This window comes from Eretmochelys imbricata, chromosome 22 (genome assembly GCF_965152235.1).
Source record: "Eretmochelys imbricata isolate rEreImb1 chromosome 22, rEreImb1.hap1, whole genome shotgun sequence".
NCBI classification, from domain to species: domain Eukaryota; kingdom Metazoa; phylum Chordata; order Testudines; family Cheloniidae; genus Eretmochelys; species Eretmochelys imbricata.
Window position 1 is genome coordinate 3,892,058 of NC_135593.1, and position 71,214 is coordinate 3,963,271.

At 47.7% G+C, this 71,214-nt stretch overlaps 1 protein-coding gene across 4 annotated transcripts; it reads left to right on the plus strand.

The window, feature by feature from the left end:
- Positions 1-22,371: 22,371 nt before the first annotated feature.
- MSANTD2 (Myb/SANT DNA binding domain containing 2) lies at positions 22,372-58,067 on the plus strand. 4 transcript variants are annotated; one of them, XR_013348606.1, is made up of 6 exons: positions 22,372-22,893; positions 38,288-38,332; positions 38,913-39,171; positions 40,942-41,002; positions 49,762-49,960; positions 56,612-56,733. XR_013348606.1 is itself a non-coding variant. In XM_077839875.1 (5 exons), exons 1-5 carry the CDS (start codon positions 22,378-22,380, stop codon positions 57,462-57,464), a joined length of 1,734 nt encoding a protein of 577 aa, XP_077696001.1. In that variant the 5' UTR covers positions 22,372-22,377; the 3' UTR covers positions 57,465-58,067. The 4 variants fall into 4 exon arrangements, 2 of the variants coding, with proteins under 2 accessions (XP_077696001.1, XP_077696002.1); XR_013348605.1 differs by having other exon boundaries at positions 49,762-49,929; positions 56,612-56,725; XM_077839875.1 differs by lacking the exon at positions 49,762-49,960 and having other exon boundaries at positions 56,612-58,067.
- The last annotated feature ends 13,147 nt before the right edge of the window (positions 58,068-71,214 follow it).

Consider the following 71,214-nt stretch of genomic DNA (forward strand, 5'->3'; position numbering starts at 1 on the left):
CCAGTTGCACTGGTTAGCCTCTGAGCTGCATTAACAGCCAACCGTTTAATACTGCCAACGAGTGCCCCTCCGACCCCGTGGCACACCTCAGTGGGCTGGGCTGTCTCTGGAATAGAGAACACGCTCAGCTAGGGAACTGCAGCCCTGTTTCCGGGGGGCAGAGGCTAGGAGCAAACCCTAGAGTTAAAGGTGAAGTGAAGCCTCCATTGTATCCACTCGTCTCATTCGCAGGCTGAAAATTGTCCGGATCTGCTCTCTGCTTGGGGGCAAAGCACAGGGGAAAGTGCCCCCCGAGCCCCAGCAGTTGGGTTTGAGTACTGCAGGTGTCACAATAAACAATCCAACGCACGTCTCCTGCAGGTTCCAATCCGAGATGTGGAACAGCGGGGCCGACCCTAGTCAAACGGGGGGGCCACGTGGATCTCATCGGAGGAAATGGGCTGCAAAGCTCTGAGCTTCTGAGCGTGAGGAGCATTGTCAGGCATGGCCAGTAGGATTTTCAGGCACTTAGCCCCTCAGTCTCTGGAGTGGATGTGAACGGCCAGGGCTTTCCAGACCCAGCAAACCTCACAGAGCACATGGGGGGGCTGGGATGGCTACATGCAGCTTGTGTGGGGCTTTGTGAGCTTTGTGTGGGGCTCAGACGCTGCAGTGCTGAGTGTGGTGGGAAAGGTTTACAGCACGTCCCAGGCAGGAGGAATAGGAGTGGCCTTGCTCCCAGAGGTTGCATGGCAGAGAGGAAAAAGCACAGACTGGGGACCCCTCACTTCTATCCCTGCCTCTGGCCTCGGCAGCACTTACAGGCCCAGGTTCTCTCCAGGGTCCCCACTGGCAGGAGCCAGCACAGACTGGGGCTGTGCAGCAGAACCCCTACAAGCATGGCACTTGCAACCTCAAACCTATTGCACCCTCCCCCTTGGAGCAAGGAGCTGGCACCTCCTAATCCCATTCGCACAGAAGGAGGCAAACATCTTGAGGGACTGGCAGTGACTTCACTAGAGAATGCAAAGTACCTGTGGGGGGGTGGGAGGGGGGTGCTCAGGGAGGGTGTGTCAGTTTCAAAAGCCCATGAGCTGCGCCTTCCCTGCCCTCCTGGGCAGCCAGCATCAGGGATCCCAGTTCTGGGTGGGAGCCAGTTAATGCGGAAATGTAACAAACACGCACCAGCATCACCAGGGCAAGCAAAGTCAAGGAGCACACACTGCACCTTGCTCCCCTGGCCACCGCTCTGCGTCCTCGTCAGGGTCGTAAGCACACAGCCCTAAATCCATGCACACAGCTGCAGCTCCAGCCAAGCCAATCCTCAGGATCCCAGTGGCCTCCCAATGACAAATGACACGGAACTGCAACCCACCCAGGTAGAGCCAGCATGGGCAGGGGTGCTGGTCTGGGCTCTGGGACGCCCGGCCAGCCGGGGCTGGGGCACGTAGGCCCGCATAGGCCCCACATGCGAATCAGGCCTCTCGTGTGAATGGGAAAGGCCTGGGATGGCACTGCCTGAATTGCGGATTGGGTTCATTTTGGGTGGGGGTGCTCACTGCCATCACACAGGGCTCAGGGGGACACGCAGGCTCCCTCACAGGTGAGAGCAGATGCTGGTGACCTGGCTGTGTCTCACTCTCAGGCACTGGACACCTGCAGCAGGGAACCCACCCCCAGGACAGACACTCATTGCCCCCCGTAAGGGACTTCAGTGGAGACGCTAAGGAGTGAATGGGGCCAGGAGCCTGGACCTGCTCCCCCCTCCTGCCACTGCCCATGCTGCACCAGGCCCCAGACCTGCCAGTCTGCCCCTCGCCCGCTCCCCCTGGCCCTGCAGCACGGCGTCTACAAGACGTTTTCTAGGCTCCCTTTTCTCCCCTCGGCTTGGAGCCAGGGCCGTGTCCAGTCCCCAGCGCATCCCTTGTTGGGAGCACGAGCTGGGCAATGGGCTGGCTGCCATCTGTTCTGCACCTGGTCACTGTCCAGCGGTCATTGTGCTTTAAGCTACTGCAGACAATAAAGTGGGCCATATATCAAAGAGCTGCTCAGACCTCCCGCTGCCTGCCGCAGCTCCCCCTGCCCCCAGGCTGACAGACCCATGAGCTGCTCTGACATCACCCTCTGAGCTCTCCCGGCCCCTGCCACATGCCCCTGCGCTCGCCCGGCCTCACCTGTGCTCGCCTGGCCTCTCCCACACGCCCCTGCGCTCGCCTGGCAGTTCCCACGCTCATCTCCCCTTCCCTGCACTCGCCCGGCAGCTTAAACGTGCCCCTGCACTCACCCAGCCCACCCACCTCACCCGGCCCCTCCCGCGCTCACCTCCCCTTCCTGGCACTAGCCCGGCCCCCCTGTGCTCACCCGGCCCCTCCTGCGCTCACCTCCCCTTCCCTGCACTCACCCGGCCGCTTCCATGTGCCCTGTGTTCTCCCAGCCCCTCCCTCACTCACCTCCCACGGAGAAGAATCCCCCCCTGAAGAAAGGTCTTGGGCATGTAGGCAGCTGGGGAGGGGCCCAGTTCACTGCACATGGGAAGCGCAGGGGGGTATCCCTCCTGCCCCAGAGGAACCCGAAAGGAAAGTGTGAGTGGAGCTTGGGGAAAGGGGGTTCTGCAGCAGGGTGGGGGACATGGAGCCGTCACTCAGCGGAGGGTGATATTCTTTCTGGGGGGTGCGGGGAGGAATCCCATTGGAATTTTGGCCCCCGCAGCTCGACAGACCATTTGGCTCCAAAGGCCAGCCTGTTCCCTCTGAATCCTGCCCCACCTACCCAGGGGAGTCACGCTGTGCCCATGGGGAGCGAGGCGAGGTTTGGCGGAGCTACTAGACCCACTCAGGGTTAAACCAAGGTCATTCGAGGTCATTCCCAAGGACAGGCGTGTCTGCATTCACTGGCCATGTGCCACTGGGCCTCGCCAGCCCCCGTGGAAGGGGAATGAGGGGGAGGGGAACAGGGGGAAGGGGAACCGGGGGAAGGGGCTGGGCAATGGGGGAAGAGGAGGGAAGGGGGTCTAGGGACAGTGTCCGTGAGATAGCGTCTCTGTGGAGATGGGCTCCGCACCTCGGGGAAGCGTGGAGATGGCTCCTGCCCCGCACTGATGGTAGAAGGTCTCGCACTGGCTGTTGCTCTGGGGAGTGAGGTGGGGGAAGTGGAAGCTCATGAGGGCTCTGTGGGGCCGGGGAAAGCAGCTCACACCCCAAAATCTAACTGCCCCTCTCAAAATGCCCCCTATGCTGGCCCTGCGAGATGCCTAGCGTCTGGGCTGGCTCCAATAGCCCCGGGGCAAGCTGCGTGCTCTCCGTGCCGAGCTCCCGGCAGCCCCTCTTTGCAATCAGCCTGGCGCAGCACGCTAATGAGGCGCCGTGTGATGGGAGCATGGCGTGGCGCGCTGCATGCCCATGGGTGTGTTTGGGGATGTTCCAGAGAATTACTCCACTGTCTCCAGCTCGCTCAGCACCTGCTCTTCCCGTCCTTGGGGCAGCCTGGCCTGAGGTGTTACCGGCCCCCCTGAGACAAGGCTCAGCTGGGGCTGCAGTTGGTAAAGAGGTCCGCAGAGAGGAGCGGCCAGGCTAGACTCCCCCTTTACACTGAACCAGAACAAGGGAGGAGCAATAAATCTGGAGCAGATGCTGTCCGATGAGCTGGCTGACAGGACAGCGGCTGCCAGGGGCTCAGGCTGGGGGGACGTTCAGGCTCGTTCAGACTCTTCAGCAGGACCAGCCTGCAGCTCCCTGCCCACCTTCTGCTGGGGACCAGGTCCCGCTGGTCCACGCAGGGCTGGCAGCTCTGCCAGGTGGCAGGGGAGCGTTGAGGCAGCTTCTGTTTGTATGAGGCGGAAGGTGGCAGACACCCCACACAGCAGGCCACTGTCTGTACCATGCTCGTCACCCTGGTACCCGAACAGCTTCCACACTCACGCAGCATGCAGAGGGTGTCACCCGGTCCCCCCTCACCTGTCACTCAGCCAAACTCAGCAGAGCTAGTTGTTTCACTCTTTGTGCGTCCATCAGTCCATCCAGCCCCTGATCATTTCTGTGGCTCGTCTCTGAACATCCTCCACCTTGTCAGTGTTTGAGCACAAAATCAACAGGGCAGGGGCCCCCAGGGCATTGTAATCAGCCTGACAACCTCCCTGCATGGTGATGGCATGGCTCTGATATGAAGGCCAAAACTGCCTTGGTCTTTTGTTCTGCCAAAGAGCACTGCAAACTCCTTTATAACTTGTTCGCTGACATCCGGAGATTTCTCACAGCTGTTACACCTTTCCAGGTTTCTGCCTTCCCTGGGGTAGCTGGAATGTAAATGATTTTCCCCCATCTGTGTTGGCTGCAAGACGCCTAACACCCCCACTTGTATCGATTTCACTGTCCTGATACAGAGAAAGTGATACAACTGCAGTTATATGGCTTACAGGTGCTTATTCCGGTGTAGCTATTCCTGGGAGGAAGGGGAATAAGCTCTACTGGTATAAAGCACCTTTGGACTGGTACAGCAGCATCCACATGCAGGGCTCTATAAGTTTAACTATTCTCGTAAAAAAAATCACAGCTCGATTCACTTCATTACACCAGAACAAACACTGTGTGCAGCCCAGGCCCCAGCACACTGTTGTCAAATGTGTCTAAGTGGTTTAGGAACCTCAGTCCCATTTTATCAGTGAGATGGGGCTCAGGATGCTGCATGACACTGACAGCCAGTGGGATTTAGGCTCTGGAGGGCCAATGTTGCTTGTGAAAATGGGACACTGCATGACACTGACAGCCAGTGGGATTTAGGCTCTGGAGGGCCAATGTTGCTTGTGAAAATGGGACACCAGCTTGTACATTGCTCAGGTGCTTTTGAAACGTTTGTCTTAAAACTCCCAGGCTTAGCTCCCGCTGAGGTTTCCAGCAGCCGCAGGCCCCTTTGTTTTGTTCTGGGTGGTCCCCGCTGTCTGTAACTCCATTCAGTTTTGCATTATCTGTGAATTTCATTACCCTGCTGTTTACTCCTGCTCTCCTGTTAATGAGACTGGTCTAACGCTGATCCCTGCAGGACCTGCTACACACCTCCCTGCAAGCTGATCCATTGCTCTTTATCTGTCCCCTTGTTTACAGCCTTTTAGCCAGCTTCCAGTGACAGATCCAAGCCACTGTGAATTAAGGTTTCAGGTAAGATGCTGTGGGATCCAGAATCAAACACTTGCCGATACCCCAGTACATCACTGTGAGGTCCTGCTTGGGACACCCAGAACTGTGAGCCACGGTGTTACCCCTCTGGCTCAGTGAGTGAGAGCTTTGCTGCCAGCCAGCTCCTCAGGACTCTGCTCATCCAAACCTTGTCTTGCAGGTAAAGTTCCCCACCCTTTTTATATAAGTGAATGTAAATGTATACATCTAGGAACAAAGACTGCAGGCCACACTTACATGATGGAGGACTCTATCCTGGGAAGCAGTGACTCTGAAAAAGATTTGGGGATCCTTGTGGATAATCAGCTGAACATGAGCTCCCAGGATGATGCTGTGGCCAAAAGGGCTAATGCAATCCTAGACTACATAAGCAGGGGAATACTGAGTAAGAGTAGAGAGGTTATTTTACCTCTGTATTTGGCACTGGTGACTGGTGACCGCTGCTGGAATCCTGTGTCCAGTTCTGTTGCCTGCAGCTGAAGAAGGATTTTGATAAACTGGAGAGGGTTCATGTAAGAGCCACAAGAATTATTAAAGGATTGGAAAACACACACGCTTTGAGTGAGAGACTCAAGGAGCTCGATCTGTTTATCTTAACAAAGAGAAGCTTAAGGGGTGACTTGACCATAGTCTATAAGTACCTACATGGGGAACAAATATTTACTAATGGGCTCTTCAATCCAGCAAAGAAAGGTCTAACACGATCCAATGGCTGGAAATTGAAGCTAGATGAAATCAGACTGGCAATAATGTGTTAATTTTTAAGTGGGAGTAATTAGCTACTGAAACAATTTACCAAGAATTGTGGTGGATTCTCCATCCCTGACAGTGTTTAAATCAAGATTGGATCTTTTTCTAAAAGCTGTCCTCTAGGAATTATTTGGGGGCAGGTCTCTGGCCTGTGTGATACAGGAGGTTAGACTAGATGATTATCATGGTCCCTTCTGGCCTTGGAATCGATGAATCTACAAGAACCAAAAACAGAGAGAGAGAGAAAGCAAGCTGTTCCTTAAGAGAGAGAGGCACAGCTCACTCCACCTTTACTGTTAGGCTCTCTGTCTGCAGACTGACTGCTGCTAGGTCCAGATCACATGCATATCTAGCGCGCAAGCAGGAACAGGAAACCCCATAGCACTGATAGTGACAGCTGACAATTTCAGTACAGTTTTCAATACACTGCAGTACCCGAGTTGTCGGTACGGTGCTGGAATTCAATCTCTGTGCAGGTCAATCCAGAGCCTCCGGGAGGCCAGCAGGGCCTTTCCACTGACCTCACCAGGCTTCAGACAGACCCTAACTTTGTTAAAAAGAAGAAGAAAAATCCCTTTGGCTTGCCCCTTCCCATTGCTCGTGGCAGCCCCTAGGCAGCTGCTGAAGGCCGGCGTGAATCTGCCTGGCAGAGCTGAGGAAGCAGAGGGCGAACAGTTCTGATCTGTGTAGTGTGTAGCCCCCAGCTTTGGTCCTTCCCTTCCGACAGCACAGGAAGGCTCCAAAATGCTATCCGCAGAGATCAAAGGGTTTCCAGCCTCGTGGACACTTCTTGATCTCAGGGAAGGGCAAAGCCTTTCAGGCCACCGTGGTTTGCTGGCTTCAGCTTTAGAATGAGGGCAGAGACATTACTTGCAGCATCAGACACAAGGACAGGCGCTCCAAGCACCATAGAAAAGACAGGGGTGAGATCCCCAGGGAAGCCGGCACCCCCGGACAGAGAGAGAGAGAGCTCCAAGGAAATGAGCACAGGCAGGCAGCGCGAGACGTCGCCTGCTGTCAGGGGACACTGTGAAGTTAGACCTTGGTTAGAGAGTGACTCTGCAGAAGGAAGCATGGTGCAGTGGTTAGGGCACCCACAGCTTGATATTGTGCCGCCATGAGTCCAGCCTTGCGGCCTCACCAGCTGGCATGTGATAGGGCAGCAGTACCCACACGGACTGGCCTCGGCTGCTCCCAGGAGACGAAGGGTGGCTTGGCCAGAGAGGGGCAGTGCTCAGTAGGGCAGGGCTCTCCCAAGCACTGAGTCCCTGTGCTGTAGGAGATAGCCTGACTTCGTGATTCTCTCTCCTTCTCACGTGGGGCTCAGTTCTGGCACCTGCCGGACAGAAGACAGCACCAGCCCGGCCCTGTCTGCTCCATGGAGACACGCGCCATGCAGAAGCACCGGGCTCCTCTACATCTCGTGCTGCCCTCCCCACGCCCACTCGCTGCCCTGGGGGTGGCACATGCCAAGACTTCAGTGGCTCAGGGTAGACCTGAGAGCAGCCTCCCATGCTGGATATGCCCCCAGCCCTGGGGAGCTTTCCTTCCCTGGGAGACGGTGACCCAACCCATGCCCTCCCCCATGCTCTCCCAGGAGCTGTGAGAAGAGACGGGGGCAGGGGTAGCTGAGAGTGAGCTAGTGACGTCCAAGGGCGGGCAGGCGCTGGGGGCTGGCACGCTGGCTTTCGAGGTGAGGCAGTCTCACGCACCACACAGAACTTCAGTGCCAAGAATCTGTTCCTCCCTCCCCTCACCCGAGCCCATCTCCCCGGTTCCCTCCCATGAGCCGGGCTTGCTGCCCTCTGAGCCGTGCTGCAAGCATGCGAAAGGAGCTGGCAGTCCCCAGGGAGCAGCTGGTCCCCACCAGAAAAACTACCATCCCCCTGGGCACCCTGTCTGGTTGTGGCTGTGTGACCCTGCACCAGCTGCTATACAACTGCAGGGGGGGCTGGGGGCCCATTGCTCCTACCGCCAGCCACATGGGGCCCTTTTACTTTGTCCTAGCCCAGACAGGCCCTGAGTGCTGAGGCATGTGGAAAAGTGGAGAGGGGCAGTGCTGCCATGTGGCAAAACTGCAGCCCTTGCCCTCCAGGGCTGTCAGTCTAGCGCCTTGCACCCCAAAATAAAATCAAAGTGTGGCCAGCTCCTCCCCTGGGGCCTCCCAGCCCTTCCGCGGCTTGTCACTAAATACAGCCACCGCCAAAGGTTTAAAATATGCAGCTCAGTGCGGTGTGGACATGGGGAAATGGCATGAGCCACTCACTGCCGATCCAGTCCTCTGCACATGGTTGTCATCTTTGGGGCGTCACTTAGAGACACAGCTTCCAACCAGCTGCTTCCCAAAGCACTGATCTACTCCAGGCCCCCAGAGCAGCAAGCCCACCCCTGCAACCAGGAGGGCCACGCATGAAGGGAGAGAGGGTGAGAGAGGAGAAGCAGTTCTCCTCCAACCCCTTCTCTGCGCGCAGGGTGCCTGGCCCAGGACAGTGTCACGGCTAGAACTAGGCAATGCCTACGAAGCAATCCTCCCTCCAGCTCAGTGTCTTCCAGGGAGTAAGAGCTCCCTCTAGAGTTCTCAGCTAGCATAGCCCCTTCCTTACCCTGTCCCCATGCAGTGCATCGGACAGAACATCCCCAACTTCATAAACTCTGGAATAGTGAGATCCCGGGGGCACTTCCAGACATGCTGCTGCCATGCCTCCTCTCCACAAGCACCAGTGAGCCATGCTCTTTGCAGGGGAAAAAACCCGGTGCGATCAGCTCAGCCTAGCACAGAGCGGGAAATGACACATGATGCTGCCAGGCCTTGCGCATGGTACGAGAGGGAGCAGCCGTAGAGCAGGGGCCTTGCTCTGCTCGGGGCTGCACAGGTCCCTCTGTGCTCCCCGCCTGCTCAGCACCTTCAGCCCGGTTCAACACCCCACCCAGGCACACTGCAGCATCGAGCCCTGAATGCCACCGCTGCAAAAATTGCACATGGCCCCAAGGCAGCTTCCCATTGTTCGGAGGAGGCTGGCCATGCAGGGTCTGGAATCTGCAGTCTGTGGGCAGGTGCTGCTCACTGTGGTTGTGAACGAGGGCACGTGCCTCATTCAGAGCCCAGGGTGCAGCGATGCCCACCCTACAAGGGCAATAGGCCACCGGGGAGTTAAACAATGGGCAAATCACCGGGGCTTGGCTCTGCCTTCTGATATTTTAACCTTTCCAGGAATGCTCCCTGCCCTCAATTGACACGTGATCTTTGCAACTTACACACCAAGCACAGTCCCTCTGCCTGCTGGTGCAAGGGTGCTCTTCCCATGGGTGGGGTAGCTGCCGTTCTACCCCTCTTCTTCCCTTGCGGCCTCCTGCCCCTGCACTGTCCCCTGCTCTCTCTCTCTTCCCAGTTTGGGGCACCTAGCTTTTGAATCTGTTGGCTTTGCTGCACTGAGATTCTCAGATGTTAATGTTCTCAGGATATTAGCAGGAAAAGGACATTTCCTGAAAGCACCACGGCTGGTGGGTGTGCTGAGAAACCGTGAATGCGTCAGGGCACTGCCTATGTAGCTACCCTCTGGCCCTCTTTGCTGTAGTATCTGAGAGCACTGCTTGGTATGTCCCTGAACCCCAGCAGCACCAAAGAAAGGGACCAGCAAGTGCAATGAGCCGTGCGTCGGGGCAGTTCTAGTGTGTCAGATGATCTCTAAGCCTGTGTCCTTTCAGACCGGGACAAAGGACATTATTGTGGTGACCTGGGAGCTATTCCCTTACGGGAAAAGAAGCACTTCACATGGGTGGAAGGTTCTTCCCAGTCACCTAGAATTCTTTATTGGTTAACCACTTCCCTCCACCCGTGGTTCAGCCATGCCCCTCGCTCAAGGTGATGGGTCCAGGCCAAATTGGGGATCTCAAGCCACAGCCATTTTTCATTATCTAAAGGACCCAATACATTTGACCTATGCATATAATTGAGAAATGGGTGAACAGAATTTGGGTCAAGACAGAGCAGGTGCCATTTCAACCCCAGAGGAAAATGCAGTAAGAAATGGCTGCATATGGGGTTCTTGGGGCGCTGGCTCTTTGAATATATCTAGCTATATGGTGACATAGCCACTAGCAATCCCCACGGGGATGGGTGACCAGCAGAGGTCAAGGTTCTGCCACGCTCAAGAGATTTTACAAATATTCTCTGAACTAGCAGAATGAGGTTGGGCCGAGTACGCGATCCCGTGGCTTTCATAGAATCATAGACTGTCAGGGTTGGAAGGGACCTCAGGAGGTCATCTAGTCCAACCCCCTGCTCAAAGCAGGACCAATCCCCAATTAAATCATCCCAGCCAGGGCTTTGTCAAGCCTGACCTTAAAAACTTCTAAGGAAGGAGACTCCACCACCTCCCTAGGTGACGCATTCCAGTGTTTCACCACCCTCCCAGTGAAAAAGTTTTTCCTAATATCCAACCTAGACCTCCCCCACGGCAACTTGAGACCATTACTCCTCGTCCTGTCCTTGTTCAGTGGCGATGCGATTAAAAACCCCAGGGAAACAGCACAGCAAGACCATTGAAGGCTGCATGCACATTACTGCCGTACCCAGTGCTGCAGTACGGCGGGGCAGTCCCAAAGCAGCTGAAGAGAGCTGGACTAATCGCCATCCAAAGAGAATCTGCTGGCTGCCCAGTTCTGCGCTCGGAAGCGAGGAAAGGCCACCACTCAGACAGCACTAGTGCTGCCCTATCTGCATTGCAATCGTCATTAATTACAGGCTCATCCACTAGTTATCGAGCAATGCAATGCAACCTCCGACAATTCCTTCCATTGGCTTCGCTACGCATGTGCAGCCTCCCACCTTACCGGTCTGATTCTTCTTTATTGAAAGGAAGTTTGCTGTCAGAAGCCTGGCCTGTGAGATGGGAGGCGGGCTTGTGGTTAAAAGACTCCAGCCATCTGGGTTCGGCACCTAGCTCTGTCACAGATTCACTGGCAAAGTCCCTCCAGCTCTCAGGCACGGCTGTGAAATGAGGGGGGATATTTCATTCCTTTTCCCCACCCTGTGTGGATTGTGAGGTCTCCACCAACTCTCACTGACTGTAGGTATAGCACCTAGCACACGGGGCCCTGCAAGGAGACCCTCCTGGAGATTTCCTGCCATTTAGCCCCTCCCCGTGTCTTTATAGTAAGATGCCTGAATGAAGCTCCCCTGAGGGTGCTGAGCCTGTAGGGACTGAAAGAATTCCCGCTGTCCTTTGATCCCAAGCCCCTCCAAGTAGCAGCACGTGGCCACGGTTGCTCTTGGGGGTGTGAGGCAACACACCTCTTTCCTCATGCCAAAACTCAGTGTTTCTCCCTCTGTCGATGGTGGGGGGACGGGCTGGAGTAAATCCGTCCTTTGCCAGAGATTTAATTAATAAGGTTGGTTCATTTACAGGGTAGGCCCAAAAGTTGGCCAAAGAGATTTCTTCAGACAACAGCAAACAACGAAGATTTCTGAACTCCCACTGCAAGCCCCCCGCTCTAATGCACTCTAAGCCCAGCCACGCTGGGAACCAAGGCCCCCAAACAGACATAAACACAAGCTGTCCCCTTGATAGAAAAGGGGAGTTCTTAACCCAGAGAGGCCTTTCCCCCTGGCTGCACACAACCCTTCGGCACCTTGCTTCTCATCCCTCCTCTCCCCTCTCGCTCACTGGCAGCAGAGGTATTGCAAGGTCACAAGCAGCCCTGAATTGAACTCGGGTGCCCATATTAACCCAAGGTTACCTCTTGTGGTTCATAGGAAAACGGGCTTTCACCATTCTACAATGGACGTACCTGCCTTCAACTGCCCCGCCAGAACTGTCAGGTCTGACTTTGTCATACGGCACTTGCAGCATGTTGTCCAAGCACCGCAGTGGGTGAATTTCTCCTAGGATTCCCTTCCCTGGGGCGCTTGTCTGGTGAGCACAGCGCCCACTGTGTGTGTGTCTCAAAGGCCTCACCCAGTGCCCCGCAGCACCACCCAGGCCTAATCAGATGGAATGTAAAATCCTTCCAGCCTCTGATGGGGTTGCTCAGTGAAAAATAATCTCCACGAGAGCATCAGTGATTCCCAGATGAGAGCAAAGCAAACACCCTCTCTCTGGGCCGCACGCAAAGCGCAAGCACTAGGTGCCAGATTCTGCCACTGTCGCGCTAGCTGAACCTTCCTGCACAAGTGACAGCTTCTGACCCTACGTGAATTGCCTGAGTGATGCCTCTGTGCCCAGTGCCACACGGCTACAGGCGGGATCTGTGGAGGCCCCTGAGCTGGAGCAGCCCTGGTGTAGATGGAAGGGGACCAACACAGGGTGGTTTCCATGAAGGCACGTGGAATGTGCTTCCCTCCCTTGGCCCAGCCCAGATCTATGAACAGGCTGCTGCTTTGGCCGTGGGGGGAGGGGCAAGATGGGTTATTTTACTGCTGGTGAATGGTGGTGGGCTAGAGATATCTGGGCAGGCTATTGGTATGTTATTGTACTGTGTCTTAAGTGCTGATGGTTATAGTTTAATTATTGTGAATATGAATTGTTAACGTGCCGAGAGCTTTGGATGGGCACTTTGATTTGTTGTATAGTTAAATGCGTACAAGTAATTAAAAGACAGAACACACAACATACGACAGGTTTAGAGTAGCAGCCGTGTTAGTCTGTATCCACAAAAAGACCAGGAGGACTTATGGCACCTTAGAGACTAACAAATTTATTAGAGCATAAGTTTTCGTGGGCTACAGCCCACTTCATCGGATGCATAGAATGGAAAATATAGTAAGAAGATATATATATATATACACATACAGAGAAGGTGGAAGTTGCCATACAAACTGTAAGAGGCTAATTAATTAAGATGGGCTTATTTGGTTATTAACACTTTAATTCATTGTCACTAGGTGGCAGCATTGTCCCCTAGAAGAGTGACCCAGAACACGGGAGCCTTTGGCCGCCAATCTACCTCCATGTTTCGTGGTCTTCACGCAGCCTCAAGAAGCGCTGTAGAGCATCCTGTCCAGTCAGCCACCTCCTGGACCCACGCTCATCGCGAGTGTCCCCTGTTCCTGGCATGTGGCACCAGTCCCTGCAAAACTAGCTTCAGCAAACTTCCTCCGCTCATCCACCCGCCTGGCCCACAAACTCAATTTTCCTTCGTCCACTCGTCCTGACAATGTCAGGTCTCCCTCTGGGTATGCTGTAAAATCGGGCGATTGCGTGTGTGAGGTAGAGCTAACGCGCAGCAATCACCTGCAGCATTTCAGTCACTTTCGAAGTGACGTTCAGCGTCCCTCATAGTCACGCTGCCCAGATATTCCACGTGCTCAGCGCACTCCAGTGCCTTCTCAGATTTGGGTAAGAATATCTTCGCCTTAGATGTGACCATTGTCTTTGTCTATTTGTGGGATATCTTTAGATCTAACTTCTCTGCTTCCACTGCTAATCCTTCTAGCAGTTTTTGCACCTAATGACTAATGTCATGCATAGGTGACTAATTTCCCCCGCAACAATGGGTACACCCTCATGCAGGTTTCCATCTGCGGCTCTTCTGTCTGACACCTGCCCTCGATTCCAACCGACTACGCAGCTCACACCCCACAAACACTGAAGCATCATGTTCCATAAAGATTTTGTATATGCCTTATTGCATTGGACCAGCTCCACCCAGACATACGATTGCCCCACCAGGTTTGTGCCATATGCTGTCAAACGCCTTAGCAAAATTCCCCCAAACAGGGACCGCCTTCCCATCATTCCCCAATGTTTTCTCACTGCACATGCAGATGGAATATTTGCTCTGCCGTACCGCTTTTGGGTCTAACCCCAGCTTGCCCTTCAGCCAGGAAGTTCTCTCTCCTGGGTGCCATTCTCTTCCAGCTGACGCACAGCACTGTGTTGCTGGGGAGTGGCAATAACAAGACTGTTTGGTAATTGTCACAAACAGCGAGCTCCTCCTTTTTGTAAACAGGAATCATCAGGGCCTGTGTCCAAGGCTGGGGCATCTTCCAGACCTCACAGGGGTTGGGAGCTCGTCCCCAACCCCAGCCTGGACATACCAGCTCTTTGGGAGGTGAATCAAGATTGGAGGGCTCTCCAAGATAGGCTCCAGCTCAGCCAGACATGGGCTTCATGCCGGGCTCGCTGGGTGGGGCTCTCTGGCATGTGCAACGCAGGACTCAAGAGTAGATGATCACACAGGCCGCTCCCGACCTTACACTCTATGAATTAAGACCTGGGAGCTGTGCATGGTGGGGCACATGCATCAACAGCTCCTCCAACAGCTGGGGTCTAACAGCAGAGGAGCAAAGGCCAGGGAAGCAGTCAGGGTCAGGACCGCGCGCCCATGTTCTGAATGAAGGAAATACTCCAGCCCACGTTTTCAGAAGTGGGCAGTACCCCAGTGTTTGGGTTCCCCGCTTATGACAGACTTGGGCCTGACTGTCTGAAAACCAGGCCAGTGGCAACTCGGGAAAGGGAGCTTGTTTTGTCTCCACCAAGGGATACTCATCGACACACATGCATGTCGTGAGGTTCTCTGTTCTTAGTCAATCTGTCTCCGTGCGATGACTGGGCAAGGGACACCCCCTCATGGCTTTATCCAGGCGAAGTGCCACCCTCTGGGAGGCTGCCAGGCCCAGGAGGTCTGTGGAAGTCTCGTTGGCTTTCCTTTGGGGGAACAAATAACATATTTCAGTCTCACCAGCTGGCCTGAGAATCCAGGGCAGTCAGCGCCCTGGAGTCATCCTGGGGTTGGGGGCAGCCACCCCTGGCCAGCCCATCTTGTGGTGTCCACAGTGCAGTGAGGATGCTGATAAACGGGAGAGGGCTCAGAGATGAGCCACGAGGATGACTGCGGGATTGGAATGCTCGCCCTGCAGTGAGAGGCCCCAGGAGTTTGGTCTCAGTTCAGGAGCTGACGGCTAAGGGGTTTATGCCCATATGTGTAAGGACAGGCAGGGAGGCTGTCTCAGAGCAGGGACTTGAATGGGGCTCTCCTGAGTTCTAGGCCCCGTCTTTAACCACAAACCCACCCTACCCCTCTGGCAGCGCCGGGGGCGGATTCTGTATCCATGCTAAATCTAGTAGTTCCATCAGCAGCCTTGGCATAAGCTGTGGCTCTCAGGCCTATGGGCTGGGACTGCACCTGCAGAGGACCCAAAAGACAATCTTTTCTTCTTCCTCTGCAGTGTCCTCCAGAGTCAGAGATGGGCCCTTGTTTTTCCCCATAAAGATGACCTGAAAGGCTTTGTTAAAAAATCTCACCCGTTTTAACCCTTAGACGTATCAGGAATGCCGAGTTTGGGGCTCCCTGGTTTTCTGGGGACTCGCCGGGCTCTCACAGGGTCCCTTTCCCCACTAGCTCAGGTTGTGCTGCCTTTCCTCCTCTTTTCCTTGGGCTTCCTTCTCTTTCAGTTCCACGGTTTGGTGGTGTGCTTCCTCCTGCTGTTGTTTTTCTGCCCCCCTCCGCCGTCCCTGAGTCAGCTTCCCGGTTTTGGTGATCACGTCCTTTTTCTCTTTGTGCAGCTTCCCAGCTCAGCCGCTTGCTTGGCTTCTTGTGCTATATCTTTTCAAGTAGCCTCTAATCTGGCCAGTTCTAACTTTGTGGTTGCTTTGCTGTTGCTCATTTTATAGGTTTATTTGTTCTGTTTCCTCACCTGAAATAACCAGACAACCACAAACTGTAACCTTTTCTGTTTCCAGCCCGTCACTCTGAATTACGTAAGGATTTAGTTTAGCAGTGCTTGAAGTGTGAACCTCCCTCGACCAGCAAGCTGTGTGTAAATCCTGCTGACTATGCCACTGTGACATCATGCTCAGGGCACCCAGAACCAAGAGTCACCATGTTACAGTCATAGGTGTAGTTTGACTTCTGTATTTGCAGGGACAGCTCCAGTCAGGCCACAAGGGCTGTTTGGGGGGGGGGAGGGGAATTCCGCACCTGCCTGAGGCTTGCAGTTTGAGGGGGCAACACCCCCCTAACACCCTCCAAACTATGCCCACGGTTATCATTCTGTCTTAGCTTCTAAGCTGCATATCAGCCTGTCTGCTTTGCCAGCCAACTCCTTGGGACACTGCCCGTCCAAACCTTGCCTTGCCAGTGACAATCAGTGAACCCCAGTTCCTGAGTTCCCCCGAGATGTCTCCCTGCAGTGTCCAGCCCCTCTCCCTGCAGCACTCACAGGAATGATCAAGTTCACTGCCTCCAAAGAGACAGAGCACTCCCCAGCCTCTTAGGGTCACTGAAAACTCGCACTCCACTTCAGTACAGCAGCACTGAGATGGTTTACAGTAAAATTAAGAAAATGTTTATTAATGAAGAACAGAGATTTAAATGATACAAAGCAAGAACAAAAAAGGCATGTCTGGTTACAAACAAAACAAAATGCTTTCTAGCAAGTGAAACATAATTTTAGCAAGTTACAATCTTTGCCTAACCAGTTTCCTTACTCACATCAAGTTACCAGCATCCCTAGACTGCCAGACTAGGGGATCCAACTTTCACAGGCTCAGAAGGTGCTGTACCCTGTGTGCCCTCTGATGGATAATTAAAGGGTTTTTTGCTCCCTTTTTATTACCCAAAGTTCATTGTCTCTGTCTCAAGAGGCAGGAGGCCTTCCTGGGGTGCAGATTCTGTCCTCCGGTGTGATTATTAAACACTCTTCTCTCACACTCATTCAGCCTGATGGCTTTGTTTACCTTATAAGTAAATGTACTTTCATTGTCTTCTACCTGCAGCCATGCCGGTCAGACAGGTAAATACACATTCCTTTGTCTAAAGCAGGTGGGGTTCATACTCTGCCTCCCACACTTATTTCAAGAACATATTTCTAGCACAACACGAAGAATAAATAAAAATGATAATAACCGATTACAATACACAAGAAAGAACTTGGGTAAGAACCAGCAAGCATAGAGCGATTACTTCTGGAAGCACACAAGCATGAGATGACCTTTCAGCTGCAATAGCATGTTAGCTAGGAATTGCAGGTGCAGTATAAAAAATGTCATGTGCTCCACTTGATGAAACCCAACCCGAGGATCTGGAACAAGCAGTGACAATAAAGGTAAGCATGATTAAGGCATTGCGAGGAATAGGCGATGATAAATAGCTATGAATGAAATGCTAAAGCAATAAACAAGCTCTAAGTGATGTACACTTCCCATCTGCCCAATCTCACTACAACAGTGAGCTTTCAGTGATTTAAGGGGTTGTGATGGGGTGTACTGGCCAGAAGGGGGTAACGAAGGTCTGTGGGCCCTATTAACCCTGCCCTGCTACATCTGCCATACATGTAGGTCAGACAGGAAGGAGAACAGAACATATCTCTGCCTGATTACAGCCAGGAACCTAAGTCCACTCACCAGCTAGACACTCGTCCCTCGGGCCCAAGAAACTGGGCCCAGGGAGACTGACTGGGTGACTGTTTGTCTAAAGACAGGCACTGAAGGGAAGCGTGGTGTCCTACTCTGATGAAGTAGGAATTTTCTGCGATATTTTTATAAATCCTTGGCTTGCCTCAGTTTCCCTCTGCACATTGCATTGTTACCCAGTGGGTGCAAAAGTGTTAACACTGCTCCTGGACCAGCACAAGAGACAGAGGGGTGTGTATGTGTGTGAGACCTCGCTGTCTGGGCGGAAAGAAGAGAGTTATTATATAACTGGCTGAAACCAACCCAAACCAACAGAAGGTCCAGCAAGACCAAGGGACACCCCAATGACTGAACAATCAGCACATAAAGACTGCAAGCAGGGCTTGGGAACCAAGCGGAAAAACAAGGTGTCAGGGGACTGGAATGAGGACTGCTCGTCTGGAGGGTCTCAGGAGCCTGCGGCCCTGGGGAGATGGAGAGGATGGAGAGAGAGCCAGAGACGGACTCCATCACAGCTTGGCTGGCCCCTCATGACACTGGCTTGACCAGGATGATCTCTGGCATAACTCTGCCTATCTGTGCTAACCTCAGGATGTTCAGAGTCTGTAGCCAGGTGACTAAGAAATAGTCCCTTTGTTTGGAAAAGGCTGCCTGTAAATACTCAGTGAAAGCACTGCACCCTGGAGGGGCCCAAAACAAGCATCTGGCTGTGCTGCATTCATCACAGGGAGAGACAGGGATGGCTGGGGCTGAAGGCCCCATCTTGGAGTTGTGGAGGCCACAGGCCTGCCTCGGTGGGACTATGTGGGTCCTTGGGATCTGGCGCATGAAAGGGGTCACTCCCAAGAGACTTGTCAGAGCTGGGCTATAGACCGGACCTAGGACCTCATGACACCCTCTGAAGACTCACCAGGCATTTCTCTTTGGAGACCCTTGTTGTAACTTGGCTTTGGACTTGGCTACCCTGGAAAGACTGGAACTGCCGTGTGTCTTAGCCAGAGGGCTACAGCTCCACAGCCCTGCTCCTAGCACGTCATGGTGACCAGGCATTGGAGTCCCGTGTGAGTAGCACCATGTTGGTCCCCAAGGGACTGCCCTTAAAGCTACTGCTACAGGCCTATTTGGGAAAGGAACAATAACTGCGTTCCCTCAGTGCTAAGAAGGGAAGTGGTGGTGAGAACACAGGAAGGGCACCTTGGAATGAGCCAATCCAAAGGAAGATCGGGATAAATTGGATTTTGGCCACAGATGAACAGTGATATTGATAAAAATGGCGAGCAAGAGTGGAACCCACCTGAGATTCAGGCATGCCCAATGGTATGAGTCTGTGGCACAGCATAGACAACCTAGAATTTCTTCCCTGGGTCAGAATCTGAATTGATTTGTTTGCTCTAGGAAAATAGCCTATCTGGTCATAATGGACTATAAGCCCTGGTCTACACTAGGACTTTAGGTCGAATTTAGCAGCGTTAAATCGATGTAAACCTGCACCCGTCCACATGATGAAGCCCTTTATTTCGACTTAAAGGGCTCTTAAAATCGATTTCCTTACTCCACCCCTGACAAGTGGATTAGCGCTTAAATCGGCCTTGCCAGGTCGAATTTGGGGTACTGTGGACACAATTCAATGGTATTGGCCTCCGGGAGCTATCCCAGAGTGCTCCATTGTGACCGCTCTGGACAGCACTCTCAACTCAGATGCACTGGCCAGGTAGACAGAAGAAGAACCGCGAACTTTTGAATCTCATTTCCTGTTTGGCCAGCGTAGCAAGCTGCAGGTGACCATGCAGAGCTCATCAGCAGAGGTGACCATGATGGAGTCCCAGAATCGCAAAAGAGCTCCAGCATGGACTGAACGGGAGGTACGGGATCTGATCGCTGTATGGGGAGAGGAATCCGTGCTATCAGAACTCCATTCCAGTTTTCGAAATGCCAAAACCTTTGTCAAAATCTCCCAGGGCATGAAGGACAGAGGCCATAACAGGGACCCGAAGCAGTGCCGCGTGAAACTTAAGGAGCTGAGGCAAGCCTACCAGAAAACCAGAGAGGCGAACGGCCGCTCCGGGTCAGAGCCCCAAACATGCCGCTTCTATGATGAGCTGCATGCCATTTTAGGGGGTTCAGCCACCACTACCCCAGCCGTGTTGTTTGACTCCTTCAATGGAGATGGAGGCAACACGGAAGCAGGTTTGGGGACGAAGATGATGATGATGAGGTTGTAGATAGCTCACAGCAAGCAAGCGGAGAAACTGGTTTTCCTGACAGCCAGGAACTATTTCTCACCCTGGACCTGGAGCCAGTACCCCCCGAACCCACCCAAGGCTGCCTCCTGGACCCAGCAGGCGGAGAAGGGACCTCCGGTGAGTGTACCTTTTAAAATACTATACATGGTTTAAAAGCAAGCATGTGAAAGGATTAATTTGCCCTGGCATTCGCGGCTCTCCTGGATGTACTCCCAAAGCCTTTGCAAAAGGTTTCTGGGGAGGGCAGCCTTATTGCGTCCTCCATGGTAGGACACTTTACCACTCCAGGCCAGTAACACGTACTCGGGAATCACTGTAGAACAAAGTATTGCAGTGTATGTTTGCTGGCATTCAAACAACATCCGTTCTTTATCTCTCTGTGTTATCCTCAGGAGAGTGAGATATCATTCATGGTCACCTAGTTGAAATAGGGTGCTTTTCTTCAGGGGACACTCAGAGGAGCCCGTTCCTGCTGGGCTGTTTGCCTGTGGCTAAACAGAAATGTTCCCCGCTGTTAGCCACAGGGAGGGGGGAGGGTTGAGGCGGTAGCCACGCGGTGGGGGGGAAGCAAAATGCGACCTTGTAACGAAAGCACATGTGCTATGTATGTAATGTTAACAGCAAGGTTTACCCTGAAAGAGTGTAGCCACTGTTTTATAAAATGTGTCTTTTTAAATACCACTATCCCTTTATTTTCTCCACCAGCTGCATGTGTTTCAATGATCACAGGATCTTCTCCTTCCCAGAGGCTAGTGAAGATTAGAAAGAAAAAAAAACGCACTCGTGATGAAATGTTCTCTGAGCTCATGCCGTCCTCCCACACTGACAGAGCACAGACGAATGCGTGGAGGCAGACAATGTCAGAGTGCAGGAAAGCATAAAATGACCGGGAGGAGAGGTGGCGGGCTGAAGAGAGTAAGTGGCGGGCTGAAGACAGGGCTGAAGCTCAAATGTGGCGGCAGCGTGATGAGAGGAGGCAGGATTCAATGCTGAGGCTGCTGGAGGATCAAACCAGTGTGCTCCAGTGTATGGCTGAGCTGCAGCAAAGGCAAGTGGAGCATAGACTGCCACTGTAGCCCCTGTGTAACCAACCGCCCTCCTCCCCAAGTTCCATAGCCTCCACACCCAGACGCCCAAGAATGCGGTGGGGGGCCTCCGGCCAACCAACCACTCCACCACAGAGGATTGCCCGAAAAACAGAAGGCTGGCATTCAATAAATTTTAAAGTTGTAAACTTTTAAAGTGCTGTGTGGCATTTTCCTTCCCTCCTCCACCATCCCTCCTGGGCTACCTGAGGCCAAAGGCAAACTTCAAGGAGAAATAAAAGACAGATGAAAAATTGCTGTTCTTGTTTTTAAAGAATTAGTGGGATTTACAAAGACAGATGCTAAGGGATGAGTGTGGCAAGACAGAAAAAAACCACCTGACCTTTGCAACAATATACCCATCTGCAGAGCCCTTCACTCCATGTATGTAAAATATTACACCCAAAAAGCTACACTAAAGGAATGGTCTTAGGTTGCAAATCAAGCCCTTGAAAGTTAGGAAATGCCAGATTTATAGTTGCCAGTGCAATGTTAGTTCTACCCCTTATGTGTCCACCCTGAATGCGACTGGGGATCTGATCATGTCATTAATGACTGTATCACAATGCATAGGCACCAGGGAGCAGGTCTGGCATTGCTCAGGCAACCTAAACTCTGGTATTACCTAACTTTTGAGTGCTTCACCTTGCAACTTAAATAATTTTGTTAGTGTTTCAATGGAATGTTTACCTCCCCCCGCCCCCGAAAAAAAGGTTAAAAACAAATTCTATGATGTGCAACTGCAACAACTTCCCCACACTATCAATAGGGCTTCAACCCCGAACTGTCAGCAGTGCAGCATAGACTATTACCTCTTGAATTGCAGGACATTAGCTAGCAGCTGCAGAAGGCCCCAATCCTGAGGTCAGGGTGTAGGGTTGCCACTCATCTGGTTTTCGACCAGATCGCCTGGTCGAAAAGGGACCCTGGCGGCTCCGGTCAGCACTGCTGAAAGTCATTGAAAGTCTGGTTTGCCGCCCACGGCGGGGCAGGCAGGCTCCCTACCAGGCTCTGCGTGGCTCCTGAAAGTGGCTGGCATGTCCCCCTGGCTCCCAGGACAGTAACGGGGGCTCCCCTCCCCAAGTGCTGGCTCTGCAGCTCCCATTGCCCAGGAACCGCGCCCATTGGGAGCTGCAGGGCGGCGCCCGCAGACAGGGGCAGCGCACGGAGCCAAGACATCCAGTGCCCGCACCCTGAACCCCCTGCCCTGAGCCTCCTCCCGCACCCGAACTCCCTCCCGGAGCCCAGGCTCCCCACCCACTCCCACACCGCACCCCCCGCCCCAGCCCCGAGCCACCTCCTGCCCTCTGACAGGCTCACCCCCACCCCCTTCCTGCCCCCCAACTCCCACCCCTGCTCCCACCCCCTGGAAGGGGAATGGAGTGGCCAGGGGCGGGGCCTCAGAGAAGGGGCGGAGCCTCAGAGAAGGGGCGGGGCAGGGGCGGTTTTGGGGTGCCCCGCCCCTTCTCTGAGGGTTTTGGGGTGCCCCGCCTGGAGGCGCGACGCTGGTCTCAGGTTCGCTGTTACACGGGCGCAGGGAGCGGGCGCAGCCAAGCCCAAAGAACCCCCCTCCCCCCCCCGCGGCCCTGGAGCCCCGCCCCGCCCCTCCCCTCCCCTCCCTGCCCTGCCCTGCCCTGCCCTGCCCTGCCCTCGAGCGCGCGCACCCGCTCCCCAGCCCACGGCATGTGCTTCCCGCGCGCGCGCGCTCCCCCTCCCTTCTCCCGCCTTCCTCTCCTCTGCCGGAAGCCCCTCCCCCGGGCGCGCGTCATCTCCGCCCGCTCGGCTCCGCAGCTCCAATATGGCGGCGCCCTGTGGCTCCTCGCAGCTCCCGGCCGCCGAGTCGCCGCTGAAGATCCCCAAGATGGAGGTCCTGTCGCCGGGCTCGCCGGGGGCGCTCAGCGACGGCAACCCCAGCCTCTCCGACCCCTCCACGCCCAGCGGCGCCTCCCCGCTGGGGCCGGGCGGGCCGGGCTCTGCCAGCGCCGCGGGGGCCGGGGCGGGGGGCGCCGGGGCGGGGGGCCGCGGCGGCGGCGCGTCGCCCTCCGTCTCCTTCTCTCCCGGCGGCGGCGGCGCGGCGGCGGCGGCGGCCGCGGCCGCCTGCCGGGGCATGTCGTGGACGCCGGCCGAGACCAACGCGCTGATCGCGGTGTGGGGCAACGAGCGGCTGGTGGAGGCGCGGTACCAGCAGCTGGAGGGCGCCGGCACCGTCTTCGGCAGCAAGGCCCCCGGGCCCGCCATGTACGAGCGCGTCTCCCGCGCCCTGGCCGAGCTGGGCTACGAGCGGACCCCGTCCCAGTGCCGCGAGCGCATCAAGGTACCCGCCGGGCGGGCAGGGGGGCGCCCCGCGGCCGGGAGGGGCTGGGCAGCGCGGCCTCTCCCCGCCCCGCCGGCCGGGGCAGGGGGCCCGCGCCCTCCGTCGGGGCTGGCGGGGCGCGTCCCGGCCTGACCCCGTGGACAGCTCCCGGGGCCGGCGCCGGCAGCTCCGTCACGGGGCTCGGAGGAGGGTCCGTCAGGCGGGGCCGTCCCGCGGGCGGCTGCTTCCGGTGGGCCCGGCGGTGAGACACCGGGGAGCCCTGGTGCTGGGCTGCGAGCCGGCCGCTACGCAGACGGCGGGGTCGTGTCTGGTTTGTGGTCGTCTGAGCGATGGATGGAGGGACGGACGGACGGATTTTCTGCTTGGCGGGGAGGCAGTGTTCCCTCCTCAGGGCTTTTCTCCCCTTGTCTGGGACTCTGGGGCAGACAGGGGAATGGGCATGCACATGTCGTGATGAGCGAGACTCCAGAGGCAGGCTGCGTGTCTTGCTTCGGAGCATCCTGAACTTCAGATAACCATCCTATTCTCATGGGGCGGGAAATCTCTTGCAGGCTACTTTTCTTGCAAGACTTTTAGTCAGGTCATAAATATGGTGAAAATAGCTGTGTTTCTTGAAGCAGGTGCTGGTTTTATGCTTCTACTTGGTCATTTGATGCACTTTAAAACTTCTTTAAGTCCCTTATTCTTGGGCATCTTCCAAGGATTTGCTGTGTAAATCAACTGGACTTCCCTGCAACATGTGCATTTCTAGTTTTATTATAGGTACTAGACCTGGTGAAAAATTAATTAAAACTACTCCTCACTAGGGCTGCATTGGTTGTCCAGCTTTCTTTCATGACAGTCTTCTGCTGTGTCTACACTTAAAACGCTACAGCGTTAAGTATAAACACTTCCTATAGCAATGGGATGGATTCTCCCATTGCTGTAGGTAGTCCACCTACTTGAGAGGCAGTAGCTAGGTCGAAACAAGAATTCTTCAGTCGGCCTAGCACTGTCTACACAGGCATTAGATTGTCTTAAATACATCTGTGAGGTGTGGATTTTTCAGATCCCTACAAGACATAGCTCTGTCGATGTAATTTTTCAGAGTAGACCAGGCCTTGGTTGCTAAAGGGTGTGGAGGGAACCTTATGCAGTGACTGCGGAAGACTGTTGGATTAATTCAGCTGTACTAGTTACACACTCTGGAGTAAATGTAATGTTTCCCATGAGCATTACGTAGTAGGTTCTGTGGTGAAAGGCTGTCACATTTAGTGGCATTTGGGGCACTTGGTTTGGGTGAGCCTGTTGGTTTGAACAGGTCAAAAGATTGCCAAAAAAAGTATCTGTATACCAGAGTGAACGTTTTAATGATTAAGTCCATTCACGTACACTGTTCTAAGCTTATTTCTAGGAAGAGTCTCCCCTGCCCCTTCCAATTAGACTGAAAGTTTTGAACAGAACTTTGTTAGCCTGAAATGATCAAGGTTGGCAAAGTCAATGAATTAGCTACATTATTTCATGCTTACGTATCACAGTGATAAGCAGTTGAGAAAAACTAAAGGTTTTCTGTTATCAGGCTTGGACTTGTCATGTAGCGATATCTCCAGCAGCATCACTTAGCATTTTTGTCAGATACTTGTCTATAGACCCTTCTGGATCAATCTGATACATTTATAATGAACTGTGTAGGCTATTCTAAGCATTAGAAAGTATCACTTAAGTCCTGTCTGCACTGCCACTTTACAGCGCTGAAACTTTCTCGCTCAAGGGTTTGGAAAAAACACTTCCCTGAGCGTTGCAAGTTTCAGCGCTGTAAAGTGGCAGTGTAGACGGTGCACAAGCGCTGGGAGCTACTCCCCTCATGGGGGTGGGTAGTTCTTTGTTTTTTTACAGTGGTGGGAAACCTCTCTCCCACCGCTGGTGTCGCGACTACACAGTCATGTTAAAGAGCTGCCGCGGCAGCACTTTCATGTTGGCAGTGAAGATACACCCTTAGTATCTGTTAAAACCATTTGATTTACTTTTTTTGTGAGAGTGGTTCCCATTGATACACTTTCTGTGAGAGGCTAAGCCTAAGGCTTGCTGCCAAAATGGACAGGTGAAGAACAGCAGTTAAGTGTTGCTGCTGTCCAGTAATGTGACTCAGCTGCTGCCCCTTACTCCACGACGATGACTTTTTTTGGTGCATTCTTATTACATCTTGAACACATTCCATAACTGCGCTTAATGCGTGACAGTGAGATCATGCCGATACCTAATCTTCTGCATATCCTGGAACCCTGCTGTTACGATGCTCTTCAGTACAGTCATCTGGGAGGATGAGAGTCTCATATGGAAAACCTGTTCAGAGGACCGTTCAGGATAGTGCTGGGGTGCTCAAAACCAGAATTTTCTCACTAATTATCCAGCATCAGCCAGGGCTGGCATTTTTTTTTTTTTCAAAGGAGCCAAGTGTTGGTCTTGATGCAGAAATTACTGAGTGAAATTCTCTGGACTGTTTATGCACAACACCAGACTAGATGATCACAGGGATTCTAGTTTTCCATGATATAATATTAAAAAAAAATTCTCTGATGGAAAAAACAGTCTGAACTTTAGTTTTCCTAGCCACGCTACATTAGTTGAACATAATGTTTTATTGATACCGTGGAACCCCATTTATCTGATCTAATTGGAATCAGGCCCAGCTCAGACAATCAAAAATTCGGATAACCCAGAGAGCTAAGACCCAGGTGACAGGACTCGGGCTCTCGGCCCCAGTTCAGTTAATACAGAGAGCTGAATAATGGAGGCTCAGATAAACAGGGTTCTACTGTATGGATTTTTTTCCCACAAAATGTAAAAACTAAAGATTCTCCGTAAAAACACACATTCTATGTTTTGTGTCGTCTCCTCCCCCCCCGCCCCTCCCCGGGCAGTCCAATTTCTAGGATCCCCGATTATCACAATTGTACTTTCTGCCTTTAAAATACCAACTCCCATGGAATTTCAGTGAGATGTGGATACCTGGCTCCTTTGGAAATGTCGGCCTAAATTACTTAATTAAATGAAGTTATAGCCGAACCTCCACTTTGATTTTTATAATCTATTTTGACTGGTATCCCTTGACATGCATTGAACAAAAACTAAAATTAATGATGTTGCAACTATAGTGTATAAACATAAAGTATTTGGGATGCCACTTAAGTCAAGATTTATGTTTAGTGTTTTTAAACAGGTTTCAGAGGAACAGCTGTGTTAGTCTGTATTCGCAAAAAGAAAAGGAGTACTTGTGGCACCTTAGAGACTAACCAATTTATTTGAGCATAAGCTTTTGTGAGCTACATGCATCCGATGAAGTGAGCTGTAGCTCACGAAAGCTTATGCTCAAATAAATTGGTTAGTGTCTAAGGTGCCACAAGTACTTTTCTTCTTGTTTTTAAACAAAAACTTTATTTTGGTTTTCCTCAAACACTTAAATTCCATGGAATCTAGAATCTTGATTCACCTCCACCCACGAACTCATTTAGCCCACTCTTCTGAAGAATAGTGTTTTCCCTTTTTCAGTTGTATCAGATACATGCATCATGTTTGAATTAGGGTAAAATGCAAAGCATGATTACAGTTCAAATCGCCTGTCTTTTAACATCTGCATATACTTTTCTCCACATATGCACATCTGGCCTGCAGTCTAGGAAGTTCTCTGGACCAATCGGCTTGGTAACCACGAAGAACAGAAAATTCAGATCTTAGTTTCCAGATCAATGATATCCCAAAGATTTTTTTTGAGCATGTATTTTCCCTATTCTATAAATTTTAAATGATATCCTTAATTTTATCATTTCTTGGTCATTGATACTTTCTACTGATTGTTCAAATTGCCTGTAGTCTCATAGTTCATGTTAACAGAAGAACTATTTGCTAAAATACATGTGGTTGTTGCCCTGTACTACAGTTACTCTTCACTTGTATGTGAACAAAAATTATTCAGTAGAGAAACCAGGCAAAGTGGTTTACATGGCGTTGGCCTAGCTTCCCTGGTGCAGTAATGTGAAGAGAGAGTCTCTACTGTTTGATTTTGATTCAGAATTAAAAAAAAAAACTTTCTCCAGAATATAGCTGTCACAAAACATCCCACATCCTGCATGAAGTACAAATTTATTTTTTAAGACTGTGTATCTTCCCTTCACCTAAAACTCTCTCTGCTTTAGAGAGTGAACAAGAGCTTAGTTCTTAACCTGAATCGCAAAGCACAGAGATTAACTACCTAAAAACTGAGCTTTTATATAGTGCTTTGCATTGTCAGACTGATGTATGTACAATAATGTGAAGATCAAATGCTGATGTGTTCGTGAAAGTGGTGTTCCTCAGGATTAGTTATAACTGAGTTACAATACTTGGGTTATGTGGTCTCATCCCAGTCCTAACATTTAAATGCATCACTGAAAACAATACGTATAGATGCACTGTGACAGTGGGCACAGTGTGTGAAATCTTAGATCAGTCAATCTCCTCTGGCCAAAACAGCAGAAATGTTCAAAGGTTCTGCTTTTAGACTTTTTTAGAAGGGAAAAAGAGTACTGTTAAATAGTATACCTATATCAGTTTAAAAAAATACTTTGCAGTAATCTTATACATCTTAAAATCCTTTTAAACAATTTCTCCTCCAGTAACATTTACACTCTTCAGCAAAGGAAAAATTGTTTATCTTGTGCATTTGACAGCATTGTGTTTATATGTTTGACTCACAGACAGAATTTTCATGTTAAGTTGTGTCAGTTTATCTGTACCTACTGTAGCGACAACTATCACCATCTTTCAGATTAATGTGCCTTTCCAGGTGGACAGTACCCTTCAGAGTTGCAACTTAACATTGTATTGATGCTGGTAATTTGTTTGAATTTGTCTCAGTTTTTTAATAAATGGACTATTTATCTGCCATTGTTGTATTCAGTATTGCCATGTTGGTCCCGGATATTAGAGCAGGGGTGGGCAAACTTTCTGGCCTCAGGGCCACATTGGGGTTCCAAAGCTGTTTGGAGGGCTGGGTAGGGAAGGCTGTGCCTCCCCTAACCCTATCCACCCCCTTCCACTTCCTGCCCCCTGACTGCCCCCCTCAGAAATCCCGACCCATCCAATCCCCCTCTACTCCTTGTCCGCTGACCACCCCCTCCTGGGACCCCCGTCCCCTATCCAATCCCCCCTGCTCCCTGACTCACCCGTCCCCTATCCACACCCCTGCCCCCTGACAGGCCTCCTGTGACCCCACTCCCTATCCAACCCCACCCCCGCCACCAAAGCCCCTTTCAGAATGGGGCCCTGCGAACATGGGCGGAGGACTCGGGAGGAGCAGGGGCAGCTGCGCAGCCGGAGACAAGCGGTGGCTTCCCCTTCAAAGCGCCACTTCTCTCCGGCTGGCTATGCAGCCGCCCGATGTTCCTCCTGAGTCCTCCGCCTGTGTTTGCTGCACTCCCACCGCCTGTCTGCTCCCCTGTGGCTGCAGGTGAGCCTCCCTTCCTGCTCTCTCCTGCCCCTGCAGTGCAGCCCCCTCCATGCTGGCACACAGCAAGCTGAGGCTTCAGGGAAGAAGGGATAGCAGGAGAGGGGCAGGAGGATAGCCTCCCCGTATGGGAGCTCAAGGGCTGGGCAGGATGGTCCTGCGGGCCAGATGTGGCCCACCTCTGTATTCGAGAGACATGGTAGGTGAGGTAACGTCTTTTATTGGACCAACTTCTGTGGGTGAGAAAGACAAGCTTTTGAGCTACACAGAGCTCTTCTTCAGGTCAGAAGAAAGCTCAAAAACTTCTCTCTCTCACCCACAGAAGTTGGTCCAATAAGATGTTACTTCACACTGTTTGGCTTCAGCTAGGGTATGAATCCATTACAAAATACTGACGCTATATCTATCCACTGTTGTGACTGAGCCCTGCGTGGCCAACCTAGTGTTGATCTCTAGCTGTATAATGCTGATCTGAAGGAAGAGAACTTATGACCTAATCATCACTTGAGTTGTATTACAGAGTAACTACCTCCACTGATCTGTCCACATGATTCCCATGATCTTAGCTGAATACTTGTGTCTAGCAATCATACCCCGCGCTCCAAACTGTTTGGTGGATTTCTGCTGGTCTTCAGATATTCTCAGCAGACATTTTATTTTTTAATTGTAAGAGTATCTTTTAAACAGTTTTCCTATGATTGATCCATTTAATCTCCAGATGTGGTTTAAATCACAGAAGAAAAAAAACGCCCAGTCTGGCGTTGGAAAGTCTTCTGCTAGATGACTGAGAGATACAAGTAAGGGGGAAACAACAATCTGTATTTGAATATTAACTTAAAGTGACCAACACTAACTCTAGAACACATCTCTTGGGCATCCCATTTTAAATGAAAGATTTCAAATCGTGATCCTGCACATCTTCTATTGAGCTGTTCCAGTGGCGAGTTACTCACTTTTAAAAATTTGAAACTTGTTTTCTGTTTTTCTAGCTTCAACTTCCAGTCACTGGCTCTTACCCCTTTTGTCTGATAGATGAGAGCCCTGTATCGTATCCTCCCTGGGCTGATACTTATAGACCATGTTCAAGTTACCTCTTAACCTTTTCTTCAATAAGCTGAATAGATTTAAATGCCTTAAGTCTCTCAGTGTGAGATATATTTTCCAGGACTTGATTGTTCTTGTAGCTCTCCTCTGAATAATCACCAATTTCTAAACCTCCTGTATCTCTGAATATATGAGAATAGTTCTTCTTGGTGGCACCTGTAAGGTGGGGGGAAATTACAATAGACAAATACAGCAATGATTGGGATGAGTTTTGGAACTTCCTTATGGACATCTTTTTGAACTATGTTGGAGGAGCAGCTCCTGGAGATTGCAGTGGGCTATTGCTGATAATTGTTGTATGTCCTCAAACTATGAGTAGATCCTGTTTTTCAGAACTCTTAATATTAAGGTTTTCAAAGTATAAACTTCTCCAAGGTGACTGAGCCCTGTCTGTTTACGCAAAAATACAATGGAGGAATCTTTCTTCTGGAAATTGACTACAAGAATATTGAAATATACAGGGTAATCTGCACTAGTCACTTCCAAGTGGATAGTATAGTCTGTCCCAGGTGGCAAAAATCACATGAATAATTCCGTAAGTGTTGGTCTATTGGCACTTAGTTCACTTTTTTAATTATGTGTCCTTAACTAATTAAGGCAGACTATTATTTGGGCCTCCTGTCTTTGACAATGATGTTCCAGATTACTTTGTTGGTAGGTAAAAATCTGAATGGCCAAGATGCAATAGTTGCTGCTGGAAGATTGAATGTTTCTGTTCTGTCATCTTCTACATTCTGTTAAGTGTTTCAGAATTTACTGGATGCACCTGAAACTAATGAAACCCACAAATTCAGAGCAAAGTTAACTGTGGTACACTGGAATTGTGGGTTTCTGTTTATATGGCTAAATGTACATCTACATTAGTTTCTTGAGCAAGGATGGCTAAGACTGTGGTCTTGCCTGTTACCTTTTCCTGTCTAACTTTTTGGTTTTGGGCAAGATTGAGAAGGTGGTATTGGTGTAATTTCTTTCATTAACTGAATTCCACACATTTCCATGATCTCAGACAATCTGGTTTCAGATGTGTATGTTCTCAGTGGAGGCTAATAGCTCTCTAGTGATGCCTCAGGTCAAAGTGTCAGTGCTTATCCCAGTATGTCCTCAGCTCTTGATGGTGTTGACTAAATTCTAGGTTCTTCTAAGGGTGGATGAAAGAGCCTCATGCTGGAGTAAGGCCTTCTTTCAGAGGTTAATGCTGGTCTACTTACTTCCAAGAGCCATGAAATGCATGGGTTCTATTACATCTGCTCTCTTTGGCTTCCTGTGAATCTACAAGTGAGACACAACAGGATGTAGTGTCACCTAGGCATTAATATTGAACAATGTCACCTCTCCATCATTCCTGCTCTCAGCAGTCTCTTTGCTCTCCAGTGCTTCAGGGACTGTGATCTGGATGATGAACCAGCTGTGATTCAACCCAGGTCAGAAACAGCTGATCTCATGTTAGAGAGAAGCACTTAGAGGAATGGATGGAAGCAACATCTGCAGAGGATTTCAGCTTTTTGCCAAAGTGGCTTCTGCTCTCATGGTTCTATCTGATCCACCACTTCTCAATTCTTAGATGATGCTGGCCCTTACTGCCATATATTCTGCTGCTAGCCAAGAGGCTTGACCTATCAGCAGTGCTTTTTGTCACTTCTGTACTGGGAGCTGCCCTTGAAATCTGCCTGCATGACCAGACCGAAGGAATTTGATAGGAAGGTATAAAGGAGGCCCTAATACAGTCTAGGATGAGGAATGCATCTGAAAAGTAATCCTTGATGGCCCTTGAACAGTATGGAGGGTGTTTTCCTTGAAGGCAAGCAAATCCACTCTGGGATTCCCTTATTCATAAAGATCACCGTTAGTGCTTTTTAAGGACTGTTATTAAGTAGTCTGCAAAATGTCTTGGTCAGCAGGTGAGAGTGCAGTAGCAAAGATCTGGTGAAGAAAGTAATTGTCCCCTCCAGCTCGCCCCAAATGCATGAGCTAATGCACCATGGCTTTGTTTTTGCTCAAGGAGCTGTATCTTGAGATCTTGACACAAGGAAGGAATGCTTTTAATGGTAGCTGTGTTGAAGTTCAAGTAATTCATTGATATGGAGTCTAGTTTTTTCCCTTCCTTTTACAGTCACATGCTCAGATCTAGATCTGTTTAGTGCTTGTTGCCATGATATTGGTGCCTAGATGGGTTTCTCAAACCAAGTTTGAAGCATTTTTTGTGCTCATTAATGCCTCCATTAGTACCAGTAAGACTTTCTGTTGTCTGTCTTTGACTATAGCAGGAATCCTTCCCCTGTTACTCCACTTCAGGCTTTGCCACCAGAGCCTTAGCACCTAGGAACACTGATGGTTGTGTTGCCATGAGGGGTGGCACTGACAGTCCATGCCAGACTTCTTTGGTGCCTTGACTAAGTTGGGACTTATCCAGCCCAGTGGAGCAAGCAGAATAACAAGCAAGGGTCTTTTCCCTGAATATGCATCTGCCCCATCTTTGCCCCTTTTTTTTTTCTAAAGCCTTCTGTACTTGTGGAGATCTTCCAAACTGCCTCATCCTTATGGAGCCATGGGTCCTCAACTTTTGTGGAAATGGACTAGACAGAGGTCTAGATCTCCATCCTCAAAGGTGATGAGGTCTAGCTGCTATTCTGCTGCTTCCAATTTGGCTTCTCGGGAGCTGTCATCTCAGACATGATAGGTTAGTAAGTAGACACTTCAAAACTTCCTATCATTCTAATTTTCTTCAGGCATTACTGTGGACTTCTCATTGCTCCTTAGCTGACAATGTCTCCACTAATAATATCAAGTCCCTCAGAGGATAGGAATGGTTTTACTCCGCAGCAGCTCTGGCTACTGCTGCTGCCACTGATGGAAAAAATCAAGCCAGTTGGATCTCCTTGGGGTCTAAAGCATGTGCCTCAGCCATTGCAGATGAGAATCACTAACAAACTACTGCTTTAGTTAAATGAACTGAGGATGGAAGAAAAGTTCAGCATGTCTGAGGGCTATCTGGTGACCAAATAAGTCCTAAGAGCAAATCAAGAAGTGGTGGATCTGAGGTGGTCCAAAATAAGTCAGAGCTATCTCAGCTTTCTATCTTCTTGTGTGCGGGTTGTTAGTCTTAACTTACCATACAAATGACCATTTTTGATGGGTTTGAGCTGTGTTCCCATGGACTGCATAAAGTTCAGATCTCAGGACAGAGGCAAATGGAGCTCATGAGGTAATTTTCCCCTTATCTGTTCTATCTCTGTAAAGACAGCATCCTCTCCGCTATTGTAGTAGATAATGGACATCCCTTACACTGTTACATTGGATAGAGTGGTCCCGTTTCCTCACCCCAAATTCCTGTCTCAAGTGATCTCTGGTGCTGGACATCAACCTGCTGGTTTTGTTCTCCAAGCCTTAGTAGCATCGAGGGAAGTGTTTTTTCACATCAGGGTCCCTAGTGTGGACAGAAGACTCTTAGCTATTTAAATGAGACCAAAACAATCCAAACATCCTTGGTCACTCTGGCTCATAGGGCTAAGAGATAGGGTCAGTCCTGCTCAACCCACAGGGTGATTTATTTTCACAGTGTATACTTGACTGTTCCGACTTGGCACATGTTCAGCCACCTCTGGGGGTTGGATCACATTCAGATAGGTGTAAGGCAGCCCTGTTACTTGCTTTTTTCAAAATCTTTCTTGCTGAACTATGCAAGGCTGCTCTGGTCCTTTGGAACTCTGGTCCTTTACTCAGCATTATAACTTGGACTTGGTGGTCTTATGGCAAGTTCTGGACACTCTTAACTAAGCCCTGCTTGCCTGCAGAAGGTTGACTACTACTTATTTATTTGCTGAGAGAGAGTCATATGGCTAGCTCTCAAAGGGTCAGCAAGGATTCCTGAATTAATAGATGGAACTGATGGTGGTTTTGGCATCTGTCCCTTTCGTGCCTTATAACTCCAGAGCAATGGGGAGGAGGCAAGTGTCCCCAATAGAAACTGCTTGCTTGAAGCTTCTGAGCTGAGCGCACACTTCTATCAAGATTGTAGATCTAGATGAACAATTTGAAGAATCAGTGTTACAACTTCTTGTTCTGCCAGGATGGTTTTCAACTGGATTTTGGTATTTGCTCCCTATAGGCTCTAGTGACAATTTTGAGTAAGCATGTTGGACTCTGACACTAATTCCAGTCTCTTGAATCATCCTCTCATTAAAAAGTTCTTCAGGGCACTAGTTACTGAAAGCATTTCTAGTACAGAGATGTTAAACTCCAAACCCTTTCAGTCCCCTGTGTGTTGCTTTGCTTGTATCTGCTACCATGGCAAGAGGACTTCTGAGATGGGAACTTTAGTAATATAAAGATGTTTAATGTACCATTCATAGGATGGGCTCTACCCACCGTTCCGAACTTTATACCAGAAGTAAAGTTTACTGGTCTCAGAAAACAATTCCATTCTTTCAACCAAACTGTCTTTTATTTAAAAAAAAAATAAAATAAAAACCTGCTTGCACAACCCGCCTGAGCAGAACAAAAATTCAGATCATCCATGTTTTTCATCCAGTATGTAGATTTTTTTTCAGGCCTAAAGGGACCATTATGATCATCTAGACTGACCACCTGCTTAACGGAAGCCAGAGAATTTCACCCAGAAATTCTTGCATCAAGCCTGTAATTTCTGCTTGGGCTAGCACATATCTACGGCCCTTTGTTTTCAGTTGGGTGTTTTTGTTTGTTTAAAACTTCCTGGTAATTTTAGTGTCTTATTACAAAATTAAAGGGAGTTTTCTGGATAAATATTCTTCTCCTGTATCGTTTGTTTGTTTGTTTGTTTGTTTTTGTTTTAAACTTCCATGTTCTGAAATGTAACTGGATAGCTTTTCATTTTGAACCCATTTTAGCACGAAAAGTAGTTCACTAACATTTCATTTGCTCTGAATGCTGATAGCACGGATAACCATCTCCAACAGTGGTAACATGTATGTGCTGAGCATTGGATTGAAAACAATACATACACCAGTGCTCAAGTCATTCTGATACTTCTGAATTGGCTCCCCCAAAGTCTGGACTGGCTCCTGGCTCTAGAAGGAGAGAGACCAGTTAATGAGCTACCATCTCTCCTTCCAAAGTGGGAAGCTGTGTTCAGAGAGTTCTGGCACTTCCAAAATATGGGTGAAAATCAGTAAAAACTGAATAATAGCTCTGGCAAAATCTGGTAAATTTTCAGTAAAAATCAATAAACTGAAAACAAAGGGTCATAAATCTATTTTTGATCAAGATCTGGAGTATTTCACAGCAATGATTTGTAAGACCATTACCTGGTCATACATAGACTTTTAGCAAGCACTACAAAAGACCTTCCCTTTGAATTTTTTCCCTTTAATTGGAGACAGTTGCTTGCTGTTGGAGAAATAAACAAGAAGCTGAGGATCACCGACTTGTGTGAGCTTTTCTCTGTTAACACTTTGAGCATGTGTGGAAGCTCCTCAGCCCATTGCCCTTTCAGTCTTTTCCAGGGAACTTGTTACTTTTGCTTAGCTACGCTGGTGATTCATAACGAGATCAGGTGAGTCAGGTATACAGCTTCAGAAAACATAGCTGCAGTGGGAAACGGACTGGTGGGGATAAGGACATCAGTGCCCATATTGACTGGTTGGAAACTGTAGCTGCTGAGGAGGGCTTGGTTCCAGCGTTGGCGGGTAAACTACTGGAGGTACCTGTATCCTACAGCAGCGGCGAGGGGTGACCTGTTTCCAGTGTGGCTGAGCATGAAGTGCAAGCGTCTCTGGATTTCCTTGTGTCACATTTTCTATGTATGGCTTTTAAGTTATAAATGTTGAGCAGAGATGGTCTTTATTTTCTGAGCATAGGGCCCCCAGTCCCAGTATTTGTTTAGTAATAAAATCTGAGAAGGCATCTGATGGTTAGCACCAGACATCGAATAGTTATATTAAAAATAGACTTTTTTCCCTTCTGAAAAGACTTACGATGATATAAAGGTGCTGACAGGACACTATATGGAGATGCATTGTTAATGCCCTTGAGCAGGAGTCCAGTTGCATTCTGGGAGGGACTACAACGCTTGAAAAAGCCACTCTCCAGTGATAACACAGGAATTCTTATAGATGTAGGGAGAGTTAAGGCTTCATTTTCAAACCACCCCCCCCCGCCCGCTCCTAGTTGTAATAATTATGCAGAAAATCTGCAGGATGTTGTGCTGCATTCTTGAGCCTGCAAACACCTGCAGAGTGAAATGAATAACTCTTGTTAGCGTCAAGGTGGTCATGCAGAATCATGTGGGGCAGCAGTGAACCAGACCAGAATATGCCAGTTTTAGTTCAATGCTGTTAAAACCATGTGCTGTAGAGGCACAGAGATATCCATGATGAAGAGAATGGAAAATGCCTGTGTGGAGTAGAAAATAGTGGTAGTCCCCTCTCTCCAGGGAAAGAAAATAGAGGTCCCACCAACCGTTTTTAGCTATGGGTTGTTGGCAGGAGGAGGGAACCTTTTCTTTCAGAAGCTAGTGGGGTTGTAGAAAGCTTTGAATTTATCAGACCTCTACTAACCAGAGGTGGATATGAAAGATGGAATCATCCTAGCAAGGTCCTGGATCCTTTTGGCAGTAATCTCAGCATATGCTTTCCATCCTACCAAAGTATCTGGAGATGTGTTCTAACCAGGGCGCTGCCTCCTTCATCTTTTGCATTGGTCTCCGCTGAGTAGGTGCTTGGTGAACTTCTGCCATGGTCTTAGCAAAATAACATTAGAGTGGGGGCTGAATGAAATAAATGGCTGCTAATAAGATTGCCTCTGCTCAAGTCTTAAATGGATAATTTGGTAACATCCGTGCAAGGGAGAACTCTTTTGAAACATAAAATTGAGTTTTAAGCATTTAAGCCAATGTTTGCAGATGTTGAGGGCTCCCAAAGGACCTAATCAGAGAATATGGACGCTTCTCAGTTAACTTTGCTGGAGACAACACTGTGTTTATTTAGGTTGGCTATTAATAAAGCAGTTAGAATCTCTTGGGCCTTAAAATTGAGACAGCTGTAACATTGTTTCTCAGTTGGATAAGGAAATATTGTAAGGCTTGTAAGAACATAAAATTGTTAGGAAAACTGTTTTAAAATTTGAGTACACTGATTTCTAAGAATGATATGCAGCGGTGGAGTAGCTGTGTCAGTTGTAGGATCTTAGAGAGACAAGGTGGGTGAGGTAACATCCTTTATTGGACCAACTTCTGTTGATGAAAAGGACAAGCTTTTGATCTTACGCAGAGCTCTTCTTCAGGTTACAAATGATATAGTAGTTTACATTTTACCCTATGAAACTGTAATAAATGAGGTGGAACATTAGTCTAGAGTGAGACAAAGTATCTATCTGAAAATGTACTTCTGCTCTGCAAAGTGACTGTTTAAAACTGGTACTTCCTACTCACGTATTCTCCTTGCACCTGGGTATTACCTGCTTGGTCTAAACACTGACCTATTTAGTGTTTACTTCTTTAGCCTTGCAGTGCCTTCTTGCCCTGCCCTGCCCCTCAAAAAAAAAAAAAAAAAAAAAGAGGGATGCAGTTCTCCTGTGGATCATCAACAGATTTAAGCATCAAATGCAGGATCTAGTTCTACCCACAATTACTCATCCAGCCCCACTGAACACAGGGTTGTTAGGCAGGTAGAAAGTGATGATCAACAGTTGAAAAATTTACGAAATGGAGGACTCTGCCTAGTAACCAGCAGTAGATACGAAAGACACAAGTGGAAGGGGGACAGTAGCCCTGCGATCAGTACCCCATTGAGAGGCCAATGCCTCTGCCACCTTTGCTCGTATTTCAACTAGAATATTGTCCTACAACCTTGCTTGGGAGAGACGGGGGTTATAGCTCTGACACTTTAAAGCACCTCTTTCCATTTATGGAAGAAAAGGAGTTTCTCTTCCAGTCGGGTCTCCTGGCTGTTGCATCTTGGGTGGGATGAGATCTCTGCTACTCTGCACTGTCACAGTTTCCATTTTTTGACTCTTCACCATTGAATAATGGTGCGCCTGCTGTTGGTGCTGTTTGTAGCTTTCCCAAGCAGCAGCATGGAACTAGCATGGGTTTTTGATAGCTGCACTCCTTCCCTCCAGATTTCTGAATATCAGCCCTGGAACTGATCAGAGTTGTTCGTTTCCCACTGCTGTGGCTAGAGCAAGCTAAGAGCCACACTGGAGCTGTCTTGAGAATCAGGAAGAGACATCAGTGTACATTCTTGGCTTGGAAGGTTGTTTTTGCAACCAAAGGTGCTAGAAACTTGGTGGCTCTGTAGAAGGTGACATAGTAGGGCCCAGGAGTGCATCTTTCAAGCCCTAATGGTTGCTTTTATGAGAGAGAACGCAGCTTGATTTTCTTATTCAAGGTTCAGTTTGAAGTGATGGCAGTTACAAGAAAAATGTTTTGTAAATTGAGTACATCTGATAGGAAGTCCTTGAAATACAGTAAATATGGAATCCTACAAAGCAATTTTTAGTCACTTTTCAAAGTAGAACCGCACTTTGAATTAAAAACATTAAGGGATATGAATAAAGACTTTCTAAACAGCTCCTCCTTGACTTGGAAAATTGGAAGCAGATGCAGAAGAGTTAGATTTCATACTGTATCTTATAATAATGCATAGTACTTAGCCACTAGAATAAGAAATCAAATAGGTACAAAAAACCTGGTCTAAACTTGGTGATACGTCTTTATTGGAGGCTTCAGAATCTAGACTGGACTCTGTTGTAATGGATTATTAGATGTGGCCATCTTAGTATTGTTTCTTGATGATTTGATGTTTGAGTCTGGGAATTTGGAGCATTATTGATTTGACCTCTTTTAAATTTCAGCAGCTTCCCAAGAGACAGAGTGAGTTAGTAAGGAATGCAAAATATGTAAGTAATAAATTTTACTAGCTAAATAGTTTAGGCAAACATTTTTTACCTTGTATCTCCTTACTAGAATAAGGAAGGTTGGACTGTCTTTGCTTTTGGGGACTCTTCTTTCTTTCTCTCCCTCCCCCACCTTCTCCAAACTGTGGGCACAACAACAGCTGTACTCTCTCCTTCCTGTAGAAGGTGTGTGCATTCTACGGGCTGGCTGGTATATTGGATGGGATTTATGTTTGTTTTCCTGTAATATGTAGCAGATTTATGTATTCTCTCCCCTGCCCTCCAAATCCCCAACTTTGAAACTGGTGAACCTGTAGATGCTATACAACTTTGTTCTTTGTAATTGATATTCAAGCTAAAGCATCGTGTGTCAGGAACATCAAAGTTGTGATGCTTCCTGTCTTACAAAGGTTAATTTGGCAGTCTGGTGATTGGATTATAGTACTTGAACACATGTGACAAAGATTGAGCAGTATAAGTAAAAATAAACAGATTGTCTAGCATTCTTATTCTATCTGCACGTGAGTGTGTGCCGTTCTGGAAAGCTAGCACCAATTGAGTAACACAAGGTTTTGTGTCTTAGACCCTTCGCAGGTGTTACAGTCGAGTGAAAGAACATGGTGTTGGGAAAAGGAAAAGCAGTTACACATTTGAACAATTGGAACAGGTGTTTGGTCAGGGAGGATGGGACTCGCAGCCCTGCCAACCTGTACTCATTAATAGTAGCGGCCTGTACCAGGAGCTGGAATCGGATGGCAGCACTATGGAGGAATATTCACAGGAGGATTGGGGGAACCACAGTCAGGATCTTCACTGCTACCAGGGAGGAGACCCGGAATTGGGTAAGAAATTGATTATTGATCCTTCTGTGTGTTTTGGTTTTGCCTGTGCTTGTAGCCACTCTAGTGCTAATCCTACTCCATAATCCTAATCCATCCTATGCCATAATGCTGCTGTACCTACTTCTGTGCCTTTCTTATACTTGCTGGCTTAAGACTTGTCACAAGCCAGAACAGTTATTGGGAAGTAGGGGAAACGAATTCCTATAACTTGTATAAATCTAAGGTGCATAATTTGCAGGGCTCCCTAAAGCTGTCAAACACCTTCTCTGTGTAACTGTAAATTGTGGACTGAACTGATTTACTGCTAGTGAATTCTAACAAGTAGAATATTTGAAATAAGTAGACTTTAACTTGTTTGCATTGTTTTATTTTAAAACAGGTACAGTAGCTCTTTTGTTCCTGACAAGATGCTAGAGTGACCCTTTGTTTAAAGTTTGAGATTTGAGTTTTAATTTGAATGAGGGGTGGGAGGGAAGAAAATATGAATTGCTGAACTTGATGTTAATTGATCTGTACTGCTGATGCTCGTGGTCACACAACAACAAAAATCTTGCAGGTAGATCTCGGTATAAACTCATAATTCGTTAGGAGACCTAAAAAGCTAGCAAGCCACACGCCACAACTACTTTTATGTTGTGCAAGCAAAATTGCCAAATTTTTGCCTTTTCCAAAAAAAACCTCCCTAGTCTTCCAAATGTTGTTGTTGCCGCCCAGCCCTGACAGATAGATATTACAGAAAGATCTACTTTCCTGAAAATATGCTTACATTTAATGTCTGAGTATTTTACACAGAGGTACATTCTTGCCTACAATAAATAGGAGGGGAAAAGGTTTATGTATTGACTGAGTCTATGGAAGCTTATCAAAGTTAATTTAAAAAATGATTCCAGTGGGATTGTAAGAGTGAGGCAACATTTACAGGGGAAGATGAATAAAGGCACTGTTCTTGCTTTTTCTATCCTATTTGTAGGTTAGATTGGGGGGTGAGGGGAAAGGCACACAAATATACCTCCATCTGTAGCTGTATTCAGGGGACTGGTAAATTCTGACTTTCACCAAGAGATGGATTAAATTGTATTTTCAAATGAAAATAGCAAACCTCCTCAAACGAACTGAAGTATGAGAAAACTAGGAATGTTAGCTCTTTATTTAGAGGATCAGAATGTATGGGGGACTTGGGGAGAAGAACGCATAAAAGGGAGCTACTTGAGATAAAAGGGAAGGAGTTTCTTAAACCATGTATTTTAAAATGTACATAAATGAGGACTGTAATTCCATATAGGGGTTCTGGTGACTCAGGCTTTGCTCTGATGGTTTGTCACCATTATCCTTCAGAAGAATTACAGCAACATTTACATGCAGTTGGGGCTCACAATATTCTTTATGTTCAGTGAATGGTGCACACAGTCTAAATGGAATACAGATACATTTGTTCTGGTGCTTGCTCTTCAGATGTGCTATTGAAAGCAGAATGGCCTTTTTCAGAATGTAGTTTACAATGAAATCAACTTGTGACTTAATAGCAGGAATTACTCTTGTCCTTGAACGATCTTGCACATGTGAAGCCAGGTTTTGATCCTGTAGCTAAAAATTCAGTCATGGTGATGTAGCTTACATAGTAGCTGGTTTTAAGAGCTGAAGCAGTCTTCTCAGAGTGTGACGTCAGAATTTTACTGGAAAGCACGAAGTGAACAACTTATTACCTTTCAAAGTAAAAAGCTTTGGGAAAGTTTTAAATATATAACTATCTGTCTGAACTTTGCTTTTCAGATGAAATGCCTGCCACAAAGAGAACATTAAAGATAAAACAGGAATCTTCAGAAGAAGCACAGTAAGTAACTTATGAATGCTTTGCTATTGAGTGCATTTCCCTAGGGGTGCTGCGCGGGAGGAGAGATGTTTGAAACTTCTGACTATAATTATAAATACATTGTGCAAGACTATTGAAGAATCTGCTTTTTGCATCATTCCAGTTACCTCAAAACATGTGGAAAGCTTCACAACTCAAGTCTCTTTTGGCTCTGTTATACAGCACATGAAACAGAACTCTCTTTACATGAATGCAAAAATTTGAACTGTGTAAAAGACACATCCTAACCTTTGGGGATGTGGGCAGGCAGGTCTTGGGGTGCGCTGGCAAAAATCGTGACTCTTGGATCTATTTGTAATTTGGTTTCCATCTGCCTAAAGTTTTGTCTCTTTGGGCATGCAGGAAAAGGAGCATTTTAAATGTAGGTTTCAGAGTAGCAGCCGTGTTAGTCTGTATTCGCAAAAGGAAAAGGAGGACTTGTGGCACCTTAGAGACTAACCCATTTATTTGAGCATAAGCTGCATCCGATGAAGTGAGCTGTAGCTCACGAATAAATTTGTTAGTCTCTCTAAGGTGCCACAAGTCCTCCTTTTTCTTTTTATTTGAAATGTAGATGTTCATTAAAGTGTATGGGTATTCCCACTAATGAGTATAACTATAATAGCTTAAAATTAGTACACAGACCTCTATCTAATACCAGCATAACGCTGGAGAATACAGAAAATAGCTTAGAAGAGGGGGGAAAATCAAGACAAGGAGGAGAGGGGTATTGCTAGTTGAGCAATGTACATTTCTGTTGGCCTTGAGCCTTACTTGCCTTATACTTGAGAACAGGCAAGTAAAACGTTTAGCATTATAAGGGATGGGCAAGTTTACTCTGTGCCTAGATGGTAACTTTTTCTGCAGTTTTGCAAAGCTAGATTGTAATCTTTTGCTGCATTGGTTTAACGTGGCAAATGGTGGGACGTTTAATGTGCCTTTGCTCTTGCGGGAAACACATGAATCTCACTTTCTCCACCACCCCCTATTTTGGGCGCCGGGGCGCACATGCTATGTGTGGATATTCTTTGCTGGAGAATGGGCCAGTGTGGAATAATAGTTTAATCTTATTTTGGGGCAGCATTTTTATGTAATGGCACGGTGACTAAGTGATGACTGCCTTACATATTTCTCTACACACTTAACTGTAGAGGTCAATGCCCCTCCTATTAAAGTAAGCACCGTGATTTTCATTCTACTACCCTGTTTTCAGTCTCTAATTTTTCAAGCTTTCAGGCTGGGATTTTCCAGACTTGGTCTATGCCTCAAAGTGAACTTCAAATCTGATCTGAATCATTTTAGCAGACTGAGCGTGAATTAGGAATTTTCATTTTCCCCCATGTAAACATTTGTGGCCTCTTTTTGAGCCGCTCTGCAGCTGGAGGTCAAAATTTATATTTAAATAGTCCCGAGAAGTGTCATTTCCTTAGAAAATGGACTTTCATTTTACTATGCTCAGACTTTGAAGGACATGTTCTCCACGATAACAGTACACTTGACACTGTTCATACAAGGCTGGGAAGATTGATTTGTTCACAGATGCATGGCTAAATTACACAGTGGCTTTACATCCTTCATATCTTAAGATACCTTTTTATAAAAAGCAGAGGAGCTTTCTCTGAACCCCTGCACACTTTGCAAAGTGCATAGGAAGTAGACCTGCACTGAAGCACTTCAGGAGCTCCACAACTGAGAGGTGTAAAGCATCTTCCATAGCCAGACTTTTCCTGAGATTGTGGGGGAGTTTGGTTTTTTTCCTCTCGCCAAGGAGCCTTTTAATTATGCTTTAATTCTTTATTTCATAGAATCATAGAATATCAGGGTTGGAAGGGACCCCAGAAGGTCATCTAGTCCAGCCCCCTGCTTGAAGCAGGACCAGTTCCCAGTAAAATCATCCCAGCCAGGGCTTTGTCAAGCCTGACCTTAAAAACCTCTAAGGAAGGAGATTCTACCACTTCCCTAGGTAACGCATTCCAGTGTTTCTCCACCCTCTTAGTGAAAAAGTTTTTCCTAATATCCAATCTAAACCTCCCCCACTGCAACTTGAGACCATTACTCCTCGTTCTGTCATCTGCTACCATTGAGAACAGTCTAGAGCCATCCTCTTTGGAACCCCCTTTCAGGTAGTTGAAAGCAGCTATCAAATCCCCCCTCATTCTTCTCTTCTGCAGGCTAAACAATCCCAGCTCCCTCAGCCTCTCCTCATAAGTCATGTGTTCTAGACCCCTAATCATTTTTGTTGCCCTTCGCTGGACTCTCTCCAATTTATCCACATCCTTCTTGTAGTGTGGGGCCCAAAACTGGACACAGTACTCCAGATGAGGCCTCACCAATGTCGAATAGAGGGGAACGATCACGTCCCTCGATCTGCTCGCTATGCCCCTACTTATACATCCCAAAATGCCATTGGCCTTCTTGGCAACAAGGGCACACTGTTGACTCATATCCAGCTTCTCGTCCACTGTCACCCCTAGGTCCTTTTCCGCAGAACTGCTGCCTAGCCATTCGGTCCCTAGTCTGTAGCGGTGCATTGGATTCTTCCATCCTAAGTGCAGGACCCTGCACTTATCCTTATTGAACCTCATCAGATTTCTTTTGGCCCAATCCTCCAATTTGTCTAGGTCCTTCTGTATCCTATCCCTCCCCTCCAGCGTATCTACCACTCCTCCCAGTTTAGTATCATCCGCAGATTTGCTGAGAGTGCAATCCACACCATCCTCCAGATCATTTATGAAGATATTGAACAAAACTGGCCCCAGGACCGACCCTTGGGGCACTCCACTTGATACCGGCTGCCAACTAGACATGGAGCCATTGATCACTACCCGTTGAGCCCGACAATCTAGCCAGCTTTCTACCCACCTTATAGTGCATTCATCCAGCCCATACTTCCTTAACTTGCTGACAAGAATACTGTGGGAGACCGTGTCAAAAGCTTTGCTAAAGTCAAGAAACAATATATCCACTGCTTTCCCTTCATCCACAGAACCAGTAATCTCATGATAAAAGGCGATTAGATTAGTCAGGCATGACCTTCCCTTGGTGAATCCATGCTGGCTGTTCCTGATCACTTTCCTCTCATGCAAGTGCTTCAGGATTGATTCTTTAAGGACCTGCTCCATGATTTTTCCAGGGACTGAGGTGAGGCTGACTGGCCTGTAGTTCCCAGGATCCTCCTTCTTCCCTTTTTTAAAGATTGGCACTACATTAGCCTTTTTCCAGTCATCCGGGACTTCCCCCGTTCGCCACGAGTTTTCAAAGATAATGGCCAATGGCTCTACAATCACAGCCGCCAATTCCTTCAGCACTCTCGGATGCAACTCGTCCGGCCCCATGGACTTGTGCACGTCCAGCTTTTCTAAATAGTCCCTACCCACCTCTATCTCCACAGAGGGCTGGCCATCTCTTCCCCATTTAAAACAGGCTTAAATAAATACAGAGTTAACAGGATTTGCAACCTTCACTGGAATTTTGATAGCATTGCATTAAGCAATCAAATTCTGAATGAACATCCTTCACTCTGTCCTTTGTACTTATGAATACGATGTAGGCTGTAATTGGGTTGCTAGGGATGATCATAAATGGGTGTGCATGTAGAGTTGTAGAAAAACAGGGTCTGAACTAGAGGCTGTAGCATAATGCTCACAGTCACACTAGGGCAGCACGTACATTGTCCATTTAGCCTTAACTTCCACATTCTTTTCTCCTGAGGGCTAATTAGTGCTATATTAGAATTGGAAAAGGTACAGAGAAGGGCAACAAAAACGATAAGGGAATAGAATAGCTTCCATATGAGGGGAGATTTAAAAGGTTGGGACTGCTCGGCTTGAAAAAGAGACGACTAAAGGGAATATGATAAAGATCTATAAAATCATGAATGGTGTGGAGAAAATGACGACTAAGAGAAAGTGTTTGTTTATCTCTTCACATAACACAAGATCCAGAGTATCCAATGAAAGTAATAAGAGCAGATTTAAAATAAACATAAGGTAGTACTTTACACAATGCAAAACCAACATGTGGAACTTGTTGCCTTGTTGTGACGGCCAAACTACACTGGTGTTCAAAAAAGAATTGGATAAGTTAATAGAGGCTAGGTCCATCAATGGCTATTAGCTAAGAGGGTCTGGAATGCAACCCTATGCTCTGGGTGCTCCAGCCTCTGACTGCCGAAGCTGGGAGTGGACAACGGGATGGATCCACTGGATTGCCTGTTCTGTTTATTTCCTCTGAACCACCTGCATTGGGCATTGTCAGAAGAAAGGATATTGAGCTAGATGGACCCAGTATGGTCATTCTTATGTTCTAATTTTACAGCAGTTGCAGTTCAAACATATTTCATATAAAATAATGCAGAACTGTGAGATAGCTTGACTACTTGTAAAGCTACTAGCTAACAAAGTTAAATTGCATATCTACTGTTGCACGGCTTTCTCATGATCACACACGCTAACCTTTTTTGTATTTGCTTATGTATCAAACAGTGTCTCCGCTTTCTTTTTGGAAATAAGACAGTAAGATAAGCTTTCCAGTTGGAATGGTTAGAGCAGAGTCTGGGAAAATTTGGCCTAACATGTAGAAATGCCAGGTTTCAGAGTAACAGCCGTGTTAGTCTGCATTCGCAAAAAGAAAAGGGGGACTTGTGGCGCCTGAAAGACTAACCCATTTATTTGAGCATAAGCTTTCGTGAGCTACAGCCTGACGCTTATCTAAAAACTTGTATAATATTAAAGTGTACAGTGTGTTAAACTCTTCTCTGCAATGTTAGCAATGCTATGCTAATGCATGAGAATTTGTGAAACTGACTAGAAACACAAATGAGATTAGTTTTATTTGCATGGTCCAAAATGAGATTTCTATTTATGTAGCTTGTTTTGTGCAAACTAGAGGATGTTATTTTTAATCATGTATTAAGAATAGCCAGTGTTCTTAAGCTGTATGGTTGGTAGAGCATTGGGGCCCTGAGTCAGCAAGGTACTTAGGCTCATGCCTAATTTAAGCAGGAGTAATTCCATTGAAATCATTGGACTTAATCACATGTTTAAAGATAGGCACATACTTAAGTACTTTGCTGAATCAGGACATAGGTCAAACCTTTTTTTAAAAAATGGGTGAAATAGGGTCCTTGGGCCACTTACTTAGTACCTAAGTATATGTTTAGGAGCCTAATTCTTGGCCCTAGCCTCTCTTCCATTCCACAGGTCAGCTTAAAGTACCCAGGTAAAGAAGGGAGCAAAGCCAGTGTAGTATGCTCCTTTTTCCCCCTAGCTCAGAGACGACCCGTGTGTACTCTGCTCCTCTGGGATTGACCTGATTTTAGGAAAGTGGGACTGGGGGGATGTTCCCCTGCAGACCTGGAGGTTGAGCTTGAATTTCAGGTAGATGTTAATTCTATGACTGCTGCTTTTATCTGGGACAGGGTAGGCATCCAGCAGTAGCATACTTCCATGGCCAAAGGCAGCTGTAAGAGTAGCGTGGAGGAGCTGATTCTTTGCTCTGCAGATCTAGAGGGCTGTGCCATACCTATGCACTTTTCCTTTAGGGAAGCTTGGGGGAAAATTCCACAGGGTATACCTTGTGTGGTGTCCTAAGGCCTTTATACCCCTTCTGCAGTCCTGCAGTGAAAGGACACACCATAACACATGTGGTGAGGTTTTTCTGACAATGGCCCTTTGAAGTGGAGGAAATCAATGCAGCTAGTGAGGGGCAACTTCCTAGGAGACTTGTCGCTGAACCATGCATTGGAATTAGTATGGCACTTCTGGACACTGGGGGTTCTGACTAAGCCTTTGTGGCTGCACACGTACATACATGAAAACACCATTCCCATCAACCGCTTGCAGAAGCAAGGAAAATGGTACATCGCTTCTACCCTGTTCTGTGAATTAATGGAACAGCTCCACTTTGGGCACTGTTCCAGTAGAGGGACCCGATGCATAGGTTTAATACATAGTCTCTCTTCACTAAACCAGTTGTGTAAATACACGACTCATCACACTGACTCCGCTGCCTCTCATGACTTAAGAACGGCCAGACTGGGTCAGACCAAAGGTCCATCTAGCCCAGTGTCCTGTCTGTCGACAGTGCCAATACCAGGTGCCCCAGAAGGAATGAACAGAACAGGATCAAATGATCCATCCCCTGTCGCCCATTCCCAGCTTCTGGCGACCAAAGGCTAGGGACACCATCCCTGCCCATCCTGGCGAATAGCCATTGATGGACCTGTCCTCCATGAACTTATCTAGTTCTTTTTGAACTGTTATAGTGAGCCTTGACAACACCCTCTGGCAAAGAGTTCCACAGGTTGTCTGTGTTGTGTGGGAAAAAATACATCCTTTTATTTGTTTTAAACCTGCTGCCTATTAATTTCATTGGGTGACCCCTAGTTCTTGTGTTATGAGAAGGAGTAAATAACGCTTATTTACTTTCTCCACATCAGTCATGATTTTATAGACTTCTGTCTTATCCCCCCTTAGTCATCTCTTTTCCAAGCTGAAAATGAGCTGTAGCTCACGAAAGCTCATGCTCAAATAAATTGGTTAGTCTCTAAGGTGCCACAAGTCCTCCTTTTCTTTTTGAGTCTTACTAATCTCCACATTAGAGACCCCAATTCATTTTTGTTGTCCTTTTCTGAACCTTTTCCAATTCCAATCTTTTTTTTTTTTTTTTTTTTTTTTTGGAGACGGCGCGACCACATCTGCACGCAGTATTCAAGATGTGGGCGTACCATGGATTTATATAGAGACCATATATTTTCTGTATTATTGTCTGTCCCTTTCTTAATGATTCCCAATATTGTTTGCTTTTTTGACTGCCACTGAGTGGATGTTTTCAGAGAACTATCTACGGTGACTCCAAGATCTTTCTTAAGTGGAAACAGCTAATTTAGAGGTTTCAGAGTAACAGCCGTGTTAGTCTGTATTCGCAAAAAGAAATGGAGTACTTGTGGCACCTTAGAGACTAACCAATTTATTTGAGCATGAGCTTTCGTGAGCTTGAAGTGAGCTGTAGCTCACGAAAGCTCATGCTCAAATAAATTGGTTAGTCTCTAAGGTGCCACAAGTACTCCATTTCTTTTTAGCTAATTTAGACCATCTTTTGATATGTTAGGGTGTCAGACAGTAAATGCCTCCAAGCTCTTATGTGAGATAGGTAATGATAATTTTCCCCCTTTTATAGAGGTGGGAAGTAGGGAACAGAAGGGAAGTGGCTTGTCCAAGGTTACACAGCTAAGTTAAGAACATCTGTGATAGAATTCAGGAGTCCTCCCATAGTCCCTTGCTCTGTCAGTAAGCCATTTTCGTCTCTTCCAAACTTAGCTTTTGACAGTTATAATATCTTTACCCCAAAATGTACTGAATTTATGGCATAGTGTGCTTGTGCTTCTCTTGCTAGACCAGTATAGTGCCTAGGACTGACTTCCTAAATTTTTCTGCAGTACCTACAACAGGATCACAGGGTAGGAAGTGCACATGTGATCATGCAGTGTTAGCTTTCTGCTGTGCTGCTTGGAACGCTGTATGTGAAGTCTGACGTTCAGTGGGACCCTTTCTTAGTTGATATGGGCCCAACCATCAGAGGAATTGGAACTTACTAACTCCATGAGCTACTGTCTCAGAATAAAATGAAGGGGGAAAATATTTAAGAATTTGTTCTGCTATTTTTATTCTCTTGTGAGACAAAATAAAGAGCTTTGAAACATGTTGGCTCCTTCACTGAAACAGCTCTGCTAGCCTCTGCTGCTTGGAGTCTGATTTGTACAGAAACGGTTTAAAATTCCCACCAAGCTTTGAATCACCACTCATTTGAATCATGTAAGATTTCAGCAAGACCAAGGGAGCCATTCCACCATCAGTGGTCAGTGTCCTACCTGCAGCCATGCAGTTGGGAATTCCAGCTCTACCGGTAACTTGCTGCGTGGCCTTGGGAAAGTTTACTGAACTCCTATCTGTCACTGAGTGACCTACCTCACTGGCTGTTTGGAGCGTTAATTCATGGTTATAAAGTGGTTGGGGAAGCAGTTGCAGCGTAGCACACTTTTCTCTGTTTTGTGTGCACATGTGGTCACTATTACATCTGAATCTGAAATTCACAGATAGTTGGAACAGTACAGCCTTTTAAATTGCATGATCCCTATTTATAACTTCCCTATTGGTTTGAAGACTTCAAGTCAGACTGAGATGCTGGATATAATCGTAGAAACCCTGAGTTAGAAGGAACCACTGCTGAACCATCTGAGCCTCAGGGAGATGTCAAACTTTGGGTGTCAAAATAGTTTCCGTCATCCTTGTAGCTTTCAGAGTGCTTGGGTTGGTGATTCTGTCCTTGGCAATCCTTGCGTCTTCTCTAAAGCTCTTCTTTACCTATCACTATCCTAAGTGAAGTCACACCGGTGCCTGCCAGCACTGGCCTATTACAAGAGATGTTGTTGTTGTTGGTTGTTTTTCACCAGGAGTCTCCTTTTGAATTCATCTGAAGTTAGTTTATTAATCACCTTGTGTAGTACTATTTTACAAGAGACTTTATTCTAAGCTGTCTCTTCCACTGTTCAGTTGAAAATTACAAGTTCTGGTTTATCAGGTTTTGAACAGAAGTGTTTCTCTAAGAGAAAATTGAGGCTGTCAGCTGCCTTTTAACAAACAAATGTATAAATGCTGCTGCCAGCATAACTCTGTACTCAGACAGCAATGTACTTAATAAGACAGCCAATTATAATGTCACCTTGTCTGTCTTGTCCCTAGAAGATGATGAACTTACAGTCCCAAATGTCTAAAGTGAAAGTTTGAGATGGCATATTCCAAGCTGTAAGTGACACAGTGCTGCTCAGCATCTCTGAGGCTTGGAATCTGAAGAACCAACAGCAAAGCCATATATAGAAGGCTGTCTTTCCATCTTTATCCATTGCAAAAGTACAGGCTTGTATGCTATAGTCTTTCATGTGTAAGTGTAAATGTGTATCTTGTATAAATACTTAGGAATATTGTAAAGGTGCATATCTTTATCCTCCTGTTCCATGCTGCTAAACCTGAGCAGGTCCAGGTACTCCCCCAGCCGCCATTAACACTGCTTCTAGCATGAGAATGGGAGCCCTGGCACAGCAGCAAATGGCTGGCTGAGTCATAACTCTGCTCCTGTGGGTTCTCAGCGGGTTCTTTCAATGGCTTTCTCATAATTAGGTGCAGCTGAGTAAAATGTCGATTAAAAAAACTGTCCAGAAATCATAGTGCGTTTATGGTATAATTACTCTTGATGTGTGGCTGAGACACACGGGATGTTAATGACATAAAGCCACTGCTGTGCTGGCTATTAAGTGCTCTGTGAAGTGAGTGGTCTGACTACTCTTAATAAAGCTGTTGCATCATTAAATCCTCCACCAAAATTGCACCATCACCTTCTTGTTCATAGTCTCGTCAAGGCTCCAAGGCTTGAATGGAGCTGGGCACACACTACCCTCTCACCTGGAATTGGCCCCCATAGGTCAGGGGTGGATACTGTGGGGAAAGCGCCATTCCCGTTCATTAGGGTGTGAACTAATGCTTGACCTCCAGGGCTATCAGCCAGGCACCATTCACTATTCTAAAAGTGCAAGTGGCAGAATCAGCTGTTGCACCCATTCCCAGCTTACATCTCCTGTGGAAGGGGTCCTGGCTGACTTGTGCAGCCTTAAGGCTCACATTTACAAATGCTTACTATGACATCCATGAACAGTGGTTATATAATGTCTTTCCTGTGTATAACCCAAGTATTGCAACTATTTGAGGTCTTCAGTAGAGGCGTGTGCATTGTGTTTGGTAAAACATTCAATGAGTGCCTATCCAAGGCTCCAGTTTAGGTTAAATGTCTGTCAGTGTCCCACTCTTACCTAATGGAGTTAGTTCTCCAACACCCTCTAGCAAACTAAGGGAAGCCTGTCTCCTCATTGCCATGTCATCACTCCCACCAGTGCAAAGTGCCATAAATGCATTTGTTTTGCACTGGTGTAAATGACACAAGGTGTAGGCCAGTGGTGAATTGGGTTCCCACTACCCTTCATCTTGGGCATCGTGCTACCCCTTCAGCCTGTGACCCATCCTGTCCCCAAACGTCTGGAGAAAAATATGGCCTCTGTAGCTCGGGCAGACGTTGGCAAATCTGGGCTCTGGTGGTGCAGAAGAGGAGAATTCCAGAGCTGCAAGGTTCCATGGAGATTGGCTTCCTCTTGGTTGTATAAGGCGGGCTATAGGTCAAGCACCGCTGCTGATTCACCTGTGGCAGTGTGCCATTGGGTGAAAAGGGGGGCCTCAAGTAACCTGGGCCCAGTCCACGTAGGGCTTTAAATGTTAGAAGCACCACCTTGAGTTTCACCCAGCTGCACTTGTCTGCGGCTTGTGGAGTGATGCTCTCTTGGCGTGTAGGCCTACTTAATACTCAGGCTGCTGCTTGTCTCCTTCATTTCCACTTCTAAGCGATCTTGAAACAGCCCCAAATTACAGATGTTATGAGAATCTGATCTTGAGGAGTGTAGCCTTCAGTGGAGTGATCTCCATCCTGGAGAAGAAGAAAATAAATCATTGCGGAGCTGGCCCAGGCTCAGAATAAAGAGCCTGGACCAGCTCCGCAGTTGGTGTAAATTGGCATAGCCCCACTGATTTCACTGGAGCTATGCTGTGGTTTCTGACAGCTGTACTCTAACCTGAATTTCCATGCCAGTTACCTTGATGGACACAGTCTGCATATATGGTATTTTCCTTTTTCAACAGAGTACGTATGAAGCTTTCAGGGAGGCATCAGTAGCTCTTTAAATTCTGAAATCTGTGGGATACGCGAGGAAGAATCTGCAAAATAAATGAGTTTTCTGGTTTTTATGTAACTAGTGGCCAAATGTGGAAAATGGCAACATTTTAAAATGTACTGCTGGAGGAAATGATTGATCAGGGACTCTGCCGTCTCCTTTTGAGAGCTCTCCTGAGCTCACTGTAGGCCTTTCCCACTGCTGAAATACCAGCTTCAGCTATAGAAACATTACTGATCCACAGCCAGAAAACACCACCTAGTCCTGTTAGTCTATGCAATATGGAATGTCTGTAGTCAGAGAAGCTCTGTGTGAGGACGGAGTACAGAGCATGTTACTAGGTGTACACGCTGAGTTTGAAATTCAAAACAAAGTGGTTAGCGAGTTATCTAAATACAAAAGATTCTTTGTGTTTAAATTCTCAGATATTTTTTTTTAAATGAAAAAGTACAATTGCATAGCGCATGTCCAAAGGACTGCCTAAGGCGAGGATTTAGGTTTCCTCCCCATGTCCCCTTTCTCTGTCTATCTCAGGCACTTACCTGGCCCTGTTGTAGTATTTGGATGCCCCACAATTTTCAGCGTCTTCATAGAGAAATGCTCTTACCCCCATTGTATAGATATGGAGCTGAGGCTGCCTCATTTCTCCATAGCTCCTCCATCACCCAAGTTGGTACAGGGAATCTGTAGCAGAGGGGGAATTGAACCCAGAGCTGCTAGGACGTAGCCTAGTGCTCTAGCCACTGGCCTGTCAAGAGTCTCCCTTGCTAATTCCTCTCCATGACAGTTCACAGCATCAGGTTGGCTTTTCCAGAGTCGGTGCTGCTTCTCTCAGATGCAGGGGCATAGTTTCATAGAGTATCAGAGTTGGAAGGGACTTCAGGAGGTCATCTAGTCCGACCCCCAGCTCAAAGCAGGACCAACCCCAGCTAAATCGTCCCAGTCAAGGCTTTGTCAAGCCAGGCCTCTAAGGATGGAGATTCCACCACCTCCCTAGGTAACCCATTCCAGTGCTTCACCACCCTCCTAGTGAAATAGTGTTTCCTGATATCCAACCTAGACTTCCCCCACCGCAACTTGAGACCATAGCTCCTTGTTCTGTCATCTGCCATCACTGAGAATAGCCTAGCTGCATCCTCTTTGGAGCCCCCTTCAGGTAGGTGAAGGCTGATATCATATTCTCCCCCTTCCCCCCCCCCCCCCGGCACTCTTCTGCAGACTAAATAACCTGTTGCCTCAGCCTCTCTTCATAAATTGTGCCCCAGCCCCCCAATCATTTTCGTTGCCCTCAGCTGGACTCTCTCCAATTTGTCCACATCCCTTCTGTAGTGGGGGATCAAAACTGGACGCAGTACTCCAGGTGTGGCCTCAACAGTGTCGAATAGAGGGGAATAATCACTTCCCTCGACCTGCTGGCAATGCTCCTACTAATACAGCCCAATATGCTGTTGGCCTTCTTGGCAACGAGGGCGCTGCTGACTCAGATCCAGCTTCTCATCCACTGAAATCCCCAGGTCCTTTTCTGCAGAACTGCTGCTTAGCCAGTCGGTCTAAGTTTTTTCTGATCAGACTTTGCTGTCTCCTTCCCTTCTAATGCTACTTTGTTTCATTTCTCCCCTTCATTTCTTATTGTCTCACCTTTCTCTGCACCTGTTTCCAAGAGGTCCCTTCCCCTTATCCCCAGCTCTGTAGTAATAAGGGACACGTGTGCAAGGCCTGCACACCAGAACGCATTGATGCAGTGCCTCCCTTCTCCACAGGAGGTGGGGCAGAGACTCCGTGCTTTGTAGGAGAAGGGAGAGCACTTCTGGGCGAGCACTCTTGGGCCCTCCAGAAAGAGCACTTATTCTCTGCAAGTTTGAAGATTCAGAAGAGAATTTCCCCATGGTGGCGGAGAAAGGAGATGGCCACTAGATCCAAAACACACTCTCTCCTGCTTGTGCCCAATTGTAGGGGACCAAATACAAATTCACTACGGTTGATCAAAGCATGAGAAGAGTTAAAATGGCATGTGTTTCGCAAATGGGATTTAGCGGACTGAGATGGATTTCTCAGTTACTAAAAGAGCTGTAATACCTGCTTGTGGCTCTGATATGTTAGCTTGTTCTTTACTACTGATACAAACAGAGTGCCTACCCTGTGTGAAGCTGCTCACGCTTGCATCAGATGTGTGCAAATAGACTTGGCTAATTAGTTGTAAAAGTACTAATTCTCTTATTGGTATTTGCTTTGACATTGTTAGCTAACAGGGTGGATTGATTTTAATCAAATTGATTTAAATCACCAATTGTAACCGTGATTTTGATCAGTAAGCAGGAAACATTGATTTTAATCATGTTTTGCATTTTTTAGTTTTTCTACAGAAAGTTTGATAACTATTAAAACATGATGATTTCCAACTAAATATAGTCTTTACGGTAAATTTGGTGTTTCTTTTTACTAACGAGGAGGACACGGTATATCTATGTACACATTTATTTAAGCAATTATATAATTTAATTTACATTGATTTAAATGGTTAATTTTTATTATTTTTAGAGGATGGTGAATGATGCATTTCTTTAATTACTTTTTTACTTGTGATTTGTGAGAGACTATTTGGAAATTCAAAATCAATCCACAGAAACCGTATGTAAAATTACCTTAAGTGTGCTGGAAACATAAGAAAAAAGCTTATAAAAGTGTTTCAAAACATGTTTTGTATTTAAAACTAACGTTAATTAAACAAAGTAGTTATCTGTAGCAAAATTTAACTGATTACTTCTGGTCACCGTGTTGTTCAAGATTTTAGTACCAGTAGAGCTTGTCTTCTTGCATCTAAGTTTTGTGTGGGAGAGGAAGAGGAAAACTAGCTATCCTGCTTTTAAGGGTTCCAGTTGGTTTCTTAACTGAATGAAGTAGTCACTGAATTGAACTAGTTGAATAAACTGAAATGAAGGTTTCATATTTAAATCATTTACATTAAATAAAAAAAATTTGAAAATTGGTAGCAAATATGTACTAAGAAAGTCAAACCACTGAACGAGAGTTTGTTGAAGCGTTAAACCAGCTTTTGACAAAACAGTAGCGTCTTCTACAGGGCAGAGAAAATATTTTCTTCATTTCAGTTTATTCATCTAGCTCAGTTCAGTGACTAGTTCATTCAAAGTCAAGAAACCAACTGGGAGTTGCAGAAGTAGAAAGCTATTTGTTCTTTTTAGAAATGATTGATAGAAAAATATATCCAAGTACAATCGCTGAGAAGTAAGAACCTAAGATAATAGGAAAGGCAGTGTATTTATGGTAAGACAGGCATTTGAAATTTTTCTTTAATCCTGGTTGTTTGGAATATTCTCAAGCTTTCCATTTTGGCTGAAATGTCCCACATGCTTAGTCTTGGCCCAGAAATAAACACTCTTTGGAATGCTTGTGCAAAATTCATTGTTCCTTTTGAATTATGGGAGCATGAAAAAAATCTTTTGGTTTAAGAAAAAGTTCTGTTTGCTTTTATAAGATGAAGTCAAATTGTTGAACCTTCACAATTCCATACATATGGACCTCAGTGAAGAAGTTAGAAGGCTAAATTTGGGGAAAGCTTTGTACCTTTGAAATTACTATGTTTAAAATTACATAATTGAGCATGCGCAAATAAGTAATATCTTAGTAGATTGTGGTGCTGAGTGCGTAACTCCCGGGCCATAGCAGCAGAGGAATGTTTGCTCAAAAGCACTGTTAGTCAGTAAAGTTAAACTGTTTTGTTCTTGCACTGCCCATTTGCATGTCATCATGAGAATATGATGGGGGGTGGGGGGAGATGAAGTTTTACGCAAAAGTGGAACTTGAAATACATCAGTAAGGGAAAAATGCACTTTTTTCTCTACCGATTTAACTACTGTTCAGCTTTTGCAGAAAATTATGCTTGTCAGCAGAGACTCTAGTTTGCTTTTAAAAAAAAAAAAAAAAATTCTGGTGTCTTGGCTTGTGTGTTGTTTTGGTTTGTGTCTTGGGGGAAAGGGAGGACACATTAAATGATAAATTTACTGCAGTGTTAAGATTAAACAGATACAAAAGTAATATTCATACTGCAACATTAACTTGGCCTCTTCGCACAGAATGTGTATATGATGTGTCATGGGGCTACATTTTTAAAGGTATTTAGATGCCTATCTCCCATTGGGTTGTGTTTTGTTTTTTTTTTCACCCATAGATTCCAAGGCCAGCTGGGGCCATTATGATCATCTAGTCTGAGCTCCTGTATGACACAGGCCAGAGAACTTCCCCCAAATAATTAATAGAATCATAGACCATCAGGGTTGGAAGGGACCTCAGGAGGTCATCTAGTCCAACCCCCTGCTCAAAGCAGGACCAATCCCCAACCAATTCTAGAGCAGATCTTATAGAAGAAGATTTTAATGGGAGTTAGGTATCTAACTGATGAAAGAGCATTCTAGAACACGTGTATGTTGTGTGTAATATGTGTAGGTTAAATGTTCCTGTAGGCTTCTGAATTTTAGGAAACTATAAATGCCTATTCTTGTCCTTGTATTAACATAGAATAATACTTATCTGCTTCACAAAGCTCTTGAAGACATTTCTAAAGCATTTTGAAAGAGTTAAATGCTAATGATGAATTCTATAAATTAGGGCTAACTATGACATTTTTGATGGCTACCTTTTCTCAGTTGGCTACCAGTATCTCAGATCATAGATGCTCTTGCTTTGGTTAATGTTTTCTGAAAGTTGATGTGCTCTTTCAAACTTAAGCAAAACTTTAAAAAAAAAAAATCTCCAGTCTGAGCTGAGCTCCATCTTATGGTTTACATTTGTGTTAATTTTTCTAGGAAGCAAGACGTCATGCAGAACATTGTGCAAATCTTGGAATCCGTCCAGTTAAAATGGGAGCTGTTTCAGAGCTGGACAGATTTCTCCAGGCTACATCTTTCTAACAAACTAGCCATTTTTGGCATTGGTTATAACACACGCTGGAAGGAGGATATTCGCTACCACTACGCTGAGATCAGTTCCCAGGTGCCTCTTGGCAAACGGCTTAGGGAATATTTCAATTCGGAGAAGCCAGAGGGCAGGATCATCATGACGCGAGTACAGAAAATGAACTGGAAAAACGTTTACTATAAATTCCTAGAGATTACTATTAGTGAAGCAAGATGCCTGGAGCTGCATATGGAAGTTGACTGGATACCTATAGCTCATTCTAAGCCAACTGGAGGAAATGTTGTTCAGTATTTATTACCAGGGGGGATTCCCAAAAGCCCTGGCCTGTATGCCATTGGTTATGAAGATTGCCAGGAGAAACCCCACTCACCACATGCAGACCGCAGAGGCCCAGATCCTGGGAAAGAGACTCAGGGGGAGGTAGATGTCCCTTCACCACAGGCCTCTCTCAGGGTGGAGATGGAGTCTGCCAGAATTATCTATTGTTACCTTGGCATTGCTGAGGTTAGAACTCTCCAGCAGTGCTTGTTTTTACATTTTCAGGCCAACACCAAAACCTTCAGCAAAGAGTGGGTTGGAATCAATGGGTTTTTGTCTCAGAACTGCATCGTAGAACCAGGGGTGTCGCCTAAATCCATCTACATCAAATTTGTGGAAGTGGAGAGGGATTTTCTTTCTGCTGGCTCTTTGGTAGAGTGCCTGGAAAAAGCCATTGGATACCCATTGAAGTTTAACAACTGAATCTCGTCCTTCATAAGGATTAGGGCTTCTGCCTCCTTTCCATGTTGCTAGCAGACGCTTACAGATCCTGTCTGTTCACAGTGGGGCAAGTAAGACTTTCAGAGTGAAAATGAACTTCAGAGTGAAAGATGCTTGCAAATGATTCAAAACAACTTGTCCTGAGCAAGTGAAATGTACAGCTAACTTGCTTGGCAGGTCAACTGGTTTTATAAAGAGATGAAGGCGAGCCTTGTAAAAATGACTGTAGGTACATTCCACATTGGACAGAGCTTATACTTTGCATTTCATATGAAAAGCTGTTTTTTCCACAATGTTTCATTTTTACACATCTGTCTCTATATAAAGTGTTATTACCGATCTGAATAAATAAGCAATAGATAATGGCAAGTTAAACCTTGGGTCACATTAAATGAGACTGTTTTTCAATGCCACCCTTAGCTACTATTGTATATAATTTAGAGTTTCACTTTTTTCACCCATCAAGTGTTTTACTATTTCCAACCAGTGTTGCCTGCGAAGACTTTTGTTTCTGTGATGTATCCCACTTCACTAGTAGTGTTGCCATATCAGCTCTTTTTTACCATTAAAGTAATTCCTGGCCTTTTTGAGTTCTAGTTAGCCTCTTTGTGGCAGTGAGAATAACCTGACAGCTGGGAAACATTTTGTCAAACCATGCTTATCAATACAATCAAAGCTGTGAGAATTTTGGGGGACAGGGAGGGGCGGGATGAGGGGAGGGGAGGGTTATAGATGGAGGGGGAGTAAACATTTAATGCCTTTTCAGAACTGTTACTATATAAGCCCCATCCTCCTGCTGGCTGGTGCTGGCATTTTGATTTTTCTAAGACTCATTGATCAGTGGAAGTTGTGACATACAATGAATGTGTCAGTCCTAATAAAAAAACCAAACGCCTATGGACTTCTAGAAATGTGTTTCTCTTACTAACCCTGATTCCCCTGGATGGGTTTGTAGTAGAGATGTGCATGTTGAGTTCATTTGAGGTCACAAATCTTACCTGTGGAACCTTGCACCTGGGCTTCGTTCCATGGGCTGGAGCGGTCCTTCCGTTCTGGGTGCTGGTTTTCTTTTATCTGTGGGGAGGAGGAGGTAAGATTATAAATCTGTCTGTACATGATGCTGTAGAAAGCTGGGCATGTGTAAATCTTACGTACGCCAGCAGGGCACTTGCAATTGTGTTGTTGAACTGCTAAATCTAATCTGGACCATAATGGTCCATTTAGCTACCGGATCTTGATTCAGAATTACCACTCATTCTCTTTCAAATGTGTGTGTAGGAGGGAATTTACTGTGATTCTACTAGGCCAGTGCCCATGAAGGCAACAACATAGCAGTGTGTGTGAGTAAGCAGGGGTGATGGTTTTATTCAGCACTATTAAGAGAATAGTGAGTTTGTAATAAGTACGTTCACCAGTTGTTGTTAGTTTGAGTGCATCTTTCATTAATCTTGAGGTCACTGGGGTTTGAGGTGTGAATTCAGATGCTGGAGGAGCCCAGGTGAAATGAGACAGTGTGGTAAGAGGCCGGGTCAGCCTCTGAAGCCCTGTCTGCATTAGAATATTGGTGGCCCCCATCCTGGTCCAGGCACGTGGAACATTGTACAGCACTCGGTGCACCGAGCATCGCGCAGATATTCCACGTACTGGTGCCACGGCACCATCTCAGTGCTAATCTTGGAGACGCCTCTGCCCGCATCACTTCAATTCAGACGGTTCTGGTAGACTGGAGAACAGCCAATAGCGGCACTGAGGCCCAGCTCTCTACCTGGCCCCTTCAATTAGTGTCCCTAAGCCGTACTCGGGTGCTCTTAGTTCCACTCAAATCCTACCTTGCTGCCCTGTCTCCCCCCCCCCCCTTGTTGCAGCAGTCCAGCTAAGACAAGAGGTGGTGTGTTTGCATGGTCTCTCCTTCCCCCAGCGTTGCCCCTTATGAACAATAAGCAAAATGTATTGATTCAATCTATTTTAGTTTTAAAATAATATGACGCTTGCTATGAAATGTTTGTGTAGCTGGAGAGCTTGTAACCAACTGTTTTTAGTAACACTTGCCTTTTTATTGACGGATTCTCCTGCCCTGTGTGTTTAGGTATGTATACATCAGCTGTGTGGAAATCACGTAAACTTGCATGTGGCCCATATGCCGAGCATCTCTTAGGAGTGGGCCTTTCCACTGCATCTGACTGACAGAAGAAAAAAAAAATCTTACCTTCCTGCAATGCAGGGTTGGTGTTGCAGCTGGCAGAAGAATCTGCAAAGTGCCAGATGCCACAGAGATGTAAGATAACAGTAGCAGGCTACGCTGAAGCACCAGGTAACCGAAGTCACACCCCAGTAAATCTGAAACCTCAAACTAGGTTTATCAATCATGGCTTTCCAGCCACTAATATGTCTCCCACATGTACAGGAGTGGTAAAGCTGCAGTTGTCGTTGGAAGCTAAGGATGTTGACTGGGGCAGAGTGTGAAAATGGGTAAAGTCTTAAGGGGAAAAAAATGTGAACTACCTAGCAATTCATTTGCGTGCCCCTCCTCCAGTTTGTGGAGGTAGATTCCTGCATGCGAGGCCCAGAGTTGGAAATAGACCCATAGGGATCCCTGCCATCATGCTGTTGGCTTGTGAGCGCATAGCACCTTGGACGTATGAGCAAGTTCTCGGGCCACAACAAATCAGTTCACTAAATCAGGGTTCCCAAACTTTATCATTTGTGTGACCCACTTCTGAGTGTCTCATTGATACCTGTCCTCCTGCTCACCACCATACAGACCCAGCTCCACCCCCCAAAGGCAACAGAATAACATCCCTGTGGCAACTAAATCACTTGCTTACATGGAAAGGTAATGTTAGGGAATTATGGTGGTTTTAACTCCTTTTAGTGCACTTTTAGGACATGGAAATGAGGTGAGTTAGCATCCTGTGACCAGCAAGCTCTCTGGACTTCTGTGGGAACCACTGGCCTAAACCATTGGCACTAGAAACCAATACAATGCATTTTAAATATGGGATTAAAAGATGTGCGTTATACGCTTGCCATCTGTGCACCTTTTCAGGGGAGCTTTGTGGGGATGGAATAGAAGCGTCCATGCACCATTTTCTATGTTACAGCTTTCAAGGTCAGCAGGGGCTATTAGATCAGCTGGTCTGGCCCCCTGTGTAGCACAGGCCACTGAATTTCACCAGTTATCCCTGTGTTGAGGCCAGTAATTTGCATAACTTGTGTTTTGGCTAAAGCCTCTTCCAGCAGGGCTGCCAGGCTCTGTCTGAAGACTTCCGGAGATGGTGACGGCACCACCAACGGCTTGGTTCAGCAGTTAATCACCCTCGCTGTTAAAAATGGACCTAATTTCTAATTTGCATTTGTCTGGGACTTCAGCTCCCAGCCATTGGTTCTTATTCTGCATTTCTCTGAAAGATTAAAGAGACCGTTAGTACCTGGTACAGTAACTCCTCGCTTAACGTTGTAGTTATGTTCCTGAAAAATGCTACGTTAAGAAAAATGATGTTAAGTGAATCCAATTTTCCCATAAGAATTAATGTAAATGGGGGGGGTTAGGTTCCAGGGAAAAAATTTTTTGCCAGACAAAAGACATTATATACATATACAGTATACGTTTTTTAAATTTTAAACTATTTAATACTGTACTCACCAATGATTGTGAAGCTTGGTTGATGCGGGGCGTAGTGGGGTAGGGGTGCAGGGCCTTGCCCCACTCCGCCCGTCTGGCGCTCCTGTCCTGGAGCGGGGTCGGGGGCTTGCCCACTCCCCAGCTGGAATGCCAGTGGGCGGAGTGGGGCAAGCCCCTGTGCCCTGACCCCACTATCTGGCAGGAGCAATGGGTGGAGCAGGGCGAGCCAAACAGCTTTATAACAGAACGTTGCATGACTTTAAATGAGTATGTTCTCTAATAGATCAGCAACCTAATAACAAAACAATGTTAACCGGGATGACTTTAAGTGAGGAGTTACTGTATTTAATCAAATCACCTCTCAAACGTCTTTTTGATAAACAGCTTGAGCTTGCACTACCTATGCCAACGGGAGGGGTTCTCCTGTCATGATAGGTAATCCACCTCCCCGAGAGGCAATAGCTTATGGAAGAATTCTTCCGTCGACCTAGCACTGTCTACACAGGGTCTTATGTTGGCTTAGCTACGCCACTCAAGGTTGTGGATTTTTTTTTTAAGCCCCTGAGTGATGTAGTTAACCTAATTTTCTGTGTAGACCAGGCCTTGGTGTCTCACTGTAAGGTATTTTCCCCAGCCCATAAGTCATTTTTGTGGCTCTCTGCTGTACCCTCTCCAGTTTTTCAACATCCTTTTTAAAATGTGGACACCAGAACTGAGCTCAGGGTTCCAGTATTTGTCTCACCAATACCATGTACTGAGATGAAAATCACCTCCGTATGGCTACTCACCTTCTTTGTATGTCCAAGGGTCTTACCAGCTCTTTGTGGCGTGGCATTGCACTGGGCACTCACATTGAGTTCCCTGTGTCCCCTAAATCCTTTTCAGAGTCACTGCTTTCTAGGATAAGGCCCCCGCCCCCATTCTGTGTTCCTTGTTCCTAGATGTGCAACTTTGCTTTTGGTTGTATTAAAATACATTTGTTTGAATGGGCCCAGCTTGCCAAGCGCTTCAGATCCCTCTGTCGTCTTCATTATTACAGTCCACCAATAGAAAGCTGCAGTTTCAATGCGAAAGCCTGGCAAGTTTCAGTCCTCCAGCATCTACTAGGTGGATACTGCAGACAGACGTTCTTGAGGAAGCCTCGTGGCTTGATGCTGGCAGGTTCCAACAGGAAGAAACCTCCTTGAAGGGAAACGCAGAGGCTGGGCTGGAGCATGGTTATGTAAGGGCCCACAAGTTGCACTTGGAGTGCGTACAGCATGATTGTAGGGCTGCGTATTTCTGAGTGCTAGCTGGTCCTAGTTGCGGACCAGTTGTAGGCACTGGAATTACAGCCAAAGCTTTAGAGACAAGGCTGAGAAACCAAATTGGATAAGGGCATGGGGGGAGGGGGAGGCCGAGACTGCAGATGGGGTTGATGTGGAAGAATGTGACAATGAAGACTAGAAATACTAGGGGGTCATACACATCACAGCTTCTGTTGGCTGATCTCATTGCACCCACCAGGGGGCGTGCGCACGCAACCCTCCATTCCCGCCTCCCTGGGTCCTGCCCCCCATTCCCCCTCTACTGCAGGGACTCTCTCTTACTCCCACCACTCCCTCCCTCCCTCCCTCCCTCCCTCATGCCTGGGACTGTCCCCATTCTCCCTTCCCCTGCCATGGCATAGTCTCGCTGTGCCCTCCACTCTTCCCACTGTCACATGCCAGGGTCCCCCAGTCGCCCCTTGCCAGGGGTTCTGTGTGCCCCCTATTCCCCCTTCCTCCCGTAAGTCATCCATTCTCCTCCCCCGTGTGCCAAAGACTGCGTACACCCATACCAGGGTCCCTCAATTTCCCCTTCACTCCTCCCCCCTCCCCTCCCCGGCCTGCCAGGGGCAGGGCACATAACTCCCTTCCCCACCCAACATTGTTATTTGTCTGCTTTCTCTTTAGGAGATCAGACACTCAGCGTGTCCATGTATAATAACTCTTGGGAAGCTGGACAGAGCTGAGATTGGGGTGGAGGTGGGGGTAATTTTTATGCTGGAAGGCAGTAAAGGGTGCCATCAACCTCTCTTTATAGGCAGTTGCAGAGCTTCTTGAAGCTCTGGCCATGTTAAACAGAGGCTGAGGCGCTGTGCGTACCCTATTTCCCCCTTTCCATTTTCAGATTTCCTCCCGAATCAATAGGGGTCTGCCCATTGATGCCTAGAACATTCCCTGAAAACCTGGAATTGATGGGGTGCAGTGTTTGAAAAGTGATGGCATGACGAGCCACAAGTTGGGCGTAAGGCCTTGCAAGCTTGGCCTGCTAAGAGCAGAATGGGAAAGTGGAGCTATACAGCCCTGCAAGAGCTAGTCTGACCTTGCCAGGATAGAGGAGGACAGAGAGAGGTCCAAGTGGGGGCGGGGGTGGTGGTGGTAAGTAGCCAAACCGAAGAGGCAGTCATAGAACAATGGAACCACTGTCAGTGATCCTGAGCGGCACCTCCTGAATGGATGGGGAAGCTGACCTGAGAGATCTGACTCAGATAAAGAACAGCATAAAATCTGGCCTCCTGGGAGCCTGGCTAGATGTGATGAGAAGGGCGGCGTGTACCGGAAACGCTTGCACCATCCGTCTCTGCAAGGACAAGTGATGTGAGTATTGTCGGTTACCAGCAATTTGTTCAGCTCATGTTCAGTGTTGTGGGTGATTGGGCTCCCACTCTTTCCCTGAGCTTTTCCTAATATCCAGCCTGAACAGTCCCTTTTCTCTGCCTCTCATTACCCCAGTTCGAACTCTTTCCCTTCCGCTAAACAGTTCCTCTCCTCCTTGGCTTTTGCCCTTTCCCCTCCCCATCCTTGGCTAGCGCATGTCCAATCCACACTGATTTAGTTCTTACGTTTCCTCATCGTTCCCCCCACAATCACTTGTGGTGTTGCCCTTAGTCTGTCAGCCTCTTCAATGAGGCGCTGAGAATTTAAGGGCTCAGTTCGGCAACGTTTTTGCGCCTGGAGACCCAATGTCTGTTCTACCTAAGGTCTGCCAGCCGCAGCGTTCCCACTGGTTGCAGCTATCGTAGTGGCCTGGGGAGGGAGAGACAAACTATCTCACACCAGCCCTTGTCTGTTAAGGGTTTGAAAGGCCCCTGAGACTGGTGCGGTATCTGATATAGAACCAGGGCAAAGAAATGGTGCCATGTGCTCCCACCAGGCCAAAAGGCAGCTGCAGGGTGTTCACCCAGCTGTTTCATAGTGCCCTGCCCCACTAACCCAAGGCTCTGCTGTTGCAGGAGACCGCTTGGAGCAGGGAGGTGCCAGTATCACCATGGAAGATCAGTCTTCTGAAGGGAGCGCGTTTCTGGCCATTGTGTCTGTACGAGCAATGAGCTCAATGAGCCCCAAACCTCTGTGCTTCCCCCAGGGCATCCTCCTCCTCCAGCCTCCTGGGGTAAGATCACCACCAGTTACTCAAAACTGCCCTCATCTTCTGGCCAGCATCCCACGATATGTCCTGCCACAGGTACTGTGGGAAAGCATTCATTCTCTGTATCGTATCTGTTACAGGCACCAGACACTAAAATGCCAAGCAAGGCACAACTTTCTGAAAGGCTCTTGCAGGTCACACTTACCAACACAGCCTGGCCTGGTTCTGTTTTGGGAGAAGTTTGGACGGTGTCTGTTCACATCTCACTTGCTGTACAACTTGTGTCCTCGCGAGAGGGTTTTTGGATTGGTTGCTTTGCTCTTTAGACTGATCAGTTACATAATGTAGCGCCAGAGAAGTGCTTCTGATTGGGGTGGAGAAGTGTCTAACCGTTCTGGCAATCGGAGCAGGACGAGTCTGGAGGAGAACAAAGAATGGAACGTGCCTTCACTGAGTGGCGTTTAGATTAGGCAAGCAGCAAGGAGACTCATGATGTTCTGTACAAAATAACCATTTGCTTCGTAAGTGGGGAAATACCTCAGGGCTTGGAGTTCTGCAGAGATTCAGTCCTGACCTTAGTCCTGCTGAAGATGATGCACTGAACCCTGGGCAGTTTACCCTCTCTCTGCATCTGTTGGACGGGATCATAAATGTAAGGTCCTGTCTGCTCTCTAGGGACAGGAAAGATGCCGTATCACTTCTTGTAGGTCAGGGTTTGACCTAGTATCTTTGGCCAAATCGTCCCCCCACAGTACTGTCTGTTTATCAGTGTACGCAACCTGCATCTCATAGTCCATTGCTCCTCCCTTACCCCGCCCCCACCCCTGCCAAAGTCAGAGGCACTGAATGCCAGAAGGGCTGTTACTTCTCTGAACTGCACTAGTGTTTGTGTAGGGGTGGATGTTCTGGGCCACGTGCAGAGGTGATGCGTACTGGGGGGGGGGGTGTGGAGAGAGAAATCAGCTAAGACCAAGCTGCTCTAATGTCCCATTTTCATTTCACAGACAGCAGGACTGGGCCCTTGGTTTGCAGAGACCTTAGTGGGGGGTTTCACATTGTAAAGTAAACAGAAGTTCAAACTAGCACCTTGAGAATCCACCTAGTACACCAGCCTCATCCAGAGGCTTTTCTAGCAGAGCCAATGGCCACTTGGCTCCTTTAGTTTCGTTGAACACCATTGCTTCCTCTGGAGAAGAATCCTTGGTGGAGGCAAGTTTTCATCCCCTTCTCTGCCCTGCCCCTGGCTGTGCTTTGACAGGTCACAGCCCCCCACCCTCAGCTCGCTGAGCCCAAAGAGGCTTAGACAGGGGTGTGGAGCTAAAAATCCTTTGAACTGGCTGGGTTCAGGCATCCTGTGTTGAGGTTAGGGTAGAATGGGGTTTGGAGAGCGAGTTGACAGCGGAAGCAGAGGCGCCAGTCCACAACGGGATACTCTGGGGAGTGGAAGTGCCCATTCAGGGTCCACAGGCAAGGCTGTGTGCACATCTGGGCACATCCAGCCCCTGCTCCTTGCGTATACAGAGCACCCACGGACAGTTGTCTGTGTGCATAGTGCCCCATCACACCCAGTTAGCACTCCCTACGCATACAGGGCACCTAGGGGCTCTGCCCCATGTGCATGGAGCACCCATCACACCCAGGGACTGCTCCTGGGCCTATGGGGCACCCAGGGACTGAGCCATGTGTGCATGGAGCACCCTTCACACCTAGAGACTGCAAAATAAGCACAGCGCCCAGCAAACATTTATGTTGCTGTAAACCAGCCCTTCCACGTGCAGATCCTGAACCCATGCACTAATGACCTGTTGTGGTGTGTATTGAGCACTGGACTAGCTCTCCATGGCACTCAGGCTCCCAAATGAGTGCTGAGACTCCCAGCCTTGCCCAGCAGTCCTCAGACCAAGTGATTCTGTTAAGCTACCATTATGGCCAGCAGCCTCTGTGCCCAGCACGCCACCTGTGCACCCTCCCCATGCACTCCCTCTCCTTACCCTTGCACGTCTCCTTGGTGCTGGCACCAAGCACCCGTCTTCCCTAGGAACCGCTCCATGGCACCCAGCAGCCATGGTGGAACACCCACTGCACCATGCGAGCTGCATGGGCATGCTGAGCAAGCTCTCAGTGCATGCCAGACTGACCAGTGACCCTTTCATGAGTGCAGCATGCCCTTAAGGGTCTGCACCCTCCATACACACTCAGCATCCCCTTTCCTTCGTGCTTAGAGGCTGAGTGATCCATTTCTGTCAGGAGTGAAGTGTCTGCTGTGCCCAGAGGCCTTCCCATGTGCACCCAGTGCATTCAGTGTACACGGACTTGGATCTCTGTGTGCATCACGCGACTGGCCCACCTTGCAACAAGCAATGCACACTGACCTCCTGTGTGCGCACCAAGAGACTGTCACATCAGTGACTCCTCCCCAGGCACCAAGACCTACAGTCAACCTCTCCATGAGCATTGAGGGAAGCTACAGCAGCCACCAAGTGACCTCTCGGGGCCCCAAGATTCACCACGCCAGCCAGTGGCCTCTGCCTGCACCTTCCACACGTATCTGGCTTGGCTCGTTTTATGCATCCAGGATATGGGTGAGCGCATTCTCCTGCTCCTCCATCATGAAAATGTCTCAAATTTGGGAACTAGCCCGTGGGAGGAGTCACGCCCAAAATTCTGAGACCAAGTCGTTGCTCCATAGATGGGCAGCTGCTTGGAAATCAGCTATTCCATGTGTCACTCACCAGTGTGGCCTCATTAATATTCTGCCGTTATTACACTCATATTTAAAATGGCTATAGCCCATTTAACTCAAGATCCCAGCATGCCTGACAAGCCACCTAGAGCAGTGGTGAGTAAAACTTTAACACTGAGGGCTGAAATGGCAACTTGTCAGGAGTCTGAGTGTCACAACTCTGGAATATATTTACATACATTTGCATGATTTTATGTCTAGTCACATTCTCCCTCGATGCATTTAGAATAAAGGAGCTCAATCTGTTTAGCTTAACCTTCTCTTTGTTAAGGGGTGACTTGATCAGTCTGTAATTATCTACATGGGGAACAGATATTTGATAATAGGTTCTTCAAACTAGCAGATAAAGGTATACCAAGATCAGGTGGCTGGAGGTGGAAGCCAGACAAATTCAGCCTGCAAATAAGGTTCTTTATGTGAGGGTAATTAGCCATTGGAACAACTCACCAAGGGCTGGGGTGGATTCTCCATCCCTGGCAATTTTAAAATCAAGACTGGTTGTTTTTTTCCCTAAATGATCTGCTCTAGTTCAAATAAACAATTGAGGGAAATCCTTTGGCCTCTGTTTTAGAGGAGATCAGACTAGATGATCCCAGTGGTCTCTTCTGACCTTCTAAGCCATGAATCTAGATTTTTAAGGCCAGAAATGATCGCAATGATCATTTAATCTGACCTGCACCACACAGACCAGAGAATTCCATCCAACCATAGGAGTCAGAAGAGATGAGTGTAGCAAGGAAAAACAGCTGATAGGAGCTGATGTTCAAGTAGTCCCCACCCAGCTTTAAACTCACCGGCTCTTCCAGCTCATCACTATAGGTTTTCTACTGGGCCTGGGAGGTGCTCAGGGCCTCTGCCTGGCAACCTCTGCTCCTGCTGAGCTCAATGGAAGGTGTAGGCAGCCAGACTGGATCCTGCATGATTTGTACTGGCTCCAGCAGAGGGAGCCCGGCTGCAAAGAATGATCTGTCTCTGCTGCTCACAAAGCTTAGGGGAGCCAGTGCCGGATCTCGTTCAGGTTTAAACAAGCACCCAGCCGTGCTACAGGCTTATGTTGGGCCAGAGCCTGGTCTCAGCTGCACCAGAAGAAATCCATTGACTTCAGGAGTTAATCTGGATTCACATCTGTGGACCGGACTAGACCAGACCAGATTCCAGGCCTGTGCAACTCATCAACTGTTACCTCGCTGGAGGCCAGCAGCATGGGGGGCACTGCACAAGTTATGCACTCTCTAGTGAGATGGCTGGCAACCACTAAAAAACACACTTTGTCTGTTCAAATATTCCAGGACAACTTGTTCATCTGGTGTTTTGTACCTAGCTATCACAGGGCCAGTGTGGAATGAGGTCAGCAGAGGCTCCGGTTTGAACAGTCCCCCTCTGTGCGGGTGTAAATCACACCTGTTGGGGAAAGGCCTATGGCTCTAAGGAAGTTGGTTTCCCATTTCCCATCCCTTATCCCTGCGCCTGCATGCATGCACACGTCTGTCCCAGCAGCTGCCTGTCCTCTCCGTACAACTCCCCGCAGAGTAGCTGCTCCGGTGCCTTGATGCTCCAGCCCTGGGGAGTACAGCTCCCTTGGCAGGGCACCCTTCTTCAGGGTGTTGGTTCCTAAATACCCTCAGCTGCACTAAATCCCTCCCAGCTGGCAGTGCCTCCCTGAGTTCCAGATGAGAACCCTCCAAAACCCAGGCAACTGGCTGGCTTGGTGGAGCCACTTCCTGTGGACAGTGCTGGGGTGGGGTCCCTTCCAGGGTGTGCCTAAACACCCCATCTCGCTAGAACACCCGATTACCTGGTTTCTTCCATTGCCCAGGCGTTATCAGACCGATCCAGATACTGATGGGGGAGCATCGTGCCTCCTGCTGAAGGAAGGCCCAGGGCCATGAACGCTGCAAGGTAGGCTGTGCCCATGATGTCTGGCGTAAAGCTGCACTGAGTTTGTTGTGTTCCTTGGCTGTGCAGAAACGGTGTGGGGCGTGCCCTGAAATCGCCCAGACCAGGGTGGGCTGTCTGACTCCACCTTCCCCTGGGTTCTCTGGTTCAGCTGGAATGAACTCTGGCTAACTGGGGCCAGAGACATGGATGGGTGCAGGAGGACAGGAAATAGATTTCTCTGCAGGTATAAAATATATTAATCTATTGCTGGGGCCCCCACACAAATCTAATCGGTTTGTTCATATTTAGGGCTTTGGTTAAGTCCTGATTTGATTTAAGAACATGTTAAAGTTGTTACTTTGCAGTTCTAATCTGATTAAGCATCAAGCTAACATTGCCCATGTTCATCTGGAGGTTTATTTTCCTAACTAGTAATTATTTGGGGCATATTCATTCTCCCAGTGGTAGGAAAGCTGCAAAGCGATTACTTTAGAGAGCTCCCTAGACCAGTTCACATGGGGTGAAATTCACCCATCCGTGCCTAGGCCTTTTGCTAGCCCAGGGAACAGATGGATGTCTGCTCATCTCGAGCTAGCACGTGTGCTCTGGATGCGGGTGTTAAAACCCAACGGTGGTGGGGGTGGGATCTGGGGGTCCTGCCCACCAGTCATATTTCTTGGCAAAACGTGGCTTGGGGCAGTTGGTATCTAGACAGCGAGGGAGACTCCCAGAGCGGTCAGAGAAATGTATCCTTTTTCCTCTGTAGCTCAGCTGAGAAGTGCCTTCTCTAGTTTACTCCGAGGTGCATAAATCTACACATGTTAATATCATAGAATAACAGAGTTGGAAGGGACCTCAGGAGGTCATCTAGTCCAACCCCCTGCTCAAAAGCAGGACCCATCCCCAATTAAATCATCCCAGCCAGGGCTTTGTCAAGCCTGACCTTAAAAACCTCTAAGGAAGGAGATTCCACCACCTCCCTAGGCAACGCATTCCAGTGTTTCACCACCCTCCTAGTGAAAAAGTTTTTCCTAATATCCAACCTAAACCTCCCCCACTGCAACTTGAGACCATTACTCCTTGTCGTGTCATCTGCTATCACTGAGAATAGTGTAGATCCATCCTCTTTGGATCCACCTTTCAGGTAGTTAAAAGCAGCTATCAAATCCCCCCTTATTCTTCTCTTCTGCAGACTAAACAATCCCAGTTCCCTCAGCCTCTCCTCATAAGTCATGTGTTCCAGTCCCCTAATCATTTTTGTTGCCCTTCGCTGGACTCTCTCCAATTTCTCCACATCCTTCTTGTAGTGTGGGGCCCAAACCTGGATACAGTACTCCAGATGAGGCCTCACCAGTGTCGAATAGAGGGGAACGATCACATCCCTCGATGGCATGCCCCTACTTATACACTCCAAAATGCCATTGGCCTTCTTGGCAACAAGGGCACACTGTTGACTCATATCCAGCTTCTTGTCCGCTGTCACCCCTAGCTCCTTTTCTGCAGAACTGCTGCCGAGCCATTCGGTCCCTAGTCTGTAGCTGTGCATTGGGTTCTTCCGTCCTAAGAGCAGGACTCTGCACTTGTCCTTGTTGAACCTCATCAGATTTCTTTTGGCCCAATCCTCCAATTTGTCTAAGTCCCTCTGCATCCTATCCCTACCCTCCAGCGTATCTACCACTCCTCCCAATTTAGTGTCATCCGCAAACTTGCTGAGGGTGCAATCCACACCATCCTCCAGATCATTAATGAAGATATAACCCAGGCTTCCACAGTGTGGCGCGCTCCCCCCCCCCCCCATGGATCAACCCCTTGGCCTGTGAGTGGGTGTGAGCCACAGGGGCTGGGTCTCTGCTCAGGCAGCAGAAATTCACACTTGGCGATCCAAAGGTCCCAGGTTCCATCCCCTGCTATCTTGGGTACATTGAGCAAATGGTTTCTTTTCTTTTTAATTCCATTGTCTGTAATAGCTCTTCTTTTTGTTAAGATTTCTTGTGTCTGGATAACTTTGCACAGACATCCCCAAGGAGAAGAGAACCCTGCAGCCTTTAGGAGAGATGCTGAAAGGCGGAGAGTCTTTGTAAGCTACAACCTCTGTCCAT

Excerpts from the sequence above, each read along its gene's own strand:
- MSANTD2 (XM_077839875.1), top strand. The coding sequence starts at position 22,378 with ATGGCGGCGCCCTGTGGCTCCTCGCAGCTCCCGGCCGCCGAGTCGCCG. Across the intron at positions 39,172-40,941 it reads GGGAGGAGACCCGGAATTGG|ATGAAATGCCTGCCACAAAG; the intron begins GTAAGAAATTGA and ends TTTGCTTTTCAG. Across the intron at positions 41,003-56,611 it reads GAATCTTCAGAAGAAGCACA|GAAGCAAGACGTCATGCAGA; the intron begins GTAAGTAACTTA and ends TAATTTTTCTAG.